The following is a 72,089-nucleotide window of genomic DNA, read 5'->3' as shown; positions in this document are numbered from 1 at the left end:
AGATTGGGCGTTTAAATGCCCATTTTGCTACTGATGCTGGCAGAAATTAGCGAATTAAAAATTATTAAGATATATATACGTTGCAAGTATAGTTCTTAACTCGCCAGAAATCCACTTATGAATTTAGAAAGGTGTCACAGAAATTCAAAATTAAAATACTGGGAGTATGAATCCCAGGTCGTCTCCCAACGAGTTATAGAAAAGTGTGCAATTTTATTAATCAGATATTTTCAAAAAGGGTTAAGTTGAGTAAACAGGAAATTAAATTGGAGAATTTGAATAATGTAAATAAAAGCCTTGACTGGGAGTTGATTAGTTGGAAGCCCCCAGCGAATTCTGCAGATTATGTAGATCGCGCATGTCACGCGATCGCGTCATCCATGCGGACGCGTCATTCGCATTTTTCCCTGCCACGCGTTCGCATCGTCCATGCTTCTGCGTCACTTGTGCTTTTCCAGTCCGCGCGGTCGCGTGAGCCATGCGGCTGCGTCACTGCGATTTCTCCTCTTTCGCACGAATGCGTGAGCCATGCGGCCGCGTCACTTCTCGCTGGTTATCTCCACAATTTCTCGTGTTCCTTCCATTTTTGCTAGCTTCCTTTCCAATCTCCAACTCATTCATGCCCTATAAAGCTTGAAACACTTAACACACAAATTACCGCATCGAATGGAATAAAGGAGAATTAAAATGCATAAGTAAAAGTCTCTAGGAAGCAGTTTTCAATCATGTAATAATTTCAGGAAGGAAATATAATTGCATGCTAAATTAATGAATAAGTGGGTAAGGATCATGATAAAACCACACAATGTAAACCATAAAATAGTGGTTTATCAACCTCCCCACACTTAAACATTAGCATGTCCTCATGCTTAATTGAAGGAGATAAGAGAAATAAGTATGAACATGTAGAAACTCATGCAATGCAATGCAACTTATATATATGAATGCAACTATATGATTCTTGCCCACTTGATCAAAAGTAAATAAGCTCTTCAAAATAATTGCAAATCAAATTCCACTAATTCTATCATTATACAGTAAGATAGATAAAAGTGCAAGGAGATAGCTCATGAAAGCAGGGAACATGGAAATTCAAGCATTGAACCCTCACTGATGATGTATGTACATTCTAATTTCTCTAGTGTATAGGGTAATCACTCTATCCTTCTCTAATCATGCTCTCTAACTTTTGTTCTTCTCCTAAACAATCAACAACAGTTTATATACCAATGCAAACATCATGAGGTCTTTTCAAGGTTGTAATGGGGCCAAGGTAAGGGTAGGGATACATATATGGTTAAGTTAGCTTATAAATTGAATCTTTAATTAACCCAAGCTTTAACCCAACCTATATATTTTATATAACCTTAGAATTCATACATAGCTACCTAGAATTCCCTTTTACATTCCATACTCATGTATCAATTTTTTTTTATTTTATTATATGTACATTGATCTTTGAATTCTTAATTCAGCATTGGGGTAATTTTGTCCCCTTATTTATTTATTGATTTTTTTTAATATAGACATAAAAATAAACATAGCTTATCAATGCAGATAGATTTTTAATTCTTATAGTTTCACTGAGTAGGTATCCAAATTCCCATGGTATTATCATGACACATTCCCTTAATAACTTTTGTTCCCATAATTTCCCATACTTAACTAGCATACACAATTCTATCTTAAACTAACCAAAGATTTAATTTGGGATATACAATTGTTTTTCCGCTTAAGGCTAGTAATATGGTAAAATATAGAACAAATGGGATTTAAAGGCTCAAAGTGGTTAATAAAGGTAATTGAAAAGGGTAGGCTTAATTTGGATAAGTGAGTTTAACCAAATAATGGCCTCAATCATATGCAAGCATACAAACATAATAAATATTGGACATATAAGATGAAACAAAATATAGATTACAATCATAGAGAAGTAAACACACAAGAATAAAATAATTATGGTTAAATAATGTAACCATGCATAAAGGCTCAAATCTTCACAGGTTGTGTGTTCTTTAGCTCAAAAATCATGTTCCAAATACAACGTCAAGCAGATTTATCATAAAAAAAAATTTTAAATTAAAATTAGTGAAATTTTGTTCCAAAGATAGAGTCTTAGAAGAAACTTATTGTCTTTTCAATCAAGTAGAATATGCATGCAACTAACCTATTACTATGTAATTTATCCTATTCTAAAAGAAAGAAAAACTAACTGAATATCCTAATTTATTGGTGTTTAGGGAAGAAAAATTACCAACTCCGCCTATGTTACACTTGCGGTACATAGCCGGTCCCAAGCCCGGATAAAGGAGGAGGGTTGTGTTAGGTCTTCGGCAACCAACGTAAAAATATAGCCGAACCCCCCATGACATGAATCAAAGACATTATTGCGCTAAAGCTAGGTCGTTACCCGGAAGTAACGCGCCGTATGGCTCGAGTACGGTGTCAAAGCAAGAGCCGCTGCATCGGTGCCCGGATGTAGTGTTAAATGAGCAAGGGTTCTCGCGTTTTCGTGAACGGACGAGGGTAAATAAGCTAGTTCACAAAGGAAAAGGTAAAGGTCGAAGCGACAAAAGGTTGAGATTTGGGACATGGAACATAGGCACTCTAACAGGAAAGTCCATGGAGGTGGTGGATACCATGATAAGGAGGAAGATTAACATTATGTGCCTACAAGAAACGAAATGGGTTGGTGCAAAGGCTAGGGAGTTGGATTCTTCTGGTTTCAAACTTTGGTATACAGGAAAGGTAAAGAATAGGAATGGAGTTGGAATAATTGTGGATAAGCAGTGGAAGAAGGACGTAGTTGATGTCAAGAGGGTGGGAGATCGGATCATCTCTATCAAACTTGTGGTGGAGGGAGGTGCTTTTCATGTGATTAGCGCCTATGCACCGCAAGTGGGTTCGGACGAACAACACAAGATAAGGTTTTGGGAGGATCTAGAGAGTTTAGTTCAAGGCATATCTTTGGGAGATAAGATTTTCTTAGGAGGAGATTTAAATGGCCATGTTGGGAGAGAAGTGACTGGATATGGGAGTATTCACGGAGGCCATGGTTTCGGGGTGATCAATGCCGAGGGTAAAACTATTTTGGACTTTTCCTCAACTTTTGATCTTCTCATCGCAAATACATGTTTTAAAAAGAGAGACGAACATCTTATAACCTATAAGAGTGGCATGACAAGCTCTCAAATCGACTTCTTCTTGTTGAGGAGAGTCGACCGGAAATTTTGCATTAACTGTAAAATTATCCCGGGAGAGAGTTTGACAACACAACATAGGGTGCTCGTCATGGATTTTCGCGTTGAGCAAAAGTTGAGGAAAAGACATCATACGAAGAACCCAAGGACGAGGTGGTGGCGGATAAAAGGTGAGGAACAAAGAAGCTTCCTAAGACGGGTAGGAGAAGAGGCAAGGTGGGATGGGAATGGAAGCGCGGAAGAGATGTGGAGGGAGATGGCAGAAGTTATTAGAAAAACAGCAAAAGAAAGTTTTGGTGAATCTAAAGGAATAGGACCAAGAGACAAGGAGTCCTGGTGGTGGAATGCGAGTATACAAGAAAAGATAAAGATAAAAAGAGAATGCTTTAAAGAGTGGTCTTTATGCCGCAATGCAGATAACTGGGAAAAATATAAGGCGGCTAAGAAAGAGGCAAAAGTGGCTGTAAGTGAAGCAAGAACAAGAGCATATGAGGGTCTCTACCAGTCTTTGGACACGAAAGAAGGAGAAAAAGGTATATATAGAATTGCAAAGAGCCGGGAAATAAGAACGAGAGATTTGGATCAGGTTAAGTGCATAAAGGATAAGGATGGAGAGGTGTTGGCTCAAGAGGAGAAGATTAATGAAAGGTGGAAGAGCTACTTCTACGAGTTATTTAATGAGGGACAGAAGACTCTTCCGAGCCTTGGTCGATTATGCACAAGGGAAGAAGATCAAAACTTTGACTACTATCGAAGGATTCGAGACTTCGAGGTAAAAGAGGCTCTAAAGCAGATGAAAAATGGCAGGGCAGTAGGACCTGATAATATCCCGATTGAGGTTTGGAAGGGTCTTGGAGGAAAAGGCATCAACTGGTTAACCAAGCTTTTTAATGAGATTTTAAGGTCAAAGAAGATGCCTGATGAGTGGAGAAAGAGCACCTTGGTACCTATCTACAAGAATAAGGGGGATATACAAAGTTGCGGAAATTATAGAGGGATTAAGCTTATGAGTCATACTATGAAGTTATGGGAAAGGGTGATAGAACGGAGGTTGAGAAAGAGACACAAGTAACAGAGAACCAATTTGGATTTATGCCAGGCAGATCTACCACTGAAGCGATATACCTATTAAGAAGGATGATGGAGAGGTATCGTAGTAATAAAAGGGATCTACACATGGTGTTTATTGATTTGGAAAAAGCGTATGATAGGGTACCAAGGGAGGTCTTATGGAAGGTTTTAGAAAAGAGGAGAGTAAGGATCGCATATATTCGGGCAATTAAAGACATGTATGATGGGGCCACAACTAGTGTGAAGACTCAAGGTGGTGTGACAGAGGAATTTCTTATTGGTATAGGATTACACCAGGGATCATCCTTAAGTCCATACCTTTTCACATTAGTCTTGGAAGTACTCACAGAGCACATCCAAGAGCCTGTGCCATGGTGCATGCTTTTTGCCGATGATATCGTCCTTATGGGAGAGTCAAGGGAAGACCTAAATAAGAAGTTGGAGTTATGGAGAGAAGCTCTAGAAGTGTATGGTCTGTGCATAAGCCGTAGCAAGACGGAATATATGGAATGTAAGTTCAGTCTGAGAAGGGAAAACTCCAATATAGAGGTGAAAATTGGAGAGAACACCTTACGAAAAGTTAAAAGTTTTAAGTATCTTGGGTGCATCATACAGGATAATGGAGAGATTGAACATGATGTAAATCATAGGATCCAAGCAGGTTGGTCAAAATGGCGGAGTGCATCTGGTTTTATATGCGACAAAAAAGTGCCTTTAAAACTTAAAGGTAAATTCTATCGCACCGCTATAAGACCGGCTATGCTGTATGGTACGGCGTGTTGGGCGGCTAAAGGAGAGCACGAACATAAGCTGAGTGTGGCAGAGATGAAGATGTTGAGATGGATGAGTGGTCACACGCGATTGGATAAAATAAGGAATGAAGATATAAGGGAGAGAGTTGGAGTAGCACCCATTGTGGAAAAGATGGTTGAATCGCATCTTAGGTGGTTTGGACATGTGAGAAGAAGACCGATAGAACATCCAGTCAGGAGGGTGGATGAGATGGAAGATGGACAAAGGGCGAAAGGCAGAGGAAGACCTAAGAAGACCATCCATGAGGTGGTCAAACGAGATCTACATGTAAACGGTCTCTCTGTAGACATGATACATGACAGAGCACAATGGCGTCGTTTGATTCATGTAGCCGACCCCACTTAGTGGGATAAGGCTTTGTTGTTGTTGTTTGTTGTTGTTAGGGAAGAAAAATTACCTCCGGAAGTCAGGTACTAACCGACCTCCCAACACTTAAGGATTGGCACCGTCCTCGGTGCCATCTGTCAGGAACAGTGGTGGGCTGGTGGCAGTGTCTCCACAGTCGGGACCGTCGTGGCTCCCTGTGCTGGTGAAGGAAGTGGAGTCCGGAGTGCCTGGATCATCATCGGGTCTGTGATTGCCTGTGAGGAGCTCTTGAGGTGTTTGAAACGGCGTTGGTTGCGGCGCTCTCAGAGCTTTGCTTTCTTATCTTGTTGGTCCAACCGCTTCAGTATTTGATGCAGCAGCTGACTAGTAGATGGTGGAGGAACTGCAGCATCCTCGGTGGACTGGCTGGTAGTGGCAAGTGGTGGCCTGAGATATCTCCTGTTAGGGACATACTGATCATCCAATGGAAGAATGGCTTTGGTGTCTCCAGCTCTGTAGGAGGCTCCGGCTACTGAGATAAGATCAGAGACCAAGGCAGGGAAAGGTAGGTTGCCCGTGATCTGCACATGTTCCATAGCATTCCGGATATGTCTTGGTAAATTAAGAGGCTGGTCTGTGAGGATGCACCATAGAAGAACGGCCATGTCTGCGGTGAAGGAGGACTCATGAGTACTCGGAAAGACGTAATGGGACATAATATGTGCCCATACGTGGGCCTCTAAGGTAAGTGCAGAAGCCGAGATTCCGTTAGGACGGGAACGATGGTATCCGAAGATCCATTTGCTGCCAGGTTGAGCGATAACCCTGAGAACAGCGTCCCAATCAAAGGTGTATGCCTGGCGCTTGATTGCGGCTTTTTGAAAAGCGTTCAACCCTTTCGGAGCAGGGGGAAGATCTAAGGCTTGCTGAATGGCCTCTTCTGTAATCGGGACTTGCTTCTAGCGTAAATAAACTGACTGCAGAGTCGGTAGGTGGAAGCTGGAGTACAACTCAACAACCCAAGAAAGATTAACCTGTCGTGGCTATCTCTGTAAGAATCCCCAATGTCTTTGTGCAATTTGTGGCTCAACAAATTTAGCAATACGAGGCAGAAGGATAAGAAGGTGTTCATTGTTGTAATTTTGAGTTGCCAGAATAGGAAACATCTGCTCACAGTAGTGATTTGGGAATCTTGCAGTGTCCTTGGCTGGGAAGGCTCTCTCCTTTTCATCAACCTTGATAATCCTTTTAATTCTTTTTGTTGAGGGCTTGACTGCAGTTGAAGAAGGCTCTGCCACTAATGATCTTTTCGTTCCTTTCCTTGCGGTGGGTTTAGTGGTAGCTTTCTCTTTGCCTTTCTTGGTGGCCATTCTGAAAAAGGGATGAGAAAGTAAGTTAAATGAAAAGAGATAGACCAAGGAAGGGAATTTAATGAGTGATAAGCAATGCACGATAAAGATGAATGAAATAAACACATGGTCATGACAACATGTGAAGAGATCAATAAATGGAATAGAATGAGTGCACGATAGGGACGTAGATGCAAGATGTTTATTGGCATGCCGGCAAGGGCATGAGTAGCATAGATCAAGCATCACTTCGTAACAAACTATCGCCTATGTATTGACAATTAAATTTAATGAATAAAATAGTAAAGGGAATTTGTGAAAAGCAAGCATTGAATAGTAGAGTAGGATAATGTAGAAAAGTGCATAAGGTCACATGGGCTTGTTCACAAACACATAGCATGCATGGTAAATAATCCAATGAAAAATAATAATTTGAACATGCAAGCAACCCTTTGTTAAAATATAATTGCCAAACAATTATGAAACAATCCACAATGACCAAATAAATTTCCAACGCCAAAAAAGAAAAAAAAAGAAAGAAAAAGAAAACACATGCAAGAAAGTAAAAAGAAAGAGAAAGGAAGAAGAAAACATAAATTAGGACGGGGAAGAGAGAGAGTGAAAGGTGAGATAGAAGGAAGAAGGGGGAAGGAAGAAATAAGGAGGGAAAAGTAGGATTTGGAGAAGAAAAAGATAAGATATTTTGGCAACTTAGGTTGAGCTGTGCGGCGCAAGCGACGCGGCCGCGTGGGGCACGTGTTCGCGTGATTGCACTTTAATTCAATTGACGCTGTCGCGTCGGTCACGCGGTCGCGTGACCCATGTTATGCTTCTGGCGCGAGTGCAGCCTCGTGCCTCCACAACTCTCTGTTCGAATTTATATATTTGGCAAATTTGGGGTGACGCGATCGCCTGGGGCATGCGATCGTGTGAGTGGGCTTCAGAAAGGAATGACGCGGATGCGTCGGTGACGCGGTCGCGTGATAGGGATTGTGCGTCCAGCACTAATCCAGCACCACTCTCGCACAATAATTCGTTGTGCACCCTTTTTACGTCAAAAATCAGGGCACGCGGCTGCGTAGGGCACGCGGTCGCGTGGGAGCCCATTATTCCCATGTGACACGGATGCATCAGTGACGCGGTCGCGTGGGACGATTTGTGCCACTGGCACGCCTCCATCCACGCTCCAGCGTGACTTTCTGTTCGTTTTTATTTTCTCCCTTCTCCTTTCGACGCGGACGCGTCGTTGATGCAGTCGCGTTGCATGGCATTTTTTTTTGTGAAATAAAAGTATGTAAATGCAGATGCACGAAAGTACTGATAAAGAGAAGAGTTATTGAATAGGAAAAACTAAAAATAACGAAAAGAACGATCATACCATGGTGGGTTGTCTCCCACCTAGCACTTTGCTTTAACGTCCGTAAGTTGGACGCTCCGCTAGCTCAATCTTCTGCTATGTGGGGATCTTCCAAGAGGAAGATCTCAAGCTCTTTGTTTTTCTGCATCTTCTCACCATGGTACAGCTTCAGGTGTTGTCCATTAACTTTGATAAGTTCAGAGCTTGAAGGATGGCTTTGGTGATAAACTCCATATGGTTCGGCCTTCTCTACTCTGTATGGACCTTCCCATCTTGATCTCAACTTGCCTGGCATGAGCCTCAGTCAAGATTTGTAAAGGAGGACTAAATCCCCAGGTTGGAACTCTTTTCTCTTGATGTGCTGATCATGTACAGCCTTCATCTTCTCCTTGTATATTCTTGAGTTCTCATAAGCTTCTAGGCGAAGGCTCTCCAGTTCTTGCAGTTGCAACTTCCTTTCAGCTCCGACGTTCTCAATTTCCAGGTTGCACTCCTTGACTGCCCAAAAGGCTCTATGCTCTACTTTAACTGGAAGATGACAAGCTTTTCCATAAACTTAGCAGAAAGGACTCATCCCAATGGGTGTTTTATATGCTGTCCTATATGCCCATAGTGCATCTTGTAGCCTGGTGTCCAGTCTTTTCTATGAGGTTTGACTATCTTCTGCAAGATACGCTTTATCTCTCTGTTTGACACCTCGGCTTGCCCATTGGTCTGAGGATGGTATGCTGTTGCAACCTTATGAATTATGCCATGCTTCTTCATTAATCCTGTTAGTCTCCTGTTACAAAAATGGGTGCCTTGATCGCTCACGATTGCTCGTGGTGATCCAAAGCGGCAAATAATATGGTTTCTCACAAAGGAAACAACAGTGTTAGCTTTATCAGTGCGGGTAGGAATTGCTTTCACCCATTTGGAAAGGTAATCCACAGCTAACAATATATAAAAATAATCATTAGAATTTGGAAATGGACCTATGAAGTCAATGCCCCAAACATAAAAAATTTCACAAAAAAAGCATGATTTGTTGAGGCATCTCATCCCTCCTAGATATATTACCAAATTTTTGGCATGGGAGACAAGATTTACAAAACTCAGCAGCGTCTCTAAAAAGAGTAGGCCACCAGAATCCACAGTCTAAGATCTTTCTAGCTGTTCTTTGAAGGCCAAAATGTCCTCCACTCTCAGATGAGTGACACGCCTCTAGAATGGACTAGAATTCTGATAGAGGCACACAACGTCTAATTACCTGATCAGCACCACATCTTCATAAATATAGGTCATCCCATATGTAATATTTAGACTCGCTTTTCAGCTTGTCTCTTTGATGCTTAGAAAAGTTTGGAGGAAATGTGCGGCTAACTAGATAATTAGCTATAGGTGCGTACCAAGGGACTACCTCAGATACTGCTTGCAGGTTATCAAATGGAAAATTATCATCTATAGGAATAGAATCATCCTTAATGTGCTAAAGGCGACTAAAGTGGTCTGCCACTAGATTCTGGTTACCACTCATATCCTTTATTTCTAAATCAAATTCTTGTAATAGCAGTATCCAACGTATGAGCCTTGGTTTGGACTCCTTTTTAGCTAATAGATACTTTAAAGCTGCATGGTCCGAATACACTACTACTCTAGTACCAAGTAAATAAGCTCGGAATTTATCCAGAGCAAAAACAATAGCAAGAAGCTCTTTCTCAGTAGTAGTATAATTGGACTGGGCAGTGTCTAAAGTCTTAGATGTATAAGCAATAACAAAAGGATCTTTACCTTCATGCAGAGCCAGCGCTGCTCCTACTGCATGGTTGGAAGCATCGCACATGATTTCAAACGGCTGGCTCCAGTCTGGTCCTCTCACAATTGGAGCTTGAGTCAGGTCGGTCTTCAGCTTATCAAACGCTTGTTTGCAATCCTCACTGAACTCGAACTCAAATAATCTGGTCACTTAATTCTTGACAACCTCTAAAATAGTGGGGTTCAATCTTCTTTGGGGTTGATGAACAGGTCTTGCTCCTTCTTCTAAAAATATCCTGTGCTCACAAACTTGAGTATTTATGCCTACTATGTCTGTTAAACTCTACCCAATTGCTTTCTTGTGCCTCCTCAGCACACTAAGTAATTGTTCTTCCTGCTAAGAAGTGAGGTCCTGTGCAATGATAACTGGAAACTTCTGCTTGTCCTCGAGGTAAGCATATTTGAGGTGTGGAGGGAGGGGTTTCGATTCTAACTTCTGGTCATGGTATGACTCCGGATTATCTGGAACTGGTGGCAGTGGTAGAGTGCCTGCATTGTCCTCGGAATTCCCCACACTTGGACCTTGTTCTATGTACTTATCTTCAAACTCTTCTTGGTGAACTTCAGCTACGGTTTCATCTATGATGTCACACTGGAAGATAGAACGATCTTCTGGAGGATGCTTCATCGCTCCATTTAGATTGAAGCTTACTACTCGGCCATCTATTTCAAAAGAGTATGTGCCTGCTAAAGCATCTAATTTGAACTTCGAGGTCTTCAAGAAAGGTCTTCGGAGTAGTATTGATGATGGCTTCTCTGAGTCATTTTGGGGCATCTCCAAGATGTAAAAATCAATGGGGAAAGTGAGACCTTTTATGCCCACCAATACGTCTTCAGCAACTCCAGCCACTGTAATAATACTTTTATCTGCTAACACAAAACGAGCTGCCGACCTCTTTAAGGGAGGGAGCCTCAAAACATCATATACAGAAAAAGGCATTATACTAACACATGCTCCTAAATCACACATGCAGTCAGAAAATATCACACCTCCAATGGTACAGTTAACCATGCATGGACCTGGATCACTATATTTTTCAGGTATATTTCCCATTAAAGCAGATATAGAACTTCCTAAAGGGATAGTTTCTAATTCATTAATTTTGTCTTTAAGTATGCACAAATCTTTTAGAAAATTTGCATATTTATGTACCTATTGAATGACATAAAAAAGGGAAACAGTTACCTCAACCTTTTTGAAAATTTCTACCATTTTGGGATCAGGTTCCAACTGCTTCCTGGGCTTCCTTGCAAGTTGTGGAAATGGAATAGGAACGACGCCCTCTATAGTGTCTGCGCCCTTTGGTGCTTCTTCCTGTGATTTGGCATCTTCTTCTTCAGCCATGTCTTGCATGCTCTTTTCTTCTTCAACATCTTCTGTTTCCACTACCTCTTCAGCTGAGGTGTGTTCAGATGAAGTTGGCTCTTCCTGATTCCTCTCTTGCAATGTGATTCCGGACCTTAGAGTGATGGCATTAATACCACCCTTTTGGTTGGGTAATGGTTGAGAGGGGAGTCCATCAGAGCTTGAGGACTGGTTGTTGGAGTGGTTCATTGATCCAATTTGTGAGACAAGGGCTTGCAAAGTAGAATTCAAACCATTCAGAGTAGAAGTAAGGTTGTTTTCCATGGCCTGTTGTCTCCGATCAATGGCTTGTAGTAATTCATCATTAGGAGATGAAGAAGGGTGGTGCGCGAAATTGTGAACAATACTTTTTCACAACTCTCATAATCCCCGGTCATGAACCCCAAAAACTTGGTGTTCAATACCATGGCATTACACAACTTCGCACAACTAACCAGCAAGTGCACTGGGTCGTTGATGAGCGGATAATTTGTATGCTTTTTGGCATTGTTTTTAGTATGTTTTTGGTATGATATAGTTAGTTTTTAGTATATTTTTATTGGTTTTTAGTTAAAATTCACTTTTCTGGACTTCACTATGAGTTTGTGTGTTTTTCTGTGATTTCAGGTATTTTCTGGCTGAAATTGAGGGACCTGAGCAAAAATCTTATTCAGAGACTAAAATGGACTGCAAATGCTGTTGGATTCTGACCTCCCTGCACTCGAAGTGAATTTTCTGGAGCTACAGAAGCCCAATTGGCGCGCTCTCAACGGCGTTGGAAAGTAGACATCCTGGGCTTTCGCGCAATATATGATAGTCCATACTTTGCCCAAGATTTGATGGCCCAAACCGGCGTTCAAAGTCACCTTCAAGATTTCCAGCGTTAAACGCCGGAACTGGCACCCAAATGGGAGTTAAACGCCCAAACTGGCACTAAAGCTGGCGTTTAACTCCAAGAAGAGTCTCTGCACGAAATTTCTTCATTGCTCAGCCCAAGCACACACCAAGTGGGCCCGGAAGTGGATTTTTATGTCATTTACTCATTTCTGTAAACCTTAGGCTACTAGTTTTCTATAAGTAGGACCTTTTACTATTGTATTAGAGGTCTTTCGATCATTGGAACTTTTTGATCATGTTTTTATGATTGAACCCTCTTTGGGAGGCTGGCCATTCGGCCATGCCTAGACTTTGTTCTTATGTATTTTCAACGGTGGAGTTTCTACACACCATAGATTAAGGTGTGGAGCTCTGCTGTACCTCGAGTATTAATGCAATTACTATTGTTCTTCCATTCAATTCCACTTGTTCTTGTTCTAAGATATCACTTGTTCTTCAACTTGATGAATGTGATGATCCGTGACACTCATCATCATTCTCACCCATGAACAAAGTGACTGACAACCACTCTTGTTCTACAAGCATAAGAGGCTCTAGTGAATATCTCTTGGATTCCTGATTGCACGATGCATGGTTGATCGCCTGACAACCGAGTGCTCGTCTGACAAACGAGCCAACCATTCCATGAGATCAGAGTCTTCGTGGTATAGGCGAGAACTGATGGCAGCATTCAAGAGAATCCGGAAGGTCTAACCTTGTCTGTGGTATTCTGAGTAGGATTCAATGACTGAGTGACTGTGACGTGCTTCAAACTCCTGAAGGCGGGGCGTTAGTGACAGACGCAAAAGAATCATTGGATTCTATTCCGACCTGATTGAGAACCGACAGATGAATTCCGCTATGCTGTGACAGAGCATATGCAATCGCTTTCACTGAGAGGATGGGAGGTAGCCACTGACAACGGTGAAACCCTTGCTTGAGCTTGCCATGGAAAGGAATAAGAAGGATTGGATGAAGACAGTAGGAAAGCAGAGAGACGGAAGGGAAGGCATCTTCATGCGCTTATCTGAAGTTCCCACCAATGAATTACATAAGTATCTCTATCTTTACCTTTGTGTTATTTTCGTTCATCACCATTACCATTTGAGTTTGCCTGACTAAGATTTACAAGATGACCATAGCTTGCTTCAATACTAACAATCTCCGTGGGATCGATCCTTACTCGCGTAAGGTTTATTACTTGGACGACCCAGTGCACTTGCTGGTTAGTTGTGCGAAGTTGTGTAATGCCATGGTTTTGAGCTACCAAGTTTTTGGGGTTCATGACCGGGGATTATGAGAGTTGTGAAAAAGTATTGTTCACAATTTCGCGCACCAAGTTTTTGGCGCCGTTGCCGGGGATTGTTCAAGTTTTGAGCAAGCTTTTGGTAACATCAGTGCCACGATCCGGCAACAACACCAAATTCTTGGCGTTATTACCAGGGATTGTTCAGTTTGGACAACTGACGGTTCATCTTGTTGCTTAGATTAGGTATTTATTTTTTTCGAAATTCTTGAAGATGAATTCTAGAGTTTCATGATGATTTGTTGAAATCTGGCTGGCTGAGAAGCCATGTCTAATCTCATTGGACCGAGGTTTCAACTTATCATCACAAGAGCTTGTTGATGTCTATCAATTTTGCTTTTGGAGCAGTGATCTGCTAAGGCTTGGCTGGCCATTGGCCATGTCTAGTGTTTTGGACCGAAGCTTTCTTTGAGAGCTTGGCTGGCTGTGAAGCCATGTCTAATTCCTGGACCGGAGTCTTAGACTAGCATTGCACTGATTCCTGGAATTCTCATTAAGAATTTTGATATCTTTTTCCACTTAATTTTCGAAAAACACAAAAAAATCAGAAAAATCATAAAATCCAAAAATTTCTTGTTTGAGTTTAGTGTCTCATCTTGAGTTTGGTGTCAATTGCATGCATTCATTCATATGTATTAAGGATTTTTCAAGTAATTCTTGATAATTTTCGTGCTCTGATCTTTGAATTCAATAGACTTGAGTGTTTTGTGTGTCTCATATGCATTTTTATTCTGTTAGTGTCAGTAGTATACAAACTGCTAAGTTTGGTGTCTTGCATGCATTGTTATTTGATTCTTGTTGCATTTTGATTTGTCCTTATTATTAAAAATCCAAAAATATTTTTAATTTGTGTCTTCTCAAGTCAATAATACAAAGAATTGAAGATTCAGAACATACTACAGAGGAATCACACAGAAAAAGCTGGGCATTCAAAAACGCCCAGTGAAGAAGGACAGACTGGCGTTTAAACGCCAGCCAGGGTACCTGGTTGGGCGTTTAACGCCCAAAAGGGTAGCATTTTGGGCGTTAAACGCCAGAATGTGCACCATTCTGGGCGTTTAACGCCAGGATGGCTAGAAGGGAAGATTTTGTTTTCAAATCAAATTTTTTTAGTTTTCAAAATCTTTTCAAAATCAAATCTTTTTCAAATCAATTTTTCAATCAAATCTTTTTCAAAATCAATTTCTTTCCATTTTTAAAGATACTTACTATCAATTAATGATTTGATTCAACATTTCAAATATGTTACCTTTTCTGTTGAGAAAGGTTTAATGTTTGAATCATATCTTTTCTTGTTAGTCAAGTTTTTAATTTTCAAATCAAATCTTTTTAAAATGTTTTTCAAATCATATCTTCTCAATCACATCTTTTTAAAACCAATCATATCTTCTTAACCACATCTTTTTCAAAATAGTTTTCAATCAAATCTTTTTTATTTCGAATTTCAAAATCTTTTTCAAAAATCACTTGATTTCTTTTCCATTTTCATTTTCGAAAATTAAGTAATGTTTTTCAAAAATGTTTTCAAAATTTTCACTTAATTTTCGAAAATCACTTCCCTCCTTCTCACATCCTTCTATTTATGGACTAACACTATCCCTTAATGCAAAATTCGAACTCCATCTCCTTTGACAAGTTCGAATTTTCTACTTCTGTCTTCTACTCTTCTTTTCCTCTGACACTTCAAGGAATCTCTATACTGTGACATAGAGGATTCCACATTTTCTTGTTCTCTTATCTCTCATATGAGCAGGAGCAAAGACAAAGGCATTCTTGTTGAAGCAGATCCTGAACCTGAAAGGACCTTGAAGAGAAAGCTCAGAGAAGCCAAAGCACAACTCTCTTTAGAGCACCTAACCGAATTCTTCAAGGAAGGAGAACACATGGCAGCCGAAAACAACAACAATGCCAACAATGCAAGGAAGGTGCTGGGTGACTTTACTGCACCTACTCCCGACTTCTATGGGAGAAGCATCTCTATCCCTGCCATTGGAGCAAACAACTTTGAGCTTACGCCTCAATTAGTTTCTCTAATGCAACAGAATTGCAAGTTCCATGGACTTCCACTGGAAGATCTTCATCAGTTTTTAGCTGAATTCTTGCAAATCTGTGACACTGTCAAGACTAATGGGGTTGACCCTGAGGTCTACAGACTAATGCTATTCCCTTTTGCTGTAAGAGACAGAGCTAGAACATGGTTGGACTCTCAACCTAAAGAAAGCCTGGACTCTTGGGAAAAGCTAGTCAATGCCTTCTTGGCAAAGTTCTTTCCACCTCAAAAATTGAGTAAGCTCAGAGTGGAAGTCCAAACCTTCAGACAGAAGGAAGGAGAATCCCTCTATGAAGCTTGGGAAAGATACAAACAATTAATCAGAAAGTGCCCTTCTGATATGCTTTCTGAATGGAGCATCATAGGTATTTTCTATGATGGTCTCTCTGAACTGTCCAAGATGTCTTTGGATAGCTCTGCTGGAGGATCTCTTCATCTGAAGAAGACACCTACTGAAGCTTAAGAACTGATTGAAATGGTTGCAAATAACCAATTCATGTACACTTCTGAAAGAAATCCTGTGAACAATGGGACTAGTCAGAAGAAAGGAGTTCTTGAGATTGACACTCTGAATGCCATATTGGCTCAGAATAAAATATTGACCCAACAAGTCAATATGATTTCTCAAAGTCTGTCTGGGATGCAAAATGCACCAAGCAGTACTAAGGAAGCTTCATCTGAGGAAGAAGCATATGATCCTGAGAACCCTTCAATAGAAGAGGTAAATTACATGGGAGAACCCTATGGAAACACCTATAATCCTTCATGGAGGAATCATCCAAATCTTTCATGGAAGGATCAACAGAGACCTCAACAAGGTTTCAATAACAATAATGGTGGAAGAAACAGGTTTAGCAATAGCAAGCCTTTTCCATCATCTTCTCAGCAACAGACAGAGAGCTCTAAGCAGAATACCTCTGACTTAGCAACAATGGTCTCTGATCTAATCAAAACCACTCAAAGTTACATGACTGAAACAAGGTCCTCCATTAGAAACTTGGAAGGACAAGTGGGTCAGCTGAGCAAGAAAATTACTGAACTCCCTCCTAGTACTCTCCCAAGCAATACAGAAGAAAATCCAAAAGGAGAGTGCAAGGCCATCAACATGGCCGAATTCTGGGAGGAAGAAGAGGCAGTGAACGCCACTGAGGAAGGCCTCACTGGGCGTCCACTAACCTCCAATGAGTTCCCCAATGAGGAACCATGGGAATCTGAGGCTCAAAATAAGACCATAGAGATTCCATTGGACTTACTTCTGCCATTCATGAGCTCTGATGAGTATTCTTCCTCTGAAGAGGATGAGTATGTCACTGAAGAGCAAGTTGCTAAATACCTTGGAGCAATCATGAAGTTGAATGACAAGTTATTTGGAAATGAGACTTGGGAGGATGAAGCTCCTTTGCTCACCAAAGAACTGGATAACTTGTCTAGGCAGGAACTGCCTCAAAAGAGACAGGACCCTGGGAAGTTTTAAATACCTTGTACCATAGGCAACATGACCTTTAAGAAGGCCTTGTGTGACTTAGGGTCAAGTGTAAACCTCATGCCTCTCTCTGTAATGGAGAAGTTAGGGATCTCTGAGGTACAAGCTGCAAAAATCTCACTAGAGATGGCAGACAACTCAAGAAAACAAGCCCATGGACTTGTAGAGGATGTTCTGGTTAAGGTTGAAGACCATTACATCCCTACTGATTTCATAGTCCTAGAGACTGGGAAGTGCATGGATGAATCCATCATCCTTGGCAGACCCTTCCTAGCCACAGCAAAGGCTGTGATTGATGTTGATAGAGGAGAGTTGATCATTCAAGTGAATGAAGAATCCTTGGTGTTTAAGGCCCAAGGATATCCCTCTGTCATCATGGAGAGGAAGCATGAAGAGCTTCTCTCAAAGCAGAGCCAAACAGAGCCCCCACAGTCAAACTCTAAGTTTGGTGTTGGGAGGCCACAACCAAACTCTAAGTTTGGTGTTGAACCCCCACATTCAAACTCTAAGTTTGTTGTTGGGAGGTTCCAACATAGCTCTGAGCATTTCTGAGGCTCCATGAGAGTCCTCTGTCAAGCTAATGACAATAAAGAAGCGCTTGTTGGGAGGCAACCCAATGTTATATTTTATCTATTTTATTTTGTTATTTTCTCTTTTTTGTAGGTTGATGATCATAAGAAGTCACAAAATCAATGAAAAAAGCAAAAACAGAATGAAAAACAGGAAGAAAAACAGCACACCCTGGAGGACGCACCCACTGGCGTTTAAACGCCAGTGAGGTTAGCTGTTGGGCGTTTAACGCCCAGTCTGGCACCATTCTGGGCGTTTAACGCCAGAAAGGGGCACCAGACTGGCGTTAAACGCCAGGAAAGGGCTAGAACCTGGCGTTAAACGCCAGAAATGGGCACCAGCCCGGCGTTTAACGCCAGAATTGGCTCAAAACGTGTTTTTGAATGCCATTTGGTGCAGGGATGACTTTTCCTTGACACCTCAGGATATGTGGACCCCACAGGATCCCCACCTACCCTACCACTCTCTCTCGTCTTCACCCATTCACCAATCACCTCAACACCTCTTCCCCAAAAACCCCTCACCTATCAAAACCCATCTTTCTCTTCACCACTCACATCCATCCTTCATAAAACCCCACCTACCTCACCATTCAAATTCAAACCACTTTCCCACCCAAACCCACCCTCAAATGGCCGAACCCTACCCTTCCCCTTCTCCTATATAAACCCTCCTTCACTCCTTCAATTTCACACACCTTAAACACCATTTCTCTCCCCTTTGGCCGAATACAAAGCCATTCCCTTTCCCCTCATTTATTCTTCTTCTACTCTCTTCTTTCTTCTTTTGCTTGAGGACGAGCAAACATTTTAAGTTTGGTGTGGTAAAAGCATTGCTTTTTGTTTTTCCATAACCATTTATGGCATCCAAGGCCTGAGAAACCTCTAGAAAGAGGAAAGGGAAGGCAAAGGCTTCCACCTCCGAGTCATGGAAGATGGAAAGATTCATCTTAAGGGTGCATCAAGACCACTTCTATGAAGTTGTGGCCTTGAAGAAGGTGATCCCCGAGGTCCCTTTTTTACTCAAAAAGAGTGAATATCCGGAGATCCGACATGAGATCCGAAGAAGAGGTTGGGAAGTTCTTACCAACCCCATTCAACAAGTCGGAATCTTAATGGTTCAAGAGTTCTATGCCAATGCATGGATCACCAAGAACCATGACCAAAGTGTAAACCCGAATCCAAAGAATTATCTCACTATGGTTCGGGGGAAATACTTGGATTTTAGTCCGGAAAGTGTAAGGTTGGCATTCAATTTGCCCATGATGCAAGGCGATGAACACCCTTACACTAGAAGGGTCAACTTTGATCAAAGCTTGGACCAAGTCCTCACCGTCATATGTGAAGAGGGCGCCCAATGGAAGAGAGATTCAAGAGGAAAGCCGGTTCAATTAAGAAGGCATGACCTCAAGCCCATGGCTAGAGGATGGTTAGAGTTTATACAACGCTCAATCATTCCTACTAGCAACCGGTCCGAAGTTACCATAGACCGGGCTATCATGATCCATAGCATCATGATTGGAGAAGAAATAGAAGTTCATGAGGTTATAGCCCAAGAACTCTATAAGGTGGCGGATAAGTCCTCTACCTTAGCAAGATTAGCCTTCCCTCATCTCATTTGTCACCTCTGTTATTCAGTTGGAGTTGACATAGAGGGAGACACCCCCATTGATGAGGACAAGCCCATCACTAAGAAGAGGATGGAGCACACAAGAGACCCCACTCATCATGAGATCCCTGAGATACCTCAAGGGATGCACTTTCCTCCACAAAACTATTGGGAGCAACTAAACACCTCCCTAGGAGAATTGAGTTCCAACATGGGACAACTAAGGGTGGAGCACCAAGAACACTCCATCATCCTCCATGAAATTAGAGAAGATCAAAGAATCATGAGGGAGGAGCAATAAAGACAAGGAAGAGACATTGAGGAGCTCAAGCACTCCATAGGATCTTCAAGAGGAAAAAAGAGGCCGCCATCACTAAGGTGGACCCGTTCTTTGATTTCCTTGTTCTTTATTCTTCTGTTTTTCGAATTTTATGCTTATGTTTATCCATGTTTGTGTCTTGTGATCATTAATGTCTTAGTGTCTATGTCTTAAAGTTATGAATGTCCTATGAATCCATCACCTTTCTTAAGTAAAAACGTGCTTAATTGAAAAGGAAGAATTGCATGAATTTTGAATTTTATAACAGTTTAATTATTTTGATGTGGTGGCAATATTTTTGTTCTCTGAATGTATGCTTAAACAGTGCATATGTATCTTGAATTTGTGGTTCATGAATGTTGGCTCTTGAAAGAATGATGAAGAAGGAGACATGTTACTGAGGATCTGAAAAATCATAAAAATGATTCTTGAAGCAAGAAAAAGCATTTCTACAAAAAAAAAATCGAAAAAAAGAGAGAAAAAAAATATATAGAAATAAGAGTTGTGATCCAAGGCAAATAAGAGTGTGCTTAAGAACCCTGGACACCTCTAATTGGGGACTTTAGCAAAGCTGAGTCACAATCTGAAAAGTTTCACCCAATTATGTGTCTGTGGCATGTATGTATCCGGTGGTAATACTGGAAGACAGAGTGCTTTGGGCCACAGCCAAGACTCAATAAGTAGCATTGTTCAAGAATCATCATACTTTACTAGGAGAATCATTAACACTATCTGGATTCTAAGTTCCTAAAGAAGCCAACCATTCTGAATTTCAAAGGATAGAGTGAGATGCCAAAACTGTTCAGAGGCAAAAAGCTAAAAGCCCCGCTCATCTAATTAATACTGATCTTCATAGATGTTTTTGGAATTCATTGCATATTCTCTTCTTTTTATCTTATTTGATTTTCAGTTGCTTGAGGACAAGCAACAATTTAAGTTTGGTGTTGTGATGAGCAGATAATTTGTATGCTTTTTGGCATTGTTTTTAGTATGTTTTTGGTATGATATAGTTAGTTTTTAGTATATTTTGATTAGTTTTTAGTTAAAATTCACTTTTCTGGACTTTACTATCAGTTTGTGTGTTTTTCTGTGATTTCAGGTATTTTCTGGCTGAAATTGAGGGACCTGAGCAAAAATCTGATTTAGAGACTAAAATGGACTGCAGATGCTGTTGGATTCTGACCTCCCTGCACTCGAAGTGGATTTTCTGGAGCTACAGAAGCCCAATTGGCGCGCTCTCAATGGCGTTGGAAAGTAGACATCCTGGGCTTTCCAGCAATATATGATAGTCCATACTTTGCCTAGGATTTGATGGCCCAAACCGGCGTTCAAAGTCACCTTCAAGATTTCCAGCGTTAAACGCCGGAACTGGCACCCAAATGGGAGTTAAACGCCCAAACTGGCACTAAAGCTGGCGTTTAACTCCAAGAAGAGTCTCTGCACGAAATTTCTTCATTGCTCAACCCAAGCACACACCAAGTGGGCCCGGAAGTGGATTTTTATGTCATTTACTCATTTCTGTAAACCTTAGGCTACTAGTTTTCTATAAGTAGGACCTTTTACTATTGTATTAGAGGTCTTTCGATCATTGGAACTTTTTGATCATGTTTTTATGATTGAACCCTCTTTGGGAGGCTGGCCATTCGGCCATGCCTAGACTTTGTTCTTATGTATTTTCAACGGTGGAGTTTCTACACACCATAGATTAAGGTGTGGAGCTCTGCTGTACCTCGAGTATTAATGCAATTACTATTGTTCTTCCATTCAATTCCACTTGTTCTTGTTCTAAGATATCACTTGTTCTTCAACTTGATGAATGTGATGATCCGTGACACTCATCATCATTCTCACCCATGAACAAAGTGACTGACAACCACTCTTGTTCTACAAGCATAAGAGGCTCTAGTGAATATCTCTTGGATTCCTGATTGCACGATGCATGGTTGATCGCCTGACAACCGAGTGCTCGTCTGACAAACGAGCCAACCATTCCATGAGATCAGAGTCTTCGTGGTATAGGCGAGAACTGATGGCAGCATTCAAGAGAATCCGGAAGGTCTAACCTTGTCTGTGGTATTCTGAGTAGGATTCAATGACTGAATGACTGTGACGTGCTTCAAACTCCTGAAGGCGGGGCGTTAGTGACAGACGCAAAAGAATCATTGGATTCTATTCCGGCCTGATTGAGAACCGACAGATGAATTCCGCTATGCTGTGACAGAGCATATGCAATCGCTTTCACTGAGAGGATGGGAGGTAGCCACTGACAACGGTGAAACCCTTGCTTGAGCTTGCCATGGAAAGGAATAAGAAGGATTGGATGAAGACAGTAGGAAAGCAGAGAGACGGAAGGGAAGGCATCTTCATGCGCTTATCTGAAGTTCCCACCAATGAATTACATAAGTATCTCTATCTTTACCTTTGTGTTATTTTCGTTCATCACCATTACCATTTAAGTTTGCCTGACTAAGATTTACAAGATGACCATAGCTTGCTTCAATACTAACAATCTCCGTTGGATCGACCCTTACTCGCGTAAGGTTTATTACTTGGACGACCCAGTGCACTTGCTGGTTAGTTGTGCGAAGTTGTGTAATGCCATGGTATTGAGCTACCACGTTTTTGGGGTTCATGACCGGGGATTATGAGAGTTGTGAAAAAGTATTGTTCACAATTTCGCGCACCAGTCGTCCAAGTAATAAACCTTACGCGAGTAAGGGTCGATCCCACGGAGATTGTTAGTATTGAAGCAAGCTATGGTCATCTTGTAAATCTTAGTCAGGCAAACTCAAATGGATATGGTGATGAACGAAAATAACACAAAGGTAAAGATAGAGATACTTATGTAATTCATTGGTAGGAACTTCAGATAAGCGCATGAAGATGCCTTCCCTTCCGTCTCTCTGCTTTCCTACTGTCTTCATCCAATCCTTCTTATTCCTTTCCATGGCAAGCTTGTGTAGGGTTTCACCGTTGTCAATGGCTACCTCCCATCCTCTCAGTGAAAGCGATTGCATATGCTCTATCACAGCATAGCGGAATTCAGCTGTTGGTTCTCGGTCAGGCCGGAATAGAATCCATCGATTCTTTTGCGTCTGTCACTAACGCCCCGCCTGCTAGGAGTTTGAAGCACGTCACAGTCATTCAGTCATTGAATCCTACTCAGAATACCACAGACAAGGTTAGACCTTCCGAATTCTCTTGAATGCCGCCATCAGTTCTCGCCTATACCACGAAGATTCCGGTTAAAAAATCCAAGAGATAAACACTAGAGCCTTGTTGCTTTGTAGAACAATAGTGGTTGTCAGTCACCTTGTTCATGGGTGAGAATGATGATGAGTGTCACGGATCATCACATTCATCAAGTTGAAGAACAAGTGATATCTTAGAACAAGAACAAGCGGAATTGAATGGAAGAACAATAGTAATTGCATTAATACTCGAGGTACAGCAGAGCTCCACACCTTAATCTATGGTGTGTAGAAGCTCCACCGTTGAAAATACATAAGAACAAGGTCTAGGCATGGCCGAATGGCCAGCCTCCCAAAGTGATCAAAAGATCCAAAGATCGAAAGACTCTTCAGATTGAAAGATGATACAAATACCATAGCAAAAGGTCCTACTTATAGAAAACTAGTAGCCTAAGGTTTACAGAAATGAGTAAATGACATAAAAATCCACTTCCGGGCCCACTTGGTGTGTGCTTGGGCTGAGCAATGAAGAAATTTCGTGTAGAGACTCTTCTTGGAGTTAAACGCCAGCTTTAGTGCCAGTTTGGGCGTTTAACTCCCATTTGGGTGCCAGTTCCAGCGTTTAACGCTGGGATTTCTGAGGGTGACTTTGAACGCCGGTTTGGGCCATCAAATCTTGGACAAAGTATGGACTATCATATATTGCTGGAAAGCCCAGGATGTCTACTTTCCAACGCCGTTGAGAGCGCGCCAATTGAGCTTCTGTAGCTCCAGAAAATCCACTTCGAGTCCAGGGAGGTCAGAATCCAACAGCATCTGCAGTCCTTTTTAGTCTCTGAATCAGATTTTTGCTCAGGTCCTTCAATTTCAGCCAGAAAATACCTGAAATCACAGAAAAACACACAAACTCATAGTAAAGTCCAGAAAAGTGAATTTTAACTAAAAACTAATAAAAATATACTAAAAACTAACTATATCATACCAAAAACATACTAAAAACAATGCCAAAAAGCATACAAATTATCCGCTCATCAAAGGGTAAGTGATCTGAGAGGTCTGCTGAGATGCTTGAGACTGTCTTAAATGAGGTGCTTTGTAGGACTGATTCTGATTCTGCTGCCTGAAGTTGTTATTGTTATTCCACCTCTTATTTCCATTATTATCTCTGCCTTCTCTGTTATAATTGTCCCTCCAACCCTGGTTAGAATTGTCTATCCAACCTTGGTTAGAGTTATCCTGCCATCCTTGGTTATAGTTGCCACCTTTATTGTACCCTTGATTGGGGCGGTCATGAAAGTTATGAGTGGCTGCTACAGTGTTGTCTTCTGGTTGGATTTACGGACACTCATTGGTATAGTGACTGTAATCTGCACAGATTCCAGATACTCTTTGTGGAACCAACTGCTGGCTGTGCTGTGGTGGAGAAGGCTGAACTTGCTGAGGCTGTTGTTGATTCAGCTGCATCTACTTCAGCAAGTTAGTCATTTCACTTAAGCTCTGAGCTATAGCAGCAGTCTCTTTACTAGTGGATACCTCTGCAATAGCTCTTGACCAACTTTGTCTCTGCCTATGATTCCTAGTAGAGTCAGCTAAGTCGCTGATCAATTGCCATGCTTCTTCCGTAGTCTTGTACTTTTTCATAGAACCATTGCTAGCACCTTCCAATGTGGTCCTATCTCGAGATTTCAAACCCTGTGTAAAGTAACCGAGCAACACTATCTTGTCAATCATATGATGGAGGCATACGTCTCGAAGATTATTGAAGCATTCCAAGTATTTATAGAGGGTCTCAGATTCATCCTGAACGATCATAGACATGTCCTTCCTCAGCTTATCGGCAACTTCAATTGGAAAGAATCTATCCAGAAACTCTCTCCTAAGTGTATCCCAGTTGGAAACAGTTGTTACGGGTTGAGTGTAGTACCACTCTCTTGCCTTTCCCTCTAGAGAAAATGGGAAGGCTTTCAACAGAGTGGAGATTTCATCAGTGCCATCACGCTTAACAGTAGAACAAGCAGTCTGGAAATCTCTAAGATGCTTGATAGGCTATTGAGCAGGTAAGCCATGAAACTTGGGCATCAAGTTGAGTAGTGAAGACTTTATTTCAAAATCTACAGCTACTGTTGGGTGGTGTGCCTGGAATGGTTTGAGTGTAAAATCAGGGGCTCCTTCCTCCTAGATAGTGACTCTTCTGGGTGCTGCCATGTCACCTGCACGTAAATGAATTGGATCAGTAGAGAGGAAGATTGTTTCTTCCTTAGATGACGGTTCAGGTTCGTCCTCAAAGAGGAGTCGCCGACGCCGAGCTTGCCTTATACATGAAAGAGTTCTTTCAATTTCAGGGTCAAATACGGGCAAGCTTGGATCAGAAAGTGCACGCGTCATTTAACAAAAGAAACATATAGCTCATAGTGATAGAATGAAAAGAAAAATTGCAATTAAAATAAATACCAATTAATAAATTAGCACACTGTTGCAACTCCCCAGCAACGGCGGCAAAAATTGATGCGGGCAGAAATTGGCGAATTAAAAATTATTAAGATATATATACGTTGCAAGTATAGTTCTTAACTCGCCAGAAATCCACTTATGAATTTAGAAAGGTGTCACAGAAATTCAAAATTAAAAGGTCGTCTCCCAACGAGTTATAGAAAAGTGTGCAATTTTATTAATCAGATATTTTCAAAAAGGGTTGAGTTGAGTAAACAGGAAATTAAATTGGAGAATTTGAATAATGTAAATAAAAGCCTTGACTAGGAGTTGATTAGTTGGAAGCCCTATTATTGTTGGATTACTCTCTAGATTAATTGATAATTAAAGGTTATCCTGTTTAGTTATCTCTTACTAGGTAAGGGAAAGTCAAACAAGTTGGAATGCTACGTCCGTTCACAAGTTACAACCCGCTTAATTTAAAGGGATTGGTGTTAGTGACTAGAGGGAAATCCAACAATAAACCCAATTACAATCTTTCTTTCAAGCTTTCCAACTCAAGGGTTCATTTCAATCAACTCCCCATCAAGTTAAGGAACTACTCGCTCATTGTGAATGTAAAATTCATAACATATGAAAAGGAATTAAAGAAAGACATTGTAAATAAAAATCAAAATAATCAATTAAAAATAAAAGTAATTCTTGTATTAAATAATCCTAAAAACATTCCAATGGTAAAATTAAACAAAGTAAAGGATATGGAAGAGTAAAGCCAAGTAAAGAAAACGAACTAGAATGACGAAGTCTTGATGAGGTAATAACTCTTCTCAGTATCCCAATGCAAAAAGTGGTAGAAAAATAAAATCCTAAGAACTATGAATGTGTAGAGAGAAAAACCTAGAGGAGGAGTAAAAACTAGATCTAAAACTAAAACTGTGTAGAATGAATGTTGTCCCTGGTTTCTGCATGTTCTCTGGCTCTAGTCTGCTGTTTTAGGCCAAAAACTGGGTCAAAATAGGGTCCAAAATTGCCCCCAGCGAATTCTGCAGATTATGCAGATCGCGCACGTCACGCGATCGTGTCATCCATGCGGACGCGTCATTCGCATTTTTCCCTGCCACGCGTTCGCGTCGTCCACGCTTTCGCGTCACTTGTGCTTTTCCAATCCGCGCGGTCGCGTGAGCCATGCGGCCGCATCACTGCGATTTCTCCTCTTTCGCGCAAACGCGTGAGGCATGCAGCCGCGTCACTTCTCGCTGGTTATCTCCTCAATTTCTCGTGTTCCTTCCATTTTTGCTAGCTTCCTTTCCAATCTCCAACTCATTCATGCCCTATAAAGCCTGAAACACTTAACACAGATTACGGCATTGAATGGAATAAAGAAGAATTAAAATGCATAATTAAAAGTCTCTAGGAAGCAGTTTTCAATCATGTAATAATTTCAGGAAGGAAATATAATTGCATGCTAAATTAATGAATAAGTGGGTAAGGATCATGATAAAATCACACAATTAAACACAATGTAAACCATAAAATAGTGGTTTATCAGCTACCCTTACTGGCGTTTAAACGCCAGTAAGTCCTTCCTCCAGAGTGTGATGTTTTCAATGCTGTTTTTTATTTTTTTTCTTTATTTTTGTAATTGTCTTTGTGACTTCACATGATCATCATCCTAAAAGGAAACAAAATAATATAGATAAAATTAAAATAAAATTGGGTTGCCTCCCAATAAGCGCTTCTTTAATGTCAATACCTTAACAGTGAGCTCTCATGGAGCCTCACAGATGATCAGAGTATGGTTGAGATCTCTCAACACCAAACTTAGAGTTTGGCTGTGGCCTCCCAACACCAAACTTAGAGTTTGAATGTGGGGTCTCTGTTTGACTCTGTATTGGGAGAAGCTCTTCATGCTTACTCCATGGTTACAGATGGAGAACCTTGAGTCTTTACTACAAGGCATTCTTCATTCACATGAAGGATCAACTCTCCTCTGTCAACATCAATCACAGCTCTTGCTATGGCTAGGAAGGGTCTTCCAAGGATGATAGATTCATCCTCATCCTTCCTAGTGTCTAGGATTATGAAATCAGTAGGGAAGTAAAGGCCTTCAACCTTTACTAGCACGTCCTCTACTAGTCCATAAGCCTTTTTCATGGATTTATCTGCCATCTCTAATGAGAATTTGGCAGCCTGTACCTCATAAATTCCCAGTTTCTCCATTACAGAGAGTGGCATCATGTTTATCCCTGACCCCAGGTCATACAGAGCTTTTTCAAAGGTCATGGTGCCTATGGTGCAGGGTATTAGGAATTTACTAGGATCCTGTTTCTTTTGAGGTAAATTTTGCTGAACCAATGTATTTAGTTCATTGGTGAGCAAGGGAGGCTCTTCTTCCTAAGTCTCATTACCAAACAGCTTAGCATTCAGCTTCATGATTGCTCCTAAATATTGGGCAACTTGCCCTTCAACAATGTCTTCATCCTCTTCAGAAGATGAATAGTCATCAGAGCTCATGAATGGTAAAAGGAGGTCCAAGGGAATCTCTATGGTCTCTGTATGAGCCTCAGATTCCTTTGGTCCCTCAGTAGGGTATCCCTTACTGACCACTAGACGTTCCCAGTGGTCTTCTTCATTGGGATTCACGTCCTCCTCCTCCTTTAAGGTTTCGGCCATGTTGATTATATCAATGGCCTTACACTCTTCTTTGGGATTTTCTTCTGTATTGCTTGGGAGAGTGCTAATAGGAGTTTCAGTAACCCTTTTAGTCAGCTGGCCCACTTGTGCCTCCAAATTTCTAATGGAGGATATTGTTTCAGTCATGAAACTAAGAGTGGCCTTAGATAGATCAGAGACTATGTTTGCTAAGCTAGAAGGATTCTGCTCAGAATGCTCTGTCTGTTGCTGAGATGATGATGGGAAAGGTTTGCTATTGCTAAACCTGTTTCTTCCACCATTGTTATTCTTGAAGCTTTGCTTCTGTTGACCCTTCCATGAAAAATTTTGAATGATTTTTCCATGAAGGATTATAGGTGTTACCAAAGGCTTCACCCATGTAATTCACCTCTACCATTGCAGGGTTCTCAGGATCATAAGCTTCTTCTTCAGAAGATGCTTCTTTAGTACTGTTGGATACATTTTGCAATCCATTCAGACTCTAAGAGATCATATTGACTTGTTGGGTCAATATTTTGTTCTGAGCTAGTATGGCATTCAGAGCATCAATTTCAAGAACTCCTCTCTTTTGAGGCGTCCCATTACTCACATGATTCCTCTCAGAGGTATACATGAACTGGTTATTTGCAACCATTTCAATAAGTTCCTGAGCTTCTACAGGCATTTTCTATAGGTGAATGGATCCACCTACAGAGTGGTCTAGTGACATCTTGGAAAATTCAGACAGACCATCATAGAATATATCTAATGTGGAACATTCTGAAAGCATGTCAGAAGGAAACTTTTTGGTCAGTTGCTTGTATCTTTCCCAAGCTTCATAGAGGGACTCACCATCTTTTTGTCTGAACGTTTGAACATCCACACTAAGCTTGCTCAGCTCTTGAGGAGGAAAGAACTTGGCTAAGAAAGCCGTGACCAGCTTATCCCAAGAGTCCAGGCTATCTCTAAGTTGTGAGTCTAACCATGTTCTAGCTCTGTCTCTTATAGCAAACGGGAAAAGCATAAGCTTGTAGACTTTATGATCAACTCCATTGGTCTTAACAGTATCACAAATCTGCAAGAACTCAGTTAAGAACTGATAAGGGTCTTCTGATGGAAGTCTATAAAACTTGCAGTTCTGTTGCAGTAGAGAAACTAATTAAGGCTTTAGCTCAAAATTGTTTGCTCCTATGGCAGAGAAACTAATCATCTGTTGGTTCTCGATCATGTTGGAATAGAATCCAGTGATCCTTTTACGTCTGTCACTACGCCCAACACTCGCGAGTTTGAAGCTCGTCACAGTCATCCATTCCAACATCCTACTTGGAATACCATAGACAATGTTTAGACTTTCTAGATCTCAGGAATGGACGCCAATAATTTTAGCTTATACCGCGAAGACTTCGATCTTTCAAAATGGAGGCTAAGAGATACACGCTCAATCTTAACTAGAACGGAAGTGGTTGTCAGTCACGCGTTCATAGGTGAAAATCATGATGAGTGTCACGGATCATCACATTCATCAGGTTGAAGTGCAAGTGAATATCTTAGAATAAGAATAAGCATGAATTGAATAGAAAACAGTAGTAATTGCATTAATACTCGAGGAACAGCAGAGCTCCACACCCTCAATCTATGGTGTGTAGAAACTCCACCGTTGAAAATACATAAGTGAAAATAGGGTAGGCATGGCCGAGAGGCCAGCCCTCAATGTCTAAGATTCCAAGATGAAAATACAATAGTAAAAGGTCCTATTTATAATGAAACTAGCTACTAGGATTTACAGAAATATGTAAGTGATGCAGAAATCCACTTCCGGGCCCACTTGGTGTGTGCTTGGGCTGAGCATTGAGCTTTGCACGTATAGAGGCTTCTCTTGGAGTTAAACGCCAGCTTTGGTGCCAGTTTGGGCATTTAACTCCAGCTTTTATGCCAGTTCTGGCGTTTTGACTTCAGAATAGAGCAGAGAAGGGGCGTTTGAACGCCAGTTTGCGTCATTAAAACTCGAGCAAAGTATGGACTATTATATATTGCTTGAAAGGCCTGGATGTTTTCTTTCCAAAGCAATTGAGAGCACACCATTTAGAGTTCTGTAGCTCCAGAAAATCCACTTCGAGTGCATGGAGGTCAGAATCCAACAGCATCAGCAGTCCTTTGTCAGCCTTTGAATCAGATTTTTGCTCAGGTCCCTTAATTTCAGCCAGAAAATACCTGAAATTACAGAAAAATACACAAACTCATAGTAAAGTCTAGAAATATGAATTTTGCATAAAAACTAATAAAAATATACTAAAAACTAACTAAATCATACTGAAAACCATGTAAAAACAATGCCAAAAAGCGTATAAATTATCCGCTCCTCACTCACCCATATCCAAAAGAAAAATGCTATCTCAAAAGCATTTTGGAAAAGGATAAAGTGGATCAAGAAGAGGACAAAGTGGTGGTGATGAAACCAAAAGTGATCATCTGATGGTTGTACAACGAATTCACCTTCTATGGCTGCATGCTTTTCAACTACTTCATGAGATAGTTGCATTATCACATGCTCCAGCTTAGTGCCAACAGCAAGTAGAAGCTAAAAGAATGCAATCCAGAAGAGGAAAGATATAAGCAGTGGAGACAAGAAAAAGAAAAAAAAATCATAAGGTCCTTCAACCTATCAAGTTGAAAGCACAAATATATAGACATGCCAACATAAATAGAGTTAACATGTAATATAGGCAATGCAAAAATAAAATAAAATGAAAATGAAAAAAAGAAAGAAAGAAAGAAAGAAAGAAAAGATAACAGGTCATATTCATAGTCAAATGCAACAAACCTGAATTTAAAAGATGTTTATACCAGTCTTCTAGCAACAGGAAACCAAGGTATGGCTTTATGTTGATAGATCCAATAGTTTAATTTTACTTTTAAACAAGATACATGTGAGTTGATTGCAAAACGTCAAGTAACATTTTTTAATTCTTATGTTGAGTTAAATAGCCAGCAAAATTGAAATAATATGGTCGTGTAAATGTTCAGGGAAAAAAAAGACACATATGAACAAATAAAAGTTAATATTTCATCATCACACTTACAATGAAAGGAATAAAAGCTATCTAGCTAACAATAAATAAGAGACTTTATTCAGAAACAAACACAATGACTAAGTGAATATAATAAGTAAGAAACTCCTTATAATTAAGAAAAACTCCTCACAATGAATAATATATTGATTGAGGCATCATGAATTACGACACTACACAATGAATGGGGGGAAAATATTTAAGAGTTCATCAATTGGTGCTGACAGCCACTGGTGCACGAAATTGTGATCAATACTTTTCACAAATCAAATAATCCCTGGTAATGAATCCAAAAACTTGGTGTTCAATACCATGGCATAAACACAACTTCGCACAACTAACCAGCAAGTGTACTGGGTCGTCCAAGTCATAAACCTTACGCGAGTAAGGGTCGATCTCACAGAGATTGTTGGTATGAAGCAAGCTATGGTCACCTTGTAAATCTTAGTCAGGCAGACTCAAATGGATATGAATGATGATATACGAATAAAACATAAAGATAAAGATAGAGATACTTATGTAATTCATTGGTAGGAATTTCAGATAAGCGTATGAAGATGGTTGTCCCTTCCGTCTCTCTGCTTTCCTACTGTCTTCATCCAATCCTTCCTACTCCTTTCCATGGCAAGCTTATGCAATGGTTTCACCGTTGTCAGTGGCTACCTCCCATCCTCTCAGTGGAAATGTTCAACGCACCCTGTCACGGCACGGCTATCCATCTGTCGGTTCTCAATCAAGCCGGAATAGAATCCAGTGATTCTTTTGCGTCTGTCACTAATGCCCCGCCTTCAGGAGTTTGAAGCTCGTCACAGTCATTCAATCATTGAATCCTACTCAGAATACCACAGACAAGGTTAGACCTTCCGGATTCTCTTGAATGCCGCCATCAGTTCTAGCCTATACCACGAAGACTCTAATCTCACGGAATGGCTGGCTCGGTTGTCAGGCGAGCACTCGGTTGTCAGGCGATCAACCATGCATCGTGTATCAGGAATCCAAGAGATATTCACCCAATCTAAGGTAGAACGGAGGTGGTTGTCAGGCACACGTTCATAGGTGAGAATGATGATGAGTGTCACGGATCATCACATTCATCAAGTTGAAGAACAAGTGATATCTTAGAACAAGAACAAGCGGAATTGAATAGAAGAACAATAGTAATTGCATTAATACTCGAGGTACAGCAGAGCTCCACACCTTAATCTATGGTGTGTAGAAACTCCACCGTTGAAAATACATAAGAACAAGGTCTAGGCATGGCCGAATGGCCAGCCTCCCAAAGAGGGTTCAATCATAAAAACATGATCAAAAGCTCTAAATACAATAGTAAAAGGTCCTATATATAGAGAGCTAGTAGCCTAGGGTGTACAAAGATGAGTAAATGACATAAAAATCCACTTTCGGGCCCACTTGGTGTGTGCTTGGGCTGAGCATTGAAGCATTTTCGTGTAGAGACTCTTCTTGGAGTTAAACGCCAGCTTTTATGCCAGTTTGGGCGTTTAACTCCCATTCTTGTGCCAGTTCCGGCGTTTAACGCTCGGAATTCTGAGGGTGACTTTGAACGCCGGTTTGGGCCATCAAATCTTGGGCAAAGTATGGACTATCATATATTGCGGGAAAGCCCAGGATGTCTGCTTTCCAACGCTGTTGAGAGCGCGCCAATTGGGCTTCTGTAGCTCCAGAAAATTTGCTTTGAGTGTAGAGAGGTCAGAATCCAACAGCATCTGCAGTCCTTTTTAGTCTCTGAATCAGATTTTTGCTCAGGTCCCTCAATTTCAGCCAGAAAATACCTGAAATCACAGAAAAACACACAAACTCATAGTAAAGTCCAGAAAAGTGAATTTTAACTAAAAACTAATAAAAATATACTAAAAACTAACTAGATCATACTAAAAACATACTAAAAACAATGCCAAAAAGCGTACAAATTATCCGCTCATCAGCCACCTAAACTTTTAATTTTCAAGTTCATCAATTGATCAAGTGCACATGCATAGAACACCACAAACTGCAACAAAATAAAGGCATTGATAATATATTTCACAATGCAGTACCAACTTGAGAGAGAGAGAGAGAGAGAAAGAGAGAGTACCTGGGTGAATTTTGACTTGTAGGTATTTAAAATAGTCCTTTGAAATGATCTCACTATAACATCAAATACCTAATTAAGAATTTAATGAACATATAGAAGTTAAGTATATAGTACAAAGTAATCAAAGAAAATATATGCAATGTCTGAAAAATACCGTAGACAACCGGCCACTGCTTTGACAGGACTCAAGATGCAAAAAAGTCAGCTCAATCAAGCTATCTAATTTCTCAGCAATTGTGTTTCCCTCCAAACTTTTCCTATTTAAATATTTTGCAACAAACTGTAATAAAATAAAAAACAACCATGAGATAGCATATAAGATATGTGAAACACACGAAAGTGAAGACAAAATATAGACCAGAGATTTCTGTTGATAAGATGATATATAGACTGGCAACTAGCATACTTAGTAAATTTGAAGAATTACATAATGAATAAAGGTTGGAAATATATTGCTCATAGATGAGCCAATAGCCTGATAGAACCTAGCTACATTCATCTTTCAAAATCTGCAACTAATTCTCATAGAAGTTGGCTGAAAAATTAATAGTAAGCTGACTGTAGAACAAGGATTCAAATATGATGCATGAGCAACGCTTTGCCATGACAGGAAAGGAGTTTCGTTTATGATCACTGCTTAAAAAAAATGATGAACCGGCCAAACTCTAATTATAAGTGAGCCAATATAATAAGTGTGCGTTAACATTTCAAGAAAAACTCAATATAATAAGTGAGCCAATATAATATATAAGTGAATCAAGCAAGAATCAGTGAGCCAATATAATAAGTAAAACTTTATTCTTTATTACATAATCAACTATCTTGATACATAAAATCGAGTTGACATGTGAATCAAGCAAGAATCAGTGAGCCAATATAATATATAAGTGTGTGTTAACATTTTAAGAAAAACTCAGTGTAAGTCACAACAAAATGCAGTGAAGATGATTGGGTTTGTTTCAATCATGTGCTGCTAGACAAAAATATATCAAACCTTCTGCAACAATTCTAAAACTTAATTTGACCAAACATTGAACAAGGTCAAACTAAATATTAAATAGTTAACTTTAATGGCTCAGGGGAACCCTCTGCAACAGGAAGATTTTGATGGCCTGCGATCTCACACTATTCTTTTTGCGTAGTGAAAACACAAATCAAGAACATGTTCAAGAAACATGTTAAAAAAAGGTGTTATGATCATGGAAAAATTGGAAAAAAGGTGTTCTGCATGGCATCTGTGGTAGCAGCATTACCAAAAATGGTGGTAAAACCCAGCACCTTTACCTCAAGGCATTGAAATGGCATCACAGTCGCCATGTCATCATCTGCATAACCATCAAAAGACTAATTCCTTTTCTAATTTTTCACTTCATAAGAATTATTAAACGCACATATATCCTTCAGCACACCAGATTGAAGAACATAAAAAATTAATTTTCATACTTCCAATCTAAAGCATGATAATAACGTAATCTATAATCTAAATTACGTCAAAAACTAATTAGCTTTAGAAAATTAAAAAGAAACAACTTAAAAAATTCCAGAAACAAATTAAAAAGAAAAAGTAAAATTTTGTTACCAGTTTTTGTAGTTCGTGTAGGTTATCAGCAGTAGAGTAGCGATCTTCCATGTACTCCCTCATCCCTCTCTTGCAATAAACTGAGAAGGCATCACGCTCCCCCTCCACAAAATCACGCGACGCCATAGTAGAGGGTGTGGGCAGAATCCCAAAGGACTCTTCCTCTTCAAAACAGTGCCATTTGGTGACGAAGCAGAAGCGGAAATGGCAGCAACACCGAAACGCAAAGCGGGAATAGGCGGCTTGGGAAAATGAAGACGCACGGCGAAGAAGGAGAAGAAGGAGAAGGAGAAGAAGAAGACGCAGAAGAAGAGCAAGGCAATGCCATAGCTGCGACTCGCGAAGGCGCCATGAGAGGGACGATGAACTCACCATCGTCCTGGGTGTCTGCGTGAGAAGGATGGAGGAGGAGTGCTCGAACGAAGAAAATGAGGGAGAGAGCAAGGTGCAGCTGCTGCGTGAATTAGGGTTAGGGGGATGGGGGAAGAAGGGTTTTGTTGGTCTGTTCTCACTCATATACACAAAATAATTTTTTTGAAACCTTTTGGCCACGCCTTTAAAGCATGCCAAAAAAATTACAAGAAATGGCCACATTTTTAAAATGTCACTATAATAAAATTCTATCACCACGTTTTAAAAGCGTGCCTGTTTCTCTCTATAGCCATGCTTTTGGCAAAAAAAGCATGGCTACATCTCGAATCAATTGCCATTTTGATAAAAGCGTGGCCATAGACCCTTTTCCCCACGTTTTTTAAGCGTAACAAGAAAAAACGTGGCCAAATCTGTAATCAATCACCACCCTCACAAAAACATGGCCATTGAGCACTTTTGGCCACGCTTTTAAAGCGTGGCCATAGGCCTTTTTTCTTGTAGTGCCAGATGTAGTGTTTAGCATCATTGATTAGCTTCCTCCTCATGTACTTGTTGATGTTGGTGGGCAGCTCCCCAATAGCCTTGAAGTTGGCTATATCAGAAAACCAAGGGCCCTCTTGTTAATGTGGGTTTCATGCATTTTCTTAGGAAATAAGTAAGTATTTGGTTGAATATGCATCCACACCTTAATCAAGCAAACATTGTGAATTTTGAACAATTTCATGAGAATTATGCATGAATTGAATGATAAAATAGATTATGCATAATCTCATGATTAAGAGCAAGACTTTGATGCACTTTGTTTGATTGATTTCAGGTAACAAGAAATGTAACGACCCAATTTCTGGTACGTCATGATCATACTAGAAACTGAGCGCTACCAACTCGTTTTTCTAATTATTATCTATTATTTATTATATGAGCCTGATTCGTTGTTAAAAGCGTAGTTATTTTGTGAGGTACTTTTTTTAAAAAAATGTTTGAATTGATAAACAAAAGCATTCATAATTAGTTCACAAATAATAACAGATAAAACAGTTATAAACAACCACACAAAAATACATATCAAGTAGTTGACAATATTTAGTTATCTATCCTTTATTAGGGTAACGATCTTTAGTTAGAACACCCCTAGATATAGCTAGGTAATAACTATATACATATATATATACATACAACATCCCATGCGCTGACCTGTTCAAGAAGCCCCTAAGCTGGCACCCAGGCTAGCCTAGACTCTATACTCACCTAGTCCCTCTAAAGTACTAAAGCGAGGGAAAGTACGTTCTAGGTCTTCAAAACTCGAGTCCGGTCGAATGTCGTCAAAAGGTGGAAGGTTGTCTACTACTCCTCTACATGATCATAAGTCATCAAAGAGCGTCTCTCAAGTACTTCATCGAGGGGCCACATAACAGCAACATTGTACGGAGGACTTAGGCTAAAGTTTGTAGATAAGCGGGGTGCAGACATTGGCTGGCCTCACAGTATATACATATAAATAGGTAACGGAGTTCACTCTATACTCAGAAGACTACCTAGAGCAGAATCCTTCTTAGGAATGATTGTTGGCGAACTACGGAAAGGTACTCATGCTTCCATCTGAAGGGGAAAGGGAGAGAGAAGGGGTAAGAACTGGGGAGTTCTTAGTAGGGCCGAGGTTATTAGTTAAGTTCATTAATATGTGTCGCTTAGCAGACATATAGAAGAATATAGAGACACAGTAAACAGAAGACAGATGAATAGAGAAAATAGAGTAAACTAAAAATAGATCACGAACAGAAGAATATAAGAAAGTAGAATACAAACACAAAGAATAGAATACAAACAAGGAAAGCATACATTCATACAATAATCATAATAGAGGAAATGCACAACCAAGTATGATGCATGTATATCCTAAGCAGGCCATGAGCTCACGTGTCGGTTTACACCCTGCAGCCCAACATTACCTAGGAACTAGTCCTAGATATGGGTTATTCTCTGTAGGTGAACTTCGGCCAACAGAAATAGCACTCCCGTAAGTGAACTATGGCTTACAGGGATAGTCTAATCACAACACAACAACTTTCTGTAGGTGAACTTCGGCCTAAAGAAATAACACCTCTGTAAGTAAACTTCGGCTTACAGAAATAGTCTGATCATACTACAACATCTTTCTGTAGGTGAACTTCGGCCTACAGAAATAGCACCTCTATAAGTGAACTTCAACTTACAGAAATAACGCCCTTGTAAGTGAACTTCGGCTTACAGGTATCACAACTCTCTGTAGGTGAACTTCGGCCTACAAAAGGAACACCATGAGATACACAATTGATATTCATTGCAGGTGAACTTCGGCCTACAGGAATAACAACTCACTATAGGTGAACTTGGGCCTACAAGACCTCTAGGGCCAACAGAAAAGCAGTAGATGAACGTATAATAGAATACCATGCCACAAGGCTTAACTCTTTATTTTTATACTCTTCTCCTCTTTTTCTCTTTGTCTCTTTACTCTGCTCTGGTTATTCTATTCTCTGTGTCTCTCTACTCTGCTCTGATTTCTCTGTTTAACATATGTATTTAAAGCTTATGTAAATTTTGGTATGAATAGTTAGCCTGTCCCAAGTATAGGTTCACTAAGTCTATACTGAAATAATTTAACTTTTCATATAATACCTAACCCTAGTCGCAACTCAAGGATTAACTATGTAGCCATAGTTCGTTCGCTAATCTCTGTCTGTTTTTCTGTTGTTAAAACTTTATAGAATTTTCTTTGGTCTTTATCCTTTTTTTTAATTTTTATCTTCCTTTTATCTTTGCCTCACTAATATGTTCTTACCACTCCCTAATTATTTTATGAAGTTAATGATGAGATTTTACGCTCAAAGTTGTCTTTTTAAAGCTTTTACAGAAAATTGCCTTTTTCGCATTATTTTATTATTTTTATTAAAATATTATTTTTTAATTAAATATTATTATTTAATATTTTATTATTATTTTTTATTTTATCATTAAATTTTCGAAAATTATCCCACTTTAACTTTTAACCTTTAAAATTCACTTTTTACCACCCGTAACTTTTAATATTTCTACTTTAAGCACCATAACTTTCATAAATTACCAAATAACCCCCAAACACCTAAAATTTTACTTCCTTGCCCTTTTAAAGATATAAAGCCTGTTCTTTTATGCTCTTCATCACACTCAAAGTGTTCTTCATGTTCTTTATAGATTTTTCAGATTCTTTCTTTGTTTTTACACGTTTTTCAATCTGTTCAGCAACCGATTTTTGCCATAATTCAAAATAAATTAGCAGCCACTAAAATTCCATCTTTTCTACATGATTTTAACACAAATTAAACCCCAATTTGAGGTCTAGGGTTCGTTTTTCCAGCAACCATGAAGAACATAAGTTCATAGTTGAATATCATCAAATTTCATCAAATTTTCACCAAAATTTCAACAAGAATCACTCATATAAACAATCAATTTCAAGCATAACCAAACAATATCATAATCACACAACTCAAACACAATTAAGCAAGATTAATTTCGTCAAACCCTACTTGGTTTTGCTGCTCCAAATTCAGTTATGTCCTTAGGTGGTCCTTAAGCACTTTTTCCTGCTAAATCACATCAAGAACAACTTTAAATCCAAAAACCCTCAACTGAAAAAATCTTTCTCAGCACATTTGGAAGGGATATCTCACCTTAGACTTGCTAGAAATTAACATTTCTTGGTCCTCAAGTCAAGTTAAGCATGATTTCTAAGGAAGAACATCAAGAAAACACATGTTTAAGAATGTTTCCTTGAAACCGAAGCAAAAGGGAGATGGTGCAGCCAACTCATCTTGATTCCAGCCTTGATAAGTCATATGATTATGTAGAGAAAGAAGAGAGGATCATTTTGATCGGATTGGAATTTTGATTTGAGTTTTAGTTCAGCAGAAATCAAGCTTTAAAGATTTGGAACTAAGAACTTTTCTATCCTTTTTCTCTTGATAATTTTCGGCCACAATGAGCAAATGAGGCAGCCTTGGGGGTTTTGAGGGTGTAGGGTGAGTTGTTATTGGTTGGCTTGGAGGTGGATTAAAATAATATTAAAATATCTCTGATGTATAACTACTAAAACTAGGTGTATCAGAACACTCGTAAAAATATTTCTAAAATTTATTTTTTGAGCTACTAGCATAAATGACACTAGTAACATATTTCATATGAGAATAGAACATGTATGATGAGGCCTTAGCATTGCTAAAGTCATCAGAGAGTGTTGGTGTTAAGCTGCACCAGTAAACTGTGAACCTGGTTAAATCGATTTCTTGTTCTTAACTAAAACTGACCAGGTAACCTTATAATATCATTCAAGCATCTTCTAATACTAATATAATGATAATATTATACTATTATCTCTCTTCTCTCATGAATCGGGTCCAGTTCGTCAAAATGAGACTATTTAAGAAAATCAGAATCAAAATTCCTAACCGATACGGTTCAAAAACTAGGTTCTTTGTAATTGTGTTATCGAGCTTGCCTCAAAAGAGGTTCTAGCTTAAGGATGACACAATGACAATGAAGATTGATATGCTTGATGATACAGCAGTGGTGTTCCCTTTACTGATCTTCCGGAGAAATCTGTGCCTGCAGAAAAGATCTCGTATTCTCGAAAATCGGGGTTGTTACATTCTACCCTCCTAAAAGAAAAATTTGCCGCCAAAATTTCAGCCACGTGCAAGAATCCATCTTTAAGCTGTCTATTTCCTTCAATCCATCCTGATGAAGAGATCGGTCCATTCCTTGCAGCACCCAAATCTCACATAGTCATAGCCATGGAGATCATAACAGCAATGTAGATAGTTGTGGCTCACATCGATTTGTCGTTTGGAGCTCGATTAAACCATGCCTATTCACAGTCATTGAGGTCTTATCCGCACCAAACAATCAACATTAAGGTGATCAATCTTAATATCTCAAGTTAAGCACGAAGATTCCCAAAATGTGTGCTCAAAGAGATTCATGGAAAATGTATCTTAAAGATATCCTAACGGCATGAGACACACAAGTAGAGTATGTAGTAAAGCATAGTCAGTCCACTCCCCAGGCTCTACTGGGAACAAACTGCTCTGATACCAAATTGTAACGACCCAATTTCTGGTACGTGATGATCATACTAGAAACTGAGCGATACCAACTCATTTTCCTAATTATTATCTATTATTTATTATATGATCCTGATTCATTGTTAAAAGCGTAGTTATTTTGCAAGGTACCTTTCTTTTTCAAAATGTTTGGATTGATAAACAGAATCATTCATAATCAGTTCACAAAAAATAACAGATAAAATAGTTATAAACAACCACACATAAATACATATCAAGCAGTTGACAACATTTAGTTATCTAACCTTTATTAGGGTAAAGATCTTTAGTTAGAACACCCCTAGATATAGCTAGGTAATAACTATATACATATATATATATATATATATATATATATATATATACAATATCCCAGGCTCTGACCTGTTCAAGAAGTCCCTAAGCTGGCACCTAGGATAGCCTAGACTATATACTCACCTAGTCCCTCTAAAGTACTAAAGCGAGGGAAAGTACGTTCTAGGTCTTTAAAACTCAAGTAAGGTCGAATGTCGTCAAAAGGTGAAAAGTCGTCTACTACTCCTCTGCATGATCATACATCATCAAAGAGCATCTCTCAAGTACTTCATCGAGTGGCCACATAACAGCAACATCGTACGGAGGACTTAGGCTAAAGTTTGTAGATAAGCGGGGTGCAGACGTTGGCTGGCCTCACAATATATACATATAAACAGGTAACGGAGTTCACTCTAGACTCAAAAGACTACCTAGAGCGGAATCCTTCTTGGGAATGATGATTGGTGAACTACGGAAGGGTACTCATGCTTCCATCTGAAGGGGAAAGGGAGAGAGAAGGGGTAAGAACTGGGGGGAGTTCTTAGTAGGGCCGAGGTTATTAGTTAAGTTCATTAATATGTGTCGCTTAGCAGACATATAGAAGAATATAGAGACGTAGTAAACAGAAGACAGATGAATAGAGAAAATAGAGTAAACTGAAAGCAGATCACGAACAGAAGAATATAAGAAAGTAAAACACAAACACAAATAATAGAATACAAACAAGGAAAGCATACATTCATACAACAATCATAATAGAGGAAATGCATAACCAAGTATGATGCATGTCTGTCCTATGCAGGCCATGAGCTCACGTGTCAGTTTACACCCTGTAGCCTGACATTACCTAGGAACTAGTCCTAGATATGGGTTATTCTCTGTAGGTGAACTTTGGCCTACAGAAATAGCACTCCCGTAAGTGAACTTCAGCTAACAGGAATAGTCTAATAACAACACAACAACTTTCCGTACGTGAACTTTGGCCTACAGAAATAACACCTCTGTAAGTAAACTTCGACTTATAGAAATAGTCTAATCACAACACAACAATATTCTGTAGGTGAACTTTAGCCTACAGAAATAGCACCTCTGTAAGTGAACTTCAACTTATAGAAATAGCACCATTGTAAGTGAACTTCAGCTTATAGGTAGCACAACTCTCTGTAGGTGAACTTCGGCCTACAGGAGCAACACCCTGGGATGCACAAATGATATTCACTGCAGGTGAACCTCGGCCTACAAGAATAACAACTCACTGTAGGTTAATAATGAGCGGATAATTTATACGCTTTTTGGCATTATTTTTAGTATGTTTTTAGTATGTTTTAGTTAGTTTTTAGTATATTTTTATTAGTTTTTAGTTAAAATTCACTTTTCTGGACTTTACTATGAGTTTGTGTGTTTTTCTGTGATTTCAGGTATTTTCTGACCTCCCTGCACCCGTAGTGGATTTTCCGGAGCTACAGAAGCCCAATTGGCGCGCTCTCAACGGCGTTGGAAAGTAGACATCCTGGGCTTTCCAGCAATATATAATAGTCCATACTTTGCCTGAGATTTGATGGCCCAAACCGGCGTTCCAAATCAGCTCAAAACTGCCCGGCGTTAAACGCCGGAACTGGCACAAGAATGGGAGTTAAACGCCCAAACTGGCACAAAAGCTGGCGTCTAACTCCAAGAGAAGTCTCTACACGAAAATGCTTCAATGCTCAGCCCAAGCACACACCAAGTGGGCTCGGAAGTGGATTTTTATGTCATTTACTCATCTATGTAAACCCTAGGCTACTAGTTCTCTACAAATAGGACCTTTTGCTATTGTATTTTCATCTTGGTAGCTATCTTTAGTCTTATGCTATCTTAGATCATTGGGAGGCTGGCCTCTCGGCCATGCCTAGACCTTGTTCTTATGTATTTTCATTGGTGGAGTTTCTACACACCATAGATTAAGGTGTGGAGCTCTGTTTTACCTCGAGTATTAATGCAATTACTATTGTTCTTCTATTCAATTCAGCTTATTCTTGTTCTAAGATATTCATTTGCACCCAATAACATGATGAATGTGAAGATTATGTGACACTCATCATCATTCTCACTTATGAACGAGTGCCTGACAACCACTTCTATTCTACAAGCAAACAAGGCTTGCATGTTTATCTCTTGGATCCCTTGATCGGAATCTTCGTGATATAAGCTAGAATTGAAGGCGGCATTCAAGAGAATCCGGAAGGTCTAAACCTTGTCTGTGGTATTCTGAGTAGGATTCAATGATTGAATGACTGTGACGAGTTTCAAACTCCTGAAGGCTGGGCGTTAGTGACAGACGCAAAAGAATCAATGGATTCTATTCCAACCTGATTGAGAACCGACAGATGATTAGCCGTGCCGTGACAGGGTGCGTTAAACATTTTCACTAAGAGGACGGGATGGTAGCCACTGACAACGGTGATGCCCAACATACAGCTTGCCATGGAAAGGAGTAAGAAGGATTGGATGAAGACAGTAGGAAAGCAGAGAGACGGAAGGGACAAAGCATCTCCATACGCTTATCCGAAATTCTTACCAATGAGTTACATAAGTATCTCTATCTTTATCTTTATGTTTTATTCATCATCCATAACCACTTGAATCTGCCTGACTGAGATTTACAAGGTGACCATAGCTCGCTTCATACCAACAATCTCCGTGGGATCGACCCTTACTCGCGTAAGGTTTATTACTTGGACGACCCAGTACACTTGCTGATTAGTTGTGCGAAGTTGTGATAAATAGTTGAGATTGCAAATGAGCGTACCATGTTGATGGCGCCATTGATGATCACAATTTCGTGCACCAAGTTTTTGGCGCCGTTGCCGGAGATTGTTTGAGTTTGGACAACTGGCGGTTCATCTTGTTGCTTAGATTAGGTACTTTTCTTCAGAGTTCTTAAGAATGAATTCTAGTGTTTCAAGGTGATGTTCTTATCATCACCAAAGCTGATTGATTCTCATCAATTTAGCTCTTGAATGCAATGTCCTGCTGAAGCTTGGCTAGCCATGTCTAATTCCTTTAGACTGAAGCTTTAGACTAACATTGCATGATTCCTGGAATTTATTTTCTTCTCCCCTGAATTTTCGAAAAAACCAAAAAAATTACAAAATCATAAAAAACCAAAAATATTGTATGTTTCTTGTTAAGTCTAGAGTCTCATGTTAAGTTTGGTGTCAATTGCATGTTTCTGTTCTTCTTGCATTCATTCATATGTCTTAAGTGATCTTCAAGATGTTCTTGATGATTTCATTGCTCTGATCTTTAAATTCTCTTGACTTGAGTGTTTTGTGTTTCTCATGTGCATTCTCATTTTTTTAGTGTCAATGGTATACAAACTGCTACGTTTGGTGTCTTGCATGTATTGTTATTTGATTCTAGTTGCATTTTGATTATTCCTCATTATTAAAAATCCAAAAAAAATTTTTATTTGTGTCTTTTCAAGTCAATAATACAGAAAATTGAAGATTCAGAACATACAGCAGAGGAATTATACAGAAAAAGCTGGGCATTGAAAACGCTCAGTGAGGAAGGAAAACTGGCGTTTAAACGCCAGCCAGGGTGCCTGGCTGGGCGTTTAACGCCCAAAAGGGTAGTGCTTTGGGCGTTAAATGCCAGAATGTGCACCATTCTGGGCGTTTAACGCCAGGATGGCACAAGAGGGAAGATTCTGTTTTCAATTAAAATTTTTTTCAAGTTTTCAAAATTTTTCAAAATCAAATATTTTTCAAATCATATCTTTTCAATCAAATCTTTTTCAAAATCAATTTCTTTCCATTTTCAAAAATACTTGCTATCAATTAATGATTTGATTCAACATTTCAAGTATGTTACCTTTTCTGTTGAGAAAGGTTTAATGTTTGAATCATATCTTTTCTTGTTATCCAAGTCATTAATTTTTAAAATCAAATCTTTTTAAATTGTTTTTCAAATCATATCTTCTCAATCATGTCTTTTTAAAACTATATCTTTTTCAATCATATCTTCTTAAATCAAATCTTTTTTAAAATAGTTTACAATCATATCTTTTTAATTTCTTATTTCAAAATCTTTTTCAAAAAAATCACTTGATTTCTTTTCCACTCTTGGTTTTCGAAAATCAATTAGTGTTTTTCAAAATGTTTTTAAATCTTTTACTTAATTTTTGAAAATTTCTTCCCCTCTTCTCACATCCTTCTATTTATGGACTAACACTCCTCCTTAATACACAATTCGAACTCCATCTTTCTTGATAAGTTCGAATTCTTCTACCTCTTCCTTCTATTTTTCTTGTTTTCTTGTCTTTCATATGAGCAGGAGCAAAGAAAAAGGCATTCTTGTTGAGGCTGACCCTGAACCTGAAAGGACCTTGAAGCGAAAGCTAAGAGAAGCTAAGGCACAACTCTCTGTAGAGGACCTAACAGAAATCTTCAAACAAGAAGAAGACATGGCAGCCGAAAACAACAACAATGCCAACAATGCAAGGAAGGTGCTGGGTGACTTTACTGCACCTACTCTCGACTTCTATGGGAGAAGCATCTCTATCCCTGCAATTGGAGCAAACAACTTTGAGCTTAAGCCTCAATTAGTTTCTCTGATGCAACAGAATTGCAAGTTCCATGGACTTCCATTGGAAGATCCTCATTAGTTTTTAGCTGAATTCTTGCAAATCTGCGACACTGTCTAGACTAATGGGGTTGACCCTGAGGTCTACAGACTTATGCTATTCCCTTTTGCTGTAAGAGACAGAGCTAGGATATGGTTGGACTCACAACCTAAAGAAAGCCTGAACTCTTGGGAAAAGCTAGTCAATGCCTTCTTGGCAAAGTTCTTTCCACCTCAAAAATTGAGTAAGCTTAGAGTGGAAGACCAAACATTCAGACAAAAGGAAGGTGAATCCCTCTATGAAGCTTGGGAAAGATACAAATAATTGATCAGAAAGTGTCCTTCTAACATGCTTTCTGAATGGAGCATCATAGGTATCTTCTATGATGGTCTGTCTGAACTGTCCAAGATGTCATTGGATAGTTCTGCTAGAGGCTCTCTTCAATTGAAGAAGATGCCTGCAGAAGCTCAAGAACTTATTGAAATGGTTGCAAATAACCAATTCATGTACACTTTTGAAAGGAATCCTGTGAACAATGAGACGAATCAAAAGAAAGGAGTTCTTGAGATTGATACTCTGAATGCCATATTGGCTCAGGACAAAATATTGACTCAGCAAGTCAATATGATTTCTCAAAGTCTGTCTGGAATGCAAGCTGCACCAGGCATTACTAAGGACGCTTCATTTGAAGAAGAAGCTTATGATCCTGAGAACCCTTCAATGGAAGAGGTGAATTACATGGGAGAACCCTATGGAAACACCTATAATCCTTCATGGAGAAATCATCCAAATCTTTCATGGAAGGATCAACAGAGACCTCAACAAGGTTTCAACAACAATAATGGTGGAAGAAACAGGTTTAGCAATGGCAAGCCTTTTCCATCATCTTCCCAGCAACAGACAGAGAATTCTAAGCAGAACCACTCTGACTTAGCAACCATGGTCTCTGATCTAATCAAAACCACTCAAAGTTTTATGACTGAAACATGGTCCTCCATTAGAAACTTAGAGGCACAAGTGGGTCAGCTGAGTAAGAAAATTAATGAACTCCCTCCTAGCACTCTTCCAAGCAATACAGAAGAGAATCCAAAAGGAGAGTGCAAGGCCATTAACATGACCTACATGTCTGAACGTGGAGAGAAGGACGAGGCAGTGAGCGCCACTGAGGAAGGCCTCAATGGACGTTCAATGGCCTCCAATGAGTTCCCTAATGAGGAACCATGGGAATCTGAGGCTCACACTGAAATCATAGAGATTCCATTGAATTTACTTCTGCCATTCATGAGCTCTGATGAGTATTCTTCCTCTGAAGAGGATGAAGATGTCACTAAAGAGCAAGTTGCCAAGTACCTTGGAGCAATCATGAAGCTAAATGACAGGTTTTTTAGTAATGAGACTTGGGAGGATGAACCCCCTTTGCTCACCAAAGAACTGGATAACTTGACTAGGCAGAGATTACCTCAAAAGAGACAGGACCCTGGGAAGTTCTCAATACCTTGTACAGTAGGCACCATGACCTTCAAGAAGGCTCTGTGTGACCTAGGGTCAAGCATAAATCTCATGCCTCTCTCTGTAATGGAGAAGCTAGGGATCTTTGAGGTGTAAGCTGCAAAAATCTCACTAGAGATGGCAGACAATTCAAGAAAATAAGCTTATGGACTTGTAGAGGATGTTCTGGTAAAAGTTGAAGACCATTATATCCCTGCTGATTTCATAGTCCTAGAGACTGGGAAGTGCATGGATGAATCCATCATCCTTGGCAGACCCTTCCTAGCCACAGCAAAGGCTGTGATTGATGTTGACAGAGGAGAATTGATCATTCAAGTGAATGAAGAACCCCTTGTGTTTAAGGCTAAAGGATATCCCTCTGTCACCATGGAGAGGAAGCGTGAAGAGCTTCTCTCAAAACAGAGTCAAACAGAGCCCCCACAGTCAAACTCTAAGTTTGGTGTTGGGAGGCCACAACTAACTTCTAAGTTTGGTGTTGAACCCCCACATTCAAACTCTGAGTTTGGTGTTGGGAGGTTCCAAAATTTCTCTGAGCATCTGTGAGGCTCCATGAGAGCCCACTGTCAAGCTACTGACATTAAAGAAGCGCTTGTTGGGAGGCAACCCAATGTTATATTTATCTATTTTTCCTTTGTTATTTTATGTTTTCTGTAGGTTGATGATCATGGGAAGTCACAAAATCAATTGAAAAAGCAAAAAATAGAATGAAAAATAGAAAGAAAAATAGCACACCCTGGAGGAAGACCTTGCAGGCGTTTAAACGCCAGTAAGGGCAGCAAATGGGCGTTTAACGCCCAGTCTGGCACCATTCTGGGCGTTTAACGCCAGAAAGGGGCACCAGACTGGCATTAAACGCCAGGAAAGGGCACGAAGCTGGCGTTAAACGCCAGAAATGGGCACCAGCCCGGCGTTTAACGTCAGAATTGGCATAAAGAGCATTTTTGCTCACCACTTGGTGCAGGGATGACTTTTCCTTGACACCTCAAGATCTGTGGACCCCACAGGATCCCCACCTACCCCACCACCCTCTCTCTTCTTCTTCACCCATTCACCAATCACCTCAACACCTCTTCCCCAAAAACCCCTCAACTATCAAATCCCATCTTTCTCTTTACCACTCACATCCATCCTTCATAAAACCTCACCTACCTCACCATTCAAATTCAAACCACTTTCCCTCCCAAACCCACCCTCCCATAACCGAACCCTACCACTCTTCCACTCCTATATAAACCCATCTTCACTCCTTCATTTTCACATAACCTAAACACTACTTCTCCCCCTTGGCCGAACCACAAAGCCACCTCCATCTCCTCCATTTCTTCTTCTTCTACTCTCTTCTTTCTTCTTTTGCTCGAGGACGAGCAAACCTTTTAAGTTTGGTGTGGTAAAAGCATTGCTTTTTGTTTTTCCATAACCATTTACAGCATCCAAGGCCGGAGAAACCTCTAGAAAGAGGAAAGGGAAGGCAAAAGCTTTCACCTCCGAGTCATGGGAGATGGAGAGATTCATCTCAAGGGTGCATCAAGACCACTTCTATGAAGTTGTGGCCTTGAAGAAGGTGATCCCTGAGGTCCCTTTCAAACTCAAAAAGAGTGAATACCCAAAGATCCGTCATGAGATCCGAATAAGAGGTTGGAAAGTTCTTACCAACCCCATTCAACAAGTCGGAATCTTAATGGTTCAAGAGTTCTATGCCAATGCATAGATCACCAAGAACCATGATCAAAGTGTGAACCCAGACCCAAAGAATTGGCTTACAATGGTTCGGGGGAAATACTTAGATTTTAGTCCGAAAAATGTAAGGTTGGCATTCAACTTGCCCATGATGCATGGAGATGAACACCCTTACACTAGAAGGGTCAACTTTGATCAAAGGTTGGACCAAATCCTCACAGTTATTTGTGAAGAGGGTGCCCAATGGAAGAGAGATTCAAGAGGAAAGCCGGTTCAATTGAGAAGGCATGACCTCAAGCTCGTAGCTAGGGGATGGTTGGAGTTTATCCAATGCTCAATCATTCCCACTAGCAACCGGTCTGAAGTTACTCTAGACCGGGCCATCATGATTCATAGCATCATGATTGGAGAGGAAGTAGAAGTTCATGAGGTTATAGCCCAAGAACTTTATAAGGTGGCGGACAAGTCCTCTACCTTGGCAAGGTTAGCCTTTCCTCATCTCATTTGTCACCTCTGTTATTCAGTTAGAGTTGACATAGAGGGAGACATCCCCATTGATGAGGACAAGCCCATCACTAAGAAGAGAATGGAGCAAACAAGAGATCCAACTCATCATGAAATCCCTGAGATGCCTCAAGGGATGCACCTTCCTCCACAAAACTATTGGGAGCAAATCAACACCTCCCTAGGAGAATTAAGTTCCAACATGGGACAACTAAGGGTGGAGCACCAAGAACATTCCATCCTCCTCCATGAAATTAGAGAAGATCAAAGACTCATGAGAGAGGAGCAAAAAAGACAAGGAAGAGACATTGAGGAGCTCAAGCACTCCATAAGATCTTCAAGAGGAAGAACAAGCCACAATCACTAAGGTGGACCCGTTCTTTAATTTCCTTGTTCTCTATTTTCTTGTTTTTCGAATTTTCATGCTTATGTTTATCTATATTTGTGTCTCATGATCATTAGTGTCTTAGTGTCTATGCCTTAAAGTTATGAATGTCCTATGAATCCATCACCTTTCTTGAATGAAAAATGTTCTTAATTGAAAAAGAGAAGAATTGCATGAATTTTAAATTTTATAACAGATTAATTATTTTGATGTGGTGGCAATACTTTTGTTTTCTGAATGTATGCTTAAACAGTGCATATGTCTTTTGAATTTGTTGTTCATGAATGGTTGGCTCTTGAAAGAACGATGAAAAAGGAGACATGTTACTGAGGATCTGAAAAATCATAAAAATGATTCTTGAAGTAAGAAAAAGCAGTGAATACAAAAAAAAGAAGCGAAGAAAAAGGAGAAAGAGAAAAAGAAAGAAAAAGAAAGAAACAAAAGTGTGATCCAAGGCAAAAAGAGTGTGCTTAAGAACCCTGGACACCTCTAATTGGGGACTCTAGCAAAGCTGAGTCAGAATCTGAAAAGGTTCACCCAATTATGTGTCTGTGGCATGTATGTATCCGGTGGTAATACTGGAAGACAAAGTGCTTTGGGCCACGGCCAAGACTCATAAAGTAGCTGTGTTCAAGAATCATCATACTTAACTAGGAGAATCAATAACACTATCTGGATTCTGAGTTCCTATAGAAGCCAATCATTCTGAATATTCAAAGGATAGAGTGAGATGCCAAAACTATTCAGAGGCAAAAAGCTAAAAGCCCCGCTCATCTTATTAATACTGATCTTCATAGATGTTTTTGGAATTCATTGCATATTCTCTTCTCTTTATCTTATTTGATTTTCAGTTGCTTGGGGACAAGCAACAATTTAAGTTTGGTGTTGTGATGAGCGGATAATTTATACGCTTTTTGGCATTGTTTTTAGTATGTTTTTAGTATGTTTTAGTTAGTTTTTAGTATATTTTTATTAGTTTTTAGTTAAAATTCACTTTTCTGGACTTTACTATGAGTTTCTGTGTTTTTCTGTTATTTCAGGTATTTTCTGGCTGAAATTGAGGGACCTGAGCAAAAATCTGATTCAGAGGCTGAAAAGGACTGCAGATGCTGTTGGATTCTGACCTCCCTGCACTCGATGTGGATTTTCTGGAGCTACAAAAACCCAATTGGCGCGTTCTTACCGGAGTTGGAAAGCAGACATCCTGGGCTTTCCAGCAATATATAATAGTCCATACTTTGCTCGAGCTTTGATGGCCCAAACCGGCGTTCCAAATCAACTCAAAACTGCCCGGCGTTAAACGCCGGAACTGGCACAAGAATGGGAGTTAAACGCCCAAACTGGCACAAAAGCTGGCGTCTAACTTCAATGCTCAGCCAAGCACACACCAAGTGGGCACGGAAGTGGATTTTTATGTCATTTACTCATCTCTGTAAACCCTAGGCTACTAGTTCTCTACAAATATGACCTTTTGCTATTGTATTTTTATCTTGGTAGCTATCTTTAGTCTTATGCTATCTTAGATCATTGGGAGGCTGGCCTCTCGGCCATGCCTAGACCTTGTTCTTATGTATTTTCAACGGTGGAGTTTCTACACACCATAGATTAAGGTGTGGAGCTCTGTTGTACCTCGAGTATTAATGCAATTACTATTGTTCTTCTATTCAATTCAGCTTATTCTTGTTCTAAGATATTCATTTGCACCCAAGAACATGATGAATGTGATGATTATGTGACACTCATCATCATTCTCACTTATGAACGAGTGCCTGACAACCACTTCTGTTCTACAAGCAAACAAGGCTTGAATGTTTATCTCTTGGATCCCTTGATCAGAATCTTCGTGGTATAAGCTAGAATTGATGGCGGCATTCAAGAGAATCCGGAAGGTCTAAACCTTGTCTGTGGTATTCTGAGTAGGATTCAATGATTGAATGACTGTGACGAGCTTCAAACTCCTGAAGGCTGGGCGTTAGTGACAGACGCAAAAGAATCAATGGATTCTATTCCAACCTGATTGAGAACCGACAGATGATTAGCCGTGCTGTGACAGGGTGCGTTGAACATTTTCACTGAGAGGACGGGATTGTAGCCACTGACAACGGTGATGCCCAACATACAGCTTGCCATGGAAAGGAGTAAGAAGGATTGGATGAAGACAGTAGGAAAGAAGAGAGACGGAAGGGACAAAGCATCTCCATACGCTTATCCGAAATTCTTACCAATGAATTACATAAGTATCTCTATATTTATCTTTATGTTTTATTCATCATCCATAACCATTTGAATCTGCCTGACTGAGATTTACAAGGTGACCATAGCTTGCTTCATACCAACAATCTCCGTGGGATCGACCCTTACTCGCGTAAGGTTTATCACTTGGATGACCCAGTACACTTGCTGGTTAGTTGTGCGAAGTTGTGATAAATAGTTGATCTCTACAAGAAAAACACCCATTCAGGTACACTTGAAAAGTGTAGCCAAAAGTGAAAAAAAATGATGCCTTAGGCTACGGCTACGCTTTTTGGGCTACGGCTACGCTTTTTGGGGTGATTCCTATTCGGCCGTTGCCTATTCTCAAAGGCTACGCTTTTCTGCACCAAGGGCTACGCTTTTGGCGTTTGGGAATAGGCTACACTTTTCAAGTGATGCTGTCCAGGACCAAAGGCTACGCTTTTCAGCTTTCATTTTTCCAGAATAGGTTACGCTTTTTAACTCTACTGCATCACTTGTAAAACGTAACCACATTGTATACCATAGCTACTTTTTATAAACGTAGCCTTAGATCCCTCTTTTTTTTGTATACTATAGCTACTGTATATAAGTGTAGCCTTAGGTCTCGTTTTTTTTTGTGTACTATAACTACTGTATATAAGTGTAACCTTAGGTCTTATTTTTTTTCTGTATATATATATTTAATTATCTAATAATTATTAATACAACATAATAGTTAATATGATTACATGTATAATAATTCTGTATTTTTATTTAAATGAGTTGAATATTACAAAATAAAAATAAATACATAATTATACTGAATAATTTCTCTAAATAACAAATTATCTGTAAACAATATATATTTACAATGATCCAAAAATACTAGAATAGAAGTTAATTTTGAATATTCATACATCTCACACTAAATTAAGCATAGCTTTATCAAAATAAGCATAAAATCACTTAGAATTTACTACTAATACTCTTCGAAAAACTAAATTAAAATATTATATCCTACATAAATATCTTCTAATAAAAATTCAAAATGTTAAAGTCATTCCTAACTTTTTATTATTAGTGCTCAATCCACATATGATAGATCATGAGAAAGTAAAATAAATAAATTACTAGTGTTAGTTCTTTTTCATTGAAAAAAATGGGTGGTGTGACTTGCTTCCCTCAGAGACAATGGCCAACACGAGTTGTGACTTGTTATGCTCAACTTCACAGGAAACAAGGGGTGTCCCATTGAAACCCAAAACCTGTAACAGAAATAAATAGATATGTAACAGCAAGAAAATGAAATGCTAAATAATAAGTAGAAAATTTTGGTCAACTACGAGAATACAACAGATAAAGTAAGGGAAGAACCATTCAATATGCCAGGCAAACAAAAGAACAAAATATTCAAATCCTTGATGGGAAAGATAGTATATAATTTTGAAGCAACAAGTTTAGTGGCAAACTCAATAAGTATCCATGTAGGATAGAGATAACTAAAAGATTACTACTAAAACCACTTCATCATAACAACGGTGAAATCAACATCAGAAAATTCAAGATCACATTATAGGCAAATGTCAACCAGCACAATCCCTTGAAGGCATAAACACATTATGAAAAAATTCAACTTTATTTTGTCCATTGCATATTATATATATAAACACGAAGGAAATGTAAACATACGGGTCTGCACGGCTGAGTCTGCAGAGTTCACAATAAAATTTATCAGGTACTGGCAGGACACCTTCCATAGGTTTTTCTGGAACAATAACACAATTTATGTGCTGCCACACATGGCATCGTGGATCGTCACACTACAATAAGATGAGAAAAAATAAATTCCATAATGAAATGTCGAATATAGGAAACAAGAGGTCCTATTGAAAGTACGTGCAATTTAAAAGAACATCTGCAAATGCACATTACTGCTATCTGATTGAAAGGAATCATCTTTTTCACCTTTAATTTTCACATTACTGCTATCTGAGGCTCCCTGTCCCTTTGATGCAAGGTCAGTGGCACCAAATATATGCATTTTTCTGGGCCAAGAAAAAAAGGTGAACAAAGAACCAACATAAACCAGACACAAATATATGCACCGCATATGACTATCTAAGTATTTTATATCAAACAGAATACCATCAAACTTGTTGCCAAGACTTACCTATATGTGTCGTCCACTAATTTTGCCACCTGTTCTTTTCCAATAGCATTCTTCTTGGCAAACATTTTGGATACTGGGGAAAAAAGTGACAAGTTGGTTAAGTTTAACAGAACAATGAGAGAGGAACACAAGAAAACTAACTCCGCATATTAAAATCATGAAATAGTGCACAAAGAAAGATGGTTAAAAGTGTAAATGAATCGGAGGTAAATGAGCACTGGAATTTGGAATCGGTAGCAACAAGTCTTATGAATGAATCTGAGATTTGATATTATAATTTTTAATTGTAGTTGATAAGAAGAAAGATGGTTAAAAGTGCCAAAGAAAGCATAAAGCAGCAAGCCAGCAAATCAGAAATTTATGAGAATCTGCAGGCTGTGTTTATAGAAATGGATAGCACTCAAGATATAAGCATAAGCCTTCAAACCTTGTCCTAATTGAAGAATAGCTAAGTTCATATTATTCATCTTGAATTATGATTTTTCACAAAACCATTCAGTGGCCAAAGAACTAGCTGAATTAAATAAATCATAAACTCACCCAGATTTATGAACTTGAAACAAATAAATCAAATTAGACATAATAAATAAATTAATAACAGTGACAAGCACACACAAACCCAGAATCAGTCTTATTCCTTTTTGTATGAATTAAGACTTAAGAGTCAAATCAATCAACAACACTAAGCAGCAAAATGTGCACTCATACAAAGGTTTTGGTCATTTTGTTACTTTGCCAGAACCAATGGCAGCAACAATAACTGACAATCTCACAAACCAGTCGCGGCTATCGTCGGCAAAAATCTCGAAGCAGAAACAAAAAATGGTAATAACAACAAGGTGGTCTACAAGACTTGTAAGCAAAATGCCGAAAACATCGACATACAATCCACTTTGGTTACATATAATGCACACAAATAGTCATATATGCAACAGGCTTAGTTGGACCAAATAAATAAAAAATAGAATATATTAAATTTCTACTAAGAGTAAGAAACCAAATTTAGAAACAAATTGATTTAGTAATGTATAAATCACAAAAACTACTCATGCTAAATTTCATAGAACTATAGAACATTGAGAACAAAATTGGAAATGAAACAAATTAAACATGGGATGGATGACATGATATACAAACCATATTGAAGGAGCTGGGTACTCTATCTTACCTTTGATTGGTTGGACCTCTCGAGCTGTAGGAAGGCCATGCAAGCCAAAACTAACAATGCAATAAAAATCCCCTTCATGCTGTGATTATTGAAAGGTATAAAAAAAATTGAACACTTGTTTACAATCTAGTTAAATCTAAAGAGACAAGCAAAATTGGATGAACAGATCTTGCAAAAATTAATCAAAAACACCCAACAAAAGAAAAATAAATCAAGATAGTAAAGAAAGCATAGTGGATTGGCAAAGTTAGCAAAAGCAAATGCAGATCATTAGATCAGTGTAATACATGAAAATTCTGAGAAATTGACTTGAAGGAGATGAATAAGCACTTAAAAATATGTTCCTTTTGCTTCACTCAAATTTTAACTCCAGTTGGCACAGTCTCAGAGAAAGACCAAACTTTGAAATGATGAATTCAATGATAGGACTATTTAGGAACATGAAGCTCAACTCAAAACACATGGAATTAGTTAACAGATAGAGTGAAGAGGAGGTACCTGTCACGGATTTGAACTTGTTCCATCATGGATGCCATTCTTTGCTGATAAGCTTCTGGAAGTGATTCCAAACTAGCTAACATGCTCTTATCCATGATTCAATTCAATTCAACTCAACCTAGTGTTCTTCATTCACATTAATCATATATGATCTGTTAAACACGAATTTACAATGAAATAATATGTTGAACTGATTATGGCGAGACATATGATCTGGTATTAATCAACCCAATTAATTAGTAGATGGATCAAAATCAAATTGAGAAAACTAATCCAAATAGAAACCAAAACCTGAAGAAGAGATCTGGGGAGATTGCAGCAGAACTTTTCAAAGGAGAGAATTGCATCCGCACCCTTGGAATCGAAAACGGCACCGATGAAACGCCTGCAGAGACATCAAAATTGAAATTGAAATGAGAATGAAATTAAAGTTGGAGAGAGAGAGAGGTTGGGAGTATGAACAGGAAGTAATCGTAGAAGCCGAAAGTGAGGAGAGAGCATGGCAAGCCCTAGCAGTGGCGGCGGCTTCAATTGACCCTAGGAGCGACGACAGTGCATGGCGGAACAACCTCCTTCTCTCTTGCATCGCGTCTTCGTCCTCTCTCTCCATCTCGTCTGTGAATCCTCTTTCTCTCTCTCCTCCGGACTCCCTCCTCCACGACGGCGATGGCGGTGGCTGTAGCAGCGTTGCGGTGGTGACCCCTCTCACTCTCTGTTCTCTCGCTCGTGCTCTCATCTCTGTCTTCCTCCTCTCCTCCCTCTGGTTCACTCATTCTCTCGGATCTGGGTGTGTGTGTGAAAGGAAAGGCTACGTGCATTTGAACAATTAATTGGAAGGGGAGTTAGGGTTTTGAACAATTAATTGGCAGGGTTGCGAGGGTTTACGAAGTAGGCGCAGGGAGGCAGGGTTGCAAGGATGAATGAAGGTGCGTTCTTTGGAGGGAATGACAAAAATTTTACTAAGTGTATGTAACGGGAAAAGAGGGAAAAATTTACTAAGTGTCAAATTTTTTGCTGTAGACACATTAGGCATCACTTTTAAAACGCACCCAAAACTTAATAAATAGGCTACTCTCTAAAAGCGTTTCCTTTGATACAAAAAGTGAACCTATAGATATCAACATACGGCTACGCTTTATAAGTGATTTCTGAAATACCTAAGGCTACACTTTTTAAATGATGCCACAATTGTGTATCCTTTTCTCATATAAAAAGGCAACACGGAGAAAAGCGTAGCCTATTCATAGAATAGGCTACGCTTTTCAAATGTAGCTTAAAAAAAGTGTGGCTGAATGGGTATTTTTCTTGTAGTGTGAGATTGCAATTGAGCGTACCATGTTGATGGCGCCATTGATGATCACAATTTCGTGCACCAGTTAACTTAGGCCTACAGGACCTCTAGGGCCAACAGAAAAGCAGTAGATAAACATATAATAGAACATCATGCCACAAGGATGAATTCTTTATTTTTATAATCTTCTCTTCTATTCTCTTTGTTATTATATTACTCTTTTCTCTTTGTCTCTTTACTCTGCTTTGGTTACTCTGTTCTCTGTGTCTCTCTACTCTGCTCTAATTTCTCTGTTTAAAGTATATATTTAAAGCTTATGTAAATTTCGGTATGAATAGTTAGCCTGTCCCAAGTATAGGTTCATTAAGTCTATACTGAAACAGTTTAACTTTTCATATAATACCTAACCCTAGTCGCAACTCAAGGACTAACAATGTTGCCCTAGTTCGTTCGTTAATCTCTGTCTAGTTTTCTGTCGCTAAAACGTTACAAAATTTTCTTTGGTCTTTTTATTTTCTTTAACTTTTTATCTTCCTTTTATCTTTGCCTCACTAATATGTTCTTACCACTCCCTAAGTGTTTTATGAAGATAATTATGAGATTCTACGCTTAAAGTTGTTTTTTTAAAGCTTTTACAGAAAACTATCTTTTCCGCATTATTTTATTATTTTATTAAAATATTATTTTTTAATTAAATATTATTATTTAATATTTTATTATTATTTATTATTTTATCATTAAATTTTCGAAAATTACCCCACTTTAACTTTTAACCTTTAAAATTCACTTTTTACCACCCGTAACTTTTAATATTTCTACTTTAACCCCCCTAACTTTCAGAAATTACCAAATAACCCCCAAACACCTAAAATTTTACTTCCTTGCCCTTTTAAATATCTAAAGCCTATTCTTCCACATTCTTCATCACACTCAAAGTGTTCTTCGTATTCTTCAAAAATTCTTCAGATTCTTTCTCTGTTTTTACCCGTTTTTCAATCTTTTTAGCAACCGATTTTTACCATAATTCAAAATAAATTAGCATCCACTAAAGCCCCATATTTTCTACATGATTTTAACACAAATTGAACCCCAAATTTAGGTCTAGGGTTCATTTTTCGAGCAGCCATGAAGAACAAAAGTTCAAAGTTGAATATCATTAAATTTCATCAAATTTTCACCAAAATTTCAACAAAAATCACCCATATAAACAGTCAATTTCAAGCATAACCAAACCATATCATAATCACACAACTCAAACACAATTGATCAATATTAATTTCGTCAAACCCTAGCTAGTTTTGCTGCTTCAAATTCCGTTATGTCCTTAGGTGGTCATTAAGCACTTTTTCCTCCTAAATCACATCAATAACAACTTTAAATCCAAAAACTCTCAACTGACCAAATCTCTCTCAGAACGTTAGGAAGGGATATCTCACCTTATACTTGCTGAAAATTAACGTTTCTTGGTCCTCAAGTCATGTTAAGCATGATTCCTAAGGAAGAACATAAAAAAAACACATGTTTAAGCATGTTTCCTTGAAACCGAAGCAAACGGGAGATGGTGCAGTCAACTCACCTTGATTCTAGCCTTGATAAGTCATATGATTATGTAGAGAAATAAAAGATGATTATTTTTGTCAGATTGGAATTTTGATTTGAGTTTTAGTTCAACAGAATTCAAGCTTTGAAGATTTGGAACTAAGAACTTTTCTCTCCTTTTTCTCTTGATGATTTTCGGCCACAATGAGCAAATGAGGCAGCCTTGGGGATTTTGGGGGTGTATGGTGAGTTGTGGTTGGTTGTCTTGGAGGTGGATTAAAATAATATTAAAATATCTCTGATGTATAACTAATAAAACTAGGTGTATGGGAACACTCGTATAAACATTTCTAAAAATTATTTTATGAGCTACTAGCATAAATGACACTAGTAACATATCTCATATGAGAATAGAACTTGTATGATGAGGCCTTAGCATTGCTAAAGTCATCAGAGAGTGCTGGTGTTAATCTGCACCAGTAAACTGTGAATCCGGTTAAACCGATTTCCTGTTCTTAACTAAGACTGACCAGGTAACCTTATAATATCATTCAAGCATCTTCTAATACTAATATAATGATAATATTATACTATTATCTCTCTTATCTCATGAATCGGGTCTAGTTCGTCAAATTGAGACTATTTAAGAAAATCAGAGTCAAAATTCCTAACCGATACGGTTCAAAAACTAGGTTCTTTGTGATTGCATTATCGAGCTTGCCTCAGAAGAGGTTCTAGCTTAATGATGCAATAATGACAATGAGGATTGATATACATGATGATACAATAGAGGTGTTCCCTTTATTGATCATCCAGAGAAATCCGTGCCTGCATAAAAGATCTCACGTACTCGAAAATCGAGGTTGTTACAAGAAGCAGAGAAGAACCACGTTAGTGGTTACGTTAGTGCCACTAACGTGGACACTAACGTAGAAGGGAAGCAAGCTTGTAAAGTTTGCGGCAACGTTAACGCCACTAACTTTAGAGAAGGGCAAGAAGAACCACGTTAGCGGCCCTGTTAGTGCCACTAACGTGGGCATTAACGTGGAGCAAAAAAGGAGCCAACGTTAGTGACACTAACTTTGGCACTAACATTGGAAAAGATCAAGAACACCTACGTTAGTGGTCCCGTTAGTGCCACTAACGTGGGCATTAACGTGGAAGAAGGAGGCAGCTATGAAGTTAGTGGCAATGTTAACGCCACTAACTTTAGCGAAGCAAAGAAGGCCTACGTTAGGGGCCACGTTAGCGCCACTAATGTGGAGACTAACGTGGGCAAAATCTCACCGGGCAGCCTGGCCATGCCTTCTCAAACAAGAATAACTTGAGCCACAAAGCTCCAAATGAGGTCATTCTAGTGGCATTGAAAAGTAGGATTCTAGAGCTTTCCAAGCATATATGGCACTACATGGTGGACACTAAATTTGAGGGAGAAAATCTGTCCCGAACGTGCAAAGATGAATATGGTATCAACCTGTAGTAAGGCAGGCTGACCTCTTCACATTCCAAGAAGTGTAACTCAAGCTATGGAGCTCCAAATGATGCACTTTTAAAAGCGTTGGAAAGTAGAGATTCTGGGCTTTCCAACAATATATAATAATATGTGGTGGACGTAAATTTTGAGCCTCAGAACCTGGCAATGTTAATCCCCTGAACACTGACGTTAGTGTGGCTAACGTTGCCACTAACGCAAGCGACTGCGCTAGCGACCCTGTCCCCTTCAAAGGAGCATAACCTGAGTTACAGAGGTCTAATTGAAGTTCTTCTAGCTGCGTTAGAAAGATGACATTTAGAGCTTTCTAACGATATATAATACGCTATAGTGAGTATGAAATTGAAGCAACAATAATAGGCATCTTTTAAGCCCCAAAAATACCAACTGGGTAGCAAGTGTGACGTTAGTGCCATTAACTTCAGCACTAACGCCACACTTGTAGCGTTCGTGTGGCTAACGGCAGCAATAACATGAAGTCACCCTGGACCTCAATTTGATTCACTTCTCTCTCAAGCCCACTTCAATATTCAAGCAAGCAAACCCTACAATTGTCAACCAATCAAGGCCACAAGAAGCATCTAGAATAGTTAATTTTCATTTCATTGTAATTTGCTTTCAATTTCATTTCATTCTATAAATTAAGAGATCCTATATAAAGGCCTTAGTTTTTACAATCAAAGGACCGTATTCTGGGGCTGGACACACCAGAGAAGAGGGGTCTTCGGACTCACCTCCCCCCTACACTCTTCTTCCTTTTCTCATCCTTTTCTTTTCATAGTAGTAGTTTAATTCTAGTTTGTACTTTTCATTTATGAACTTTGAAGCTTCAATTTCAGTTTTAATCTTCATCTTTATTTTTTTGCACTTTATTTCTTTTCTGTTTTGATAGAGCAATGAACAACTAAACCCCTTTTCATTGAGTTAGGGAGCTCTGTTGTGATTTGATGGATCAATTGTAATTTTCATTCTTCTTCTTCGTTCTTTTCTCTTGATTTTACTAGAAAGCTTTCGAGCTTCATCCAATTGGGTAGTTGTCTTGGAAAAGAGGCTATTCATAATTGGAAGAGGAATGAAGAGATCATGCTAGAAATGCTTTCTCATGCTGGATCGGATTGGGATTTGGATGGATATAGTGACATATAATCCTACCAATACTTTGATTCGGAAATGCATGTGGTATAATCAGTGACCATACTTTATCTCTTCCCATGAGCAATTAAATCAAGGAATTGGGCAATTGTTCAAGCTTAGAGAGATTGGATTTCCAAGGAATTAGGATTAACAAAGTACCGGTTGATTGATTTACTAGATTAGACACTTTTCTTTTGTCTTTGTTTTCTTTTGTTTCTTTATTTTCTTTTGCTAACTAACTATTTATGATATTGCCTCACTGGAAATTTCCTCAATTGTGATAAGGGGAATTCCAATCTCTTTTATCTTGGTGATTGTTGTTTATTACAGAGTATTTTGAAGAAAAATAGAGTATAGATCATCCTTTGGTCAATCTAGTTACATGGGATACTTCTCACCACCACAAAATAATTCATGTTATTATGATAATGGTTGTTAGGAATATCAAGAACATGAAATGGGGTGATTCCCAGGGTCACAAAATAATCCATATTTTGATGAATTTGATCACTACTCAAGTTGTGGCTAGGAAGATCAAAACCAAAGAGATTTCACTTATTCACACCCTATTTATCAAGAGCCGTCATCCTTTAATTATTGAACCTCACCTCATAGCTTTCCGGGTCAAAACCCTCTACTATTTGGATATGCCTCAACACAAAATTCCTCCCCACATCCATGCAATTTATCTCACCACTCACACAATTCATTCTATTACACACAAAATTCTTCTCACAGTACACAAAACCCATATCATTACCCACAAGAGTCATACCACTCTCAGAACATACAACCACAAAACAACCAATTCCATTCACAAAATAGCCACCCTCAACCTCCAAATTCCAACCCAGCTACACACCCTCCCCTTGAAGATAAGCTATCAAGGATAGAGAATGATAAACCCCAATTTTGTGGTTTATCTTGTGCTTAATTTGGGGGTTTTTGTCAATATTTCTTGCACTTATTCACAAGAAATGCATGGTTTTGTGTTCACTTCCTAATATTGCTCCATGATGCAAAACATGCTTATTTTTCCTTAGAATTGCTATATTTTGATCCTCTTTATTGCCATTCAATGCCGTGACGTATTTGTTGAGTGATTTCAGAATTAATAGGATAAGAATGGCCTAGAAGAGAGAAAGAAATCATGCACAAGAGGAAGGAACATGAAGATTTGGATTTTGGGAACTTCAGCACCGACGCGCACGCGCACGCATGGATGAGGATAGCTGGAAGCAGCGCCCAAGGATGGACGTATCCGCGCAGGCCAGAGAATTCCAACTGACGTGCATGCGCACTTGGCGCGCACGCGTGGATCGCAAAAGCAATCGGCGCGCACGCATGCATAGCGCGCAGCGCAGGAAGCTGCACGTGACCTCATTAAAGGAAATCGTGCCTGGTGATTTCTGAAGCTCATTAGGCCCAAATTCAAGCTATTCTGCATGAAAAAAAGACCCAAGGATACTAGGGAGAAGAGGGGGATCAATCATTTTTACACTAAGACACATTTTTCTAGTTTTTAGTTCTTTATTCTTCTAGAGAGAGAAACCCTTGTTCTTCTCTAGATCTAGCTTTAAATTGATCTTCCCTTGTTAAATTCTGAATTGGTTCTTGTTAATTACTAGTTTTGATTGTTTAATTTGAATTCCTTAGTATAATTTTGCTTAGATCTTGTGTTAGTTTATGGATTCTTGTCAATTGTCACCTTATACCCATTTCATGAATGTTGTTAATCTTGGTTTGTTGATATCACATTGATGATTTCTATGATTAATTGTGTTGTTTGAATGATTGTAAGTTGATACTTGTTAGTGGGTATTTGTCAATTTCAATCCAATTGCAATTTGAACATGTCTTTTGTTAATGCTTACCATGTGTTTGATGAATTGTTTACCTTGATTATGGAGTATTTATTTTTACTCTTGGCGTAGGCCAAGGGAATTGGGTAAACTTGAGTCATTGGGTCTAATGGATTTCATGATTTAGGAACCCTTAGTGGTCAATTTGATAGCCATTGACACTAGCCTACTACTAGGTTAGTAGTGAGGTTAGACCTTAAGGGTTGATGTTGACTAAACCATTTAACGTACTTCAAGTATAGAAGTAGATTTAGTGAGTTTGGTTCCTCATAATTGTCAAGATATGGTTATTAGACAAGGATAGTGACCCCAATTCCCATGTCTAACCAAGAGTTGTTTATATCATTCTTATTTGGAAACCCAAAAAAATCTTGATTGCCACGGAGATTGTTTATATCATTCTTATTTGAAAAATCTTGGTCGTCCAAGTAATACCTTACGTGAGTAAGGGTCGATCCCACGGAGATTGTTGGTTTGAAGCAAGCTATGTTTATTTTATTATTCTTAGTTAGGATATCAATTATAATTATCAGTTTGAATTATTAGAAAAATAAAGGAGCGTGAAATAAATAATTGTTACTTTAATAATGGGAAATATGTTGGAGTTTTGGAGATGCTTTGTCTGTTTATTTCAGCTTTTATCTTGTAATCCTCTTCCCATACGCAAGGCTGCTTCCATGGCAAGCTATATGTAGGGTGTCACCGTTGTCAATGGCTACTTCCCATCCTCTCAGTGAAAATGGTCCAAATGCTCTATCACAGCACGGCTAATCAGCTATTGGTTCTCGATCATGTAAGAATAGAATCCATTGATTCTTTTGCGTTTGTCATCATGCCCAACACTCGCGAGTTTGAAGCTCGTCACAGTCATCCAATCCCAGAATCCTACTTGGAATACCACAAACAAGGTTTAGACTTTCCAAATTCTCATGAATGCCGCCCTCAATTCCAGCTTATACCATAAAGATTCTGATTAAGAAATCTAAGAGATACTCATTCAATCTGATGTAGAACAGAGATGGTTGTCAGGCACACGTTCATGGATTGAGGAAGGTGATGAGTGTCACGGATCATCACCTTCTTCATAGTTAAGCGTGAATGAACATCTTAGATAAGAACAAACGTGTTTGAATGGAAAACAGGAGTAATTGCATTAATTCATCGAGACGCTGCAGAGCTTCTCACCCCCAACAATGGAGTTTAGAGACTCATGCAGTCAAAGAGTATAAAATTTAGATCTAGAAATGTCATGAGGTACAAAATAAATCTCTAAAAGTTGTTTAAATACTAAACTAGTAACCTAGGTTTACAGAGAATGAGTAAACTAAGATAATTGGTGTAAAAATCCACTTCTGGGGCCCACTTGGTGTGTGCTGGGGCTGAGACTAAAGCTTCTCACGTGCCTGGGCTATTTCTGGAGTTGAACGCTAGGTTGTAACGTGTTTTTGGCGTTGAACTCCAACTTGTAACCTGTTTCTGGTGCTGGACGCCTGATTACAACATGGAACTGGCGTTGAACGCCAGTTTACATCGTCTATCGTCACGCAAAGTATGAACTATTATATATTGCTGGGAAGCCCTGGATGTCTACTTTTCAACCCAATTAAGAGCGCGTCAATTAGACTCGTGTAGCTCCAAAAAATCTATTCCGAGTGCAGGGAGGTCAGGATCCAACAACATCAGCAGTCCTTTTTCAGCCTGACTTAGATTTTTGCTCAGCTCCCTCAATTTCAGCCAGAAAATACCTGAAATCACAAAAAAACACACAAACTCATAGTAAAGTCCAGAAATGTGATTTTTGCTTAAAAACTAATAAAATTATATTAAAAACTAATTAAAACATGCTAAAATCTATATGAAAATACCCCCCAAAAAGCGTATAAAATATCCGCTCATCACAACACCAAACTTAAACTGTTGCTTGTCCTCAAGCAACTAGATAAATAAAATAGGATGAAAAGAAATTAAGAAGCAATAATATCTCAGAGTTTCAAGTGAAGCTCAGATTCTAATTAGATGAGCGGGGCTGGTAGCTTTTTGCTTGCGAACAGTTTTGGCATCTCACTTTATCCTTTGAAATTCAGAATGATTGGCATCCATAGGAACTCAGAATTCAGATAGTATCATTGATTCTCCTAGTGTAGTATGTTGATTCTTGAACACAGTTACTTTGTGAGTCTTGGCCGTGGCCCTAAGCACTTTGTTTTCCAGTATTACCACCGGATACATAAATGCCACAGACACATAACTGGGTGAACCTTTTCAGATTGTGACTTAGCTTTGCTAAAGTCCCCAATTAGAGGTGTCCAGAGTTCTTAAGCACACTCTTTTTGCTTTGGATCACGACTTTAACCACTCAGTCTCAAGCTTTTCACTTGGACCTGCATGCCACAAGCACATGGTTAGGGACAGCTTGATTTAGCCGCTTAGGCCTAGATTTATTTCTTGGGCCCTCCTATCCGCTGATGCTCAAAGCCTTGGATCCTTTTCACCCTTGCCTTTTGGTTTTAAGGGCAATTGGCTTTTTCTACCTCTTTTGCTTTTTTTTTTGCAAATTACTGACTTTTCATTTTTTTCGCAAGCTTGTTTTTCACTGCTTTTTCTTGCTTCAAGAATCAATTTCATGTTTTTTCAGATCATCAATAACATTTCTCTTGTTCATCATTCTTTCAGGAGCCAACAATTTTAACATTCATAAAATTCAATATAAAAAATATGCAATGTTCAGTCATTCATTCAGAAGACAAAAAGTATTGCCACCACATATAAATAATTAGAATCTTCTTTATTAAGAACTCAAAAAAAAATATTGCCTCTTTATTCTAAAAATCTACTATTTTATTCATGTTTGATGATGATGAGAAAAATAAATTATAGCTTAATTGGAGATAAAATCAAAATAGAGATACTAATTACTACTACTAATATATAACTTCTAAGGTAAATTCATAATAAGAACAATTATCACAGAGTTAAGGCATAGATTAAGACTCAACATCCTTTATTTTGGGAAGTGGGTGTTCCTCTAGTCTGTGGGATGCTTGATCCTTCAAGAGATAATTTCTGACGCTTCAGTTCCTTCAAGTCACATCCTTGCTCTTCCTGTTCCCTTAGGTGCCATGATCTTGATGAGTTTTAGCTCAGTGATCATGGCAAATCACACCAAACTTAGAGGTTTGCTTGTCCTCAAGCAAAAGAAAGGATAGGAGAGGAATAGAGGGGGAAGCAATTTCGAAATTCAGAAGATATGATGAGTTGAAAAAGATTTGAAAAAGAGTTGGATTGGAAAAAGATTTGTGTTTATGGATTAAGATACATTTGATAGTTTTGTAAAAGGAATTTTTGAAATTAGGATTTTTAGAAATTAGGATTAAAATTTTTGGAATTGAAGGATGATATTTTGAAACATGTTTATGCAAGAAATCATGAATTGAAACATAAAAATTAGAAAATTTGTGAAGAAAAATGAATTTTACTTCCTCCCCACCATTCTAGCGTTAAACGCCTAAACGCTGCATGTTTTAGGCGTTTAACGTCCAATTGCTGCTTCTCCTGGGCGTTCAACACCCAGCTATTGCTTCTTTCTGGCGTTGAACGCCAGGAAGTCCTTTGTCATTGGGCATTTTTCTGAACGCCCAGGATGCTGTAATTCTGGCGTTAAACGCCCAGACGGTGTTTCTTTCTGGCGTTCAACGTCCAGAAGATGCTCCTTTCTGGCGTTTAACACCCAGATGGCTATCCTTACTGGCGTTGAACGCCCAATGGATGCTTTTTTTGGGCGTTCAACGCCCAAAACAACTTTTACTGGCTTTTTCGCACCAGTGAGCATCCTTTTTGCTGTTTTATCTTGTGAGGCCTTCTGTAACTCTGTGAACTCATGCCATTGCCATTTTACCTTGAAGAAAATTAAAAATTATAAAAAATAAACTTTGTAAATGGCTGGGTTGCCATTTTACTCATGCAAGCGCTTCTTTATTGTCTTTAGCTGGACTATTACTGAGCTTTTAATCAAGCCTCAGTTTTGAGCATTCTTGCTCAAAATTACCTTCAAGATAATGTTTGACTCTCTGTCCATTAACAATGAACTTTTTACTAGAATCATTATCCTGAAGCTCTACGTATCCATATGGTGACACGTTTGTAATCACATATGGGCCACTCCACCGGGACTTCAATTTCCCGGGGAATAATCTGAGCCTAGAATTAAATAGCAGAACTTTCTGCCCTGGCTCAAAGACTCTAGATGATAATTTCTTATCATGCCATCTTTTTGCTTTCTCTTTGTAAATTTTTGCATTCTCGAAAGCATCGAGTCTAAATTCCTCTAGCTCATTTAACTGGAGCAATCGTTTTTCTCCAGCTAACTTGGTATCAAGGTTTAGGAATCTGGTTGCCCAGTAGGCCTTATGTTCCAGTTCCACTGGCAAGTGACATGAATTTCCATACACAAGCTGGTATGGAGAGGTCCCTATAGGGGTCTTAAATGCTATTCTGTATGCCCACAGAGCATCGTCCAAGCTTCTTGCCCAATCCTTTCTACGGTTAATTACAGTTCGTTCCAGGATTCTTTTAAGTTCTTGGTGCGTGAAATTGTGAACAATACTTTTTCACAACTCTCATAATCCTCGGTCATGAACCCCAAAAACTTGGTAGTTCAGTACCATGGCATTACACAACTTCGCACAACTAACCAGCAAGTGCACTGGGTCGTCCAAGTAATAAACCTTACGCGAGTAAGGGTCGATCCCACGGAGATTGTTAGTATTGAAGCAAGCTATGGTCATCTTGTAAATCTTAGTCAGGCAAACTCAAATAGTAATGGTGATGAACGAAAATAACACAAAGGTAAAGATAGAGATACTTATGTAATTCATTGGTAGGAACTTCAGATAAGCGCATGAAGATGCCTTCCCTTCCGTCTCTCTGCTTTCCTACTGTCTTCATCCAATCCTTCTTATTCCTTTCCATGGCAAGCTTGTGTAGGGTTTCACCGTTGTCAATGGCTACCTCCCATCCTCTCAGTGAAAACGATTGCATATGCTCTGTCACAGCACGCGAAATTCAGCTGTCGGTTCTCGGTCAGGCCGGAATAGAATCCATCGATTCTTTTGCGTCTGTCACTAACGCCCCACCTGCTAGGAGTTTGAAGCACGTCACAGTCATTCAATCATTGAATCCTACTCAGAATACCACAGACAAGGTTAGACCTTCTGGATTCTCTTGAATGCCGCCATCCGTTCTTGCCTATACCACGAAGACTCTGATCTCACGGAATGGTTGGCTCGTTTGTCAGACGAGCACTCGGTTGTCAGGCGATCAACCATGCATCGTGCAATCAGGAATCCAAGAGATATTCACTAGAGCCTTGATTGCTTGTAGAACAAAAGTGGTTGTCAGTCACCTTGTTCATGAGTGAGAATGATGATGAGTGTCACGGATCATCACATTCATCAAGTTGAAGAACAAGTGATATCTTAGAACAAGAACAAGTGGAATTGAATGGAAGAACAATAGTAATTGCATTAATACTCGAGGTACAGCAGAGCTCCACACCTTAATCTATGGTGTGTAGAAACTCCACCGTTGAAAATACATAAGAACAAGGTCTAGGCATGGCCGTGAGGCCAGCCTCCCAATGATCTAAGAACTAGATGTCCAAAGATCTCCCTAAATACAATAGTAAAGGGTCCTACTTATAGAAAACTAGTAGCCTAGGGTGTACAGAGATGAGTAAATGACATAAAAATCCACTTCCGGGCCCACTTAGTGTGTTCTTGGGCTGAGCAATGAAGCATTTTCGTGTAGAGACTCTTCTTGGAGTTAAACGCCAGCTTTTATGCAAGTTTGGGCGTTTAACTCCCATTTGGGTGCCAGTTCCGGCGTTTAACGCTGGAAATCTTGAAGGTGACTTTGAACGCCGGTTTGGGCCATCAAATCTTGGGCAAAGTATGGACTATCATATATTGCTGGAAAGCCCAGGATGTCTACTTTCCAACGCCGTTGAGAGCCCGCCAATTGGGCTTCTGTAGCTCCAGAAAATCCACTTCGAGTGCAGGGAGGTCAGAATCCAACAGCATCTGCAGTCCTTTTTGGTCTCTGAATCAGATTTTTGCTCAGGTCCCTCAATTTCAGCTAGAAAATACCTGAAATCACAGAAAAACACACAAACTCATAGTAAAGTCCAGAAAAGTGAATTTTAACTAAAAACTAATAAAAATATACTAAAACCTAACTATATCATATCAAAAACATACTAAAAACAATGCCAAAAAGCATACAAATTATCCGCTCATCACAACACCAAACTTAAATTGTTGCTTGTCCTCAAGCAACTGAAAATAAAATAAGATAAAAAGAAGAGAATATGCAATGAATTCCAAAAACATCTATGAAGATCAGTATTAATTAGATGAGCGGGGCTTTTAGCTTTTTGCCTCTGAACAGTTTTGGCATCTCACTCTATCCTTTGAAATTCAGAATGATTGGCTTCTTTAGGAACTCAGAATCCAGATAGTGTTATTGATTCTCCTAGTAGAGTATGATGATTCTTGAACATAGCTACTTATTGAGTCTTGGCTGTGGCCCAAAGCACTCTGTCCTCCAGTATTACCACCGGATACATACATGCCACAGACACATAATTGGGTGAACCTTTTCAGATTGTGACTCAGCTTTGTTAGAGTCCCCAACTAGAGGTGTCTAGGGTTCTTAAGCACACTCTTATTTGCCTTGGATCACAACTCTTATTTCTCTATATTTTTTTTCGTTTTCTTTTCTTTTTCTCCCTTTTTTTTTTCATTGCTTTTTCTTGCTTCAAGAATCATTTTTATGATTTTTCAGATCCTCAGTAACATGTCTCCTTTTTCATCATTCTTTCAAGAGCCAACATTCATGAACCACAAATTCAAAAGACATATGCACTGTTTAAGCATACATTCAGAGAACAAAAGTATTGCCACCACATCAAAATAATTAAACTGTTATAAAATTCAAAATTCATGCAATTCTTTCTTTTATCAATTAAGCACGTTTTTATTTAAGAAAGGTGATGGATTCATAGGACATTCATAACTTTAAGGCATAGACACTAAGACACTAATGATCACAAGACACAAACATGGATAAACATAAGCATAAAATTCGAAAAACAGAAGAACAAAGAACAAGGAAATCAAGGAACGGGTCCACCTTAGTGATGGCGGCTCTTTCTTCCTCTTGAAGATCCTATGGAGTGCTTGAGCTCCTCAATGTCTCTTCCTTGTCTTTGTTGCTCCTCTCTCATGATTCTTTGATCTTCTCTAATTTCATGGAGGATGATGGAGTGTTCTTGATGCTCCACCCTTAGTTGTCCCATGTTGGAACTCAATTCTCCTAGGGAGGTGTTTAGTTGCTCCCAATAGTTTTGTGGAGGAAAGCACATCCCTTGAGGTATCTCAGGGATCTCATGATGAGTGGGGTCTCTTGTGTGCTCCATCTTCTTCTTAGTGATGGGCTTGTCCTCATCAATAGGGGTGTCTCCCTCTATGTCAATTCCAACTGAATAACAGAGGTGACAAATGAGATGAGGGAAGGCTAACCTTGCCAAGGTAGAGGACTTGTCCGCCACCTTATAGAGTTCTTGGGCTATAACCTCATGAACCTCTATTTCTTCTCCAATCATGATGCTATGGATCATGATAGCCCGGTCTATGGTAACTTCGGACCGGTTGCTAGTGGGAATGATTGAGCGTTGTATAAACTCTAACCATCCTCTAGCCACGGGCTTGAGGTCATGCCTTCTTAATTGAACCGGCTTTCCTCTTGAATCTCTCTTCCATTGGGCGCCCTCTTCACATATGACTGTGAGGACTTGGTCCAACCTTTGATCAAAGTTGACCCTTCTAGTGTAAGGGTGTTCATCTCCTTGCATCATAGGCAAGTTGAACGCCAACCTTACACTTTCCGGACTAAAATCCAAGTATTTCCCCCGAACCATAGTAAGATAATTCTTTGGATCCGGGTTCACACTTTGGTCATGGTTCTTGGTGATCCATGCATTGGCATAGAACTCTTGAACCATCAAGATTCCGACTTGTTGAATGGGGTTGGTAAGGACTTCCCAACCTCTTCTTCGGATCTCATGTCGGATCTCCGGATATTCACCCTTTTTGAGTGAAAAAGGGACCTCGGGGATCACCTTCTTCAAGGCCACAACTTCATAGAAATGGTCTTGATGCACCCTTGAGATGAATCTCTCCATCTCCCATGACTCGGAGGTGGAAGCTTTTGCCTTCCCTTTCCTCTTTCTAGAGGTTTCTCCGGCCTTGGATGCCATAAATGGTTATGGAAAAACAAAAAGCAATGCTTTTACCACACCAAACTTAAAATGTTTGCTCGTCCTCGAGCAAAAGAAGAAAGAAGAGAGTAGAAGAAGAAGAAATAAGGAGAAAGGGAATGGCTTTGTATTCGGCCAAAGGGGAGAGAAATGGTGTTTAAGGTGTGTGAAAATGAAGGAGTGAAGGAGGGTTTATATAGGAGAGGGGGAAGGGTAGGGTTCGGCCATTTGAGGGTGGGTTTGGGTGGGAAAGTGGTTTGAATTTGAATGGTGGGGTAGGTAGGGTTTTTATGAAGGATGGATGTGAGTGGTGAAGAGAAAGATGGGATTTGATAGGTGAGGGGTTTTTGGGGAAGAGGTGTTGAGGTGATTGGTGAAGAAGAGAGAGAGTGGTAGGGTAGGTGGGGATCCTGTGGGGTCCACAGATCCTGAGGTGTCAAGGAAAAGTCATCCCTGCACTAAATGGCATGCAAAATCATGTTTTGTGCCATTTCTGGCGTTAAACACCGGGCTGGTGCCCATTTCTGGCGTTTAACGCCAGCTTCTTGCCCTTCTCTGGCGTTTAACGCCAGTCTGGTGCCCCTTTCTGGCGTTAAACGCCCAGAATGGTACCAAACTGGGCGTTAAACGCCCAACAGCTAACCTCACTGGCGTTTAAACGCCAGTGGGTGCGTCCTCCAGGGTGTGCTGTTTTTCTTTCTGTTTTTCATTCTGTTTTTGCTTTTTTCATTGATTTTGTGACTTCTTATGATCATAAACCTACAAAAGACATAAAATAACAAAAGAAAATAGTTAATTCTAAAACATTGGGTTGCCTCCCAACAAGCGCTTCTTTAATGTCATTAGCTTGACAGAGGACTCTCATGGAGCCTCAGAAATGCTCAGAGCCATGTTGGAACCTCCCAACACCAAACTTAGAGTTTGAATGTGGGGGTTCAACACCAAACTTAGAGTTTGGTTGTGGCCTCCCAACACCAAACTTAGAGTTTGACTGTGGGGGCTCTGTTTGGCTCTGTTTTAAGAGGAGCTCTTCATGCTTCCTCTCCATGATGACAGAGGGATATCCTTGAGCCTTAAACACCAAGGATTCTTCATTCACTTGAATGATCAACTCTCCTCTATCAACATCAATCACAGCCTTTGCAGTGGCTAGGAAGGGCCTGCCAAGGATGATGGACTCATCCATGCACTTCCCAGTCTCTAGGACTATGAAATCAATAGGGATGTAATGGTCTTCAACTTTAACCAGAACATCCTCTACAAGTCCATGGGCTTGTTTTCTTGAATTGTCTGCCATCTCTAGTGAGATTTTTGCAGCTTGCACCTCAGAGATCCCTAACTTCTCCATTACAGAGAGAGGCATGAGGTTTACACTTGACCCTAAGTCACACAAGGCCTTTTTGAAGGTCATGGTGCCTATGGTACAAGGTATTGAAAACTTCCCAGGATCCTGTCTCTTTTGAGGCAGTTTCTGTCTAGAC

At 39.3% G+C, this 72,089-nt stretch overlaps 1 long non-coding RNA gene and 1 other non-coding gene across 2 annotated transcripts; both read right to left on the bottom strand.

Moving 5' to 3' along the window:
* Window positions 1–15,705: 15,705 nt before the first annotated feature.
* LOC112719331 (small nucleolar RNA R71) lies at window positions 15,706–15,813 on the bottom strand. Its single transcript, XR_003161637.1, has one exon. It is a non-coding gene; the product is annotated as a small nucleolar RNA R71 (small nucleolar RNA).
* Window positions 15,814–52,350: 36,537 nt separating this feature from the next.
* Window positions 52,351–53,378, bottom strand: LOC112718230 (uncharacterized). The gene is made up of 4 exons (XR_003160704.3): window positions 53,311–53,378; window positions 53,106–53,185; window positions 52,830–52,960; window positions 52,351–52,405 (listed from the first exon to the last, which is right to left on the bottom strand). It is a non-coding gene; the product is annotated as an uncharacterized lncRNA (long non-coding RNA).
* Window positions 53,379–72,089: the final 18,711 nt, after the last annotated feature.

Source organism: Arachis hypogaea, chromosome 10 (assembly GCF_003086295.3).
Source record: "Arachis hypogaea cultivar Tifrunner chromosome 10, arahy.Tifrunner.gnm2.J5K5, whole genome shotgun sequence".
Taxonomy (NCBI): Eukaryota; Viridiplantae; Streptophyta; class Magnoliopsida; order Fabales; family Fabaceae; genus Arachis; species Arachis hypogaea.
Note: the sequence above shows the minus strand (reverse complement) of the source record. Positions and strands in the feature narration are given on the sequence as shown.